This window comes from Mercenaria mercenaria, chromosome 4, assembly GCF_021730395.1.
Source record: "Mercenaria mercenaria strain notata chromosome 4, MADL_Memer_1, whole genome shotgun sequence".
Taxonomy (NCBI): Eukaryota; Metazoa; Mollusca; class Bivalvia; order Venerida; family Veneridae; genus Mercenaria; species Mercenaria mercenaria.
In genome coordinates, this window is record NC_069364.1 from 25,207,413 (window position 1) to 25,261,612 (window position 54,200).

Sequence of the window (54,200 nt, forward strand, 5' to 3'; positions counted from 1 at the left end):
GCATGGAGTGTCATTCTGGAGAGCTGGTACGCTCTGAAAAGTAAAGGGGGAGAAGTGTAGTGATAGTAGGTTTATAGGCCACTTCCAACAGCCTTGCTGTTGGGTTAACCCTTTAGCGACGTGGTTGAGTGTCCGCCTACAGATCTCGAGGTCCGGGGTTCGAGCCCCAGTAGGGACCTTGGTATTTTCTCTCCCTGGGTTTACTTTATACATGTAGTATTTTAGTATACATGTATTGTATTGTGAATTTAATGTTTAATTCATTTGTTTGTCTGTGTATAATATGTAATGTATGTTGTGCTCTTCATATTATGGAGGAAATAAAAGTATCTATCTATCTATCTATCTAGTTAAATAGTAATCGAAGATAGATGAAAAAATAAATCATAAATGAAATAAAAAAGCCAGTACTTTATTTAGCGGTTTTTATCCACTAACGTTATCATTTTCACACGTATACATTTGCACGAAAAAAAAGTGACAACATCCGGTGAGGAAGGAGTTTCTTGCTCATTGGTATTTTTGGAGTATTTCTATTTGACACAGAGGAGACATAAAAATGGATAAACTTAAGAAGACGCTGAAGGGGGAAGATGATGAAGAGCAGGGCATTGTGGCACAGGTAACCAAATACGTGTGGCGGAAGAAGTGTTCATATTTTCGGACATACAGTATTGTGACTATTGAACTAGGATAATAATTTGATACATAGTGTATTAATGATGTTGTTTATATTTTTGTGCCCCCCATGAGTGGTGGGGGCATATAGATTTGGTCTTGTCCGTCCGAAGTTCGTGACGCGCCTAGCTCAAAAAGTATTTGATATAAATTGATGAAACCTTGCATGAGTCTTTATCATGATATGAACTTGCGCACCTCTTATTTTTCGTCTGGCTCCGCCCCCTATTTCCAGAGTTATGGCCCCTGAAATAGTCATAAATGCATATTTTCACCTTGTGACATGCCTAGCTCAAAAAGTATTTGATGTAGATTCATGAAACCTTGCATGAGTCTTAATCATGATATGAACTTGTGCACCTCCTATTTTTCATCTGGGTCTGCCCCCTATTTTCAGAGTTATGGCCCCTGAAATAGTCAAAAATGCACATTTTCACCTTGTGATGCGCTTAGCTCAAAAAGTATTTAATATAAATTTATTAAACCTTGCCTGAGTCTTTATCATGATATGAACTTGCGCACCTCCTATTTTTCATCTGGGTCAGCCCCCTATATCCAGAGTTATGGCCCCTGAAATAGTCAAAAATGCACATTTTCACCTTGTGACACGCCTAACTCAAAAATTATTACATAAACCTTGCATGAGTCTTTATCATGATATGAACTTGCGCACATCCTATTTTTTGTCTGCCTCCGCACCCTATTTTCAGAGTTATGGCCCCTGAAATAGTCAAAAATGCACATTTTCACCTTGTAATGCACCTAGCTCAAAAAGTATATGATATAAATGGATGAAAACTTGCATGAGTCTTTATCATGATATAAACTTGCACACCTCTTATTTTTTGGCTGGTTCCTTTCCCTACTTTTAAAGTTATGGCCCCTGAAATAGTAAAAAAATGTACATTTTCACCTAATTATGTGCCTAGCTGAAAAAGTGATGTAAATTAATGAAACCTTGCTAGAGTCTTTGTCATAATGTTACTTTGCACACTTGGCATTCTTCTTGAGAATCTTAGCGCTTATTACAGAGTTATGGCCCTTGAAATAGCCAAAATAGTGGATTTTTTGTTTGTGATGCTCATAGCTCAAAAAGTATATGGCCTAGAAAAATGAATCCTTTTCATAAAATGTTTGTTTAGGCTATACCCCATTAATTAAGACTGCAAACCTTTGAATAATTTCCCCTTATTTGTGACAAATGTACCAGTGTGGGGGTTGGGTGGGGGGGGGGGGGGGGGGGGGGGGGCGGCACACCCTGTGTCCTACAGACACATTCTAGTTTATATATCATGTATTCTGTTTTTGAATTTGAATGATATATTTTAAAAAAGATGTTGTACAGATGATTGATTCTATAATAACTCATGTCTTAATTGCTAAAATAAGGAAATGCGGATTGTAATATACAATGGATCAGAATACCCTGCAGAAGAAGTTTTTAAGAATAGAACTAACACTTTCTACAATGCTCCCAAGGGACAGGAAAAAACTGACAACTGGCAACCAAAAGAATGATTTGGGTGTTTTATGAAACGACTGAAAAATATATCTGCCTGTCAGTGATCTGTTTCAAAGCCATTATTCTAAACCTGCTATTCAATATTAAAATAAAAAGCATGATCTGTAAATAGTCTGCTTTGAATTTCTCTTTCTCGGTTTTCCTGTACTTATTATGTACAACTCCCATGAAAATGAAAAAAAAATATTAGAGAGAACATCTGGAAAAAGGAGAAAGTCATTTCCTAAGTTTGCACAGGTCAAAAATCTTCCCGATTTGAGTTTTTTTTAATCATTCATACCATCTTCTGCTAATTTCAACCAAAAGCTTTATGGTGGTCATTCAGGGATTATCTTCGATGGAATATTAGGGCTTTTCACCTCTATAATTTGTCATATGTGCAGAGTTAAAAACTGCCGTTAAAAATCTGATAAATTGCCATGGTGCCTATTTTGCAAAAGTCACACACATACTCCTTTCATTCCCACACAAAGAAAATTATTCTTCATTTAAATCAAAGTTATCACAGTAACAAATGTGCAAGACTTTGAATCCAGGTTTTGCAAAGTAAAGGCACTGATCTCCAGATTTTGGCTAAAAATGATCTTTCTTTAAAATTGTTGTTTGGTCTTATTATGAACATTAGAAAATGAGTTGTTTTTTTTCTAAATCGTAAAAAATCGAGAAAAAATATTACGTCTTAACACTGTATATTGTAAAACATCTAATCCCTTTTCTATAGCTGAATCCAAAAATATTCATTCTGCCCAAAATTGTCCAAATTTAACTGAATATCTGTTCAAACTCATTCAATATCTGTTTAATATCATTCTTTTATATTAAAACAAATATTTTTTGTACTATTGGCAATGCAATACTTGCTGCTTAGGATACACTGTTGAATATATTTACTTATTACATAATTATATGTTCTTACATGTGGGTCAATCTTATCTTATTATGCACTGTGCTATTAGATAAGACTTACTGGAATCAAAGTAACATATAAATGCACTTCTAAATAGTTTATACATATTTATTAATCTAACCAATAAGAAGACTATTTCATGTTTTCATTTAGGTATTATAGTTTTTACATATAATTATGATAGAAGACTAAGGGCAATTCAGACCTATCTGATTTTTTTGGCGTATGATTAAATTTTAAAACTAGCCAGATTAAACTGTAACACAAAACTGAATCTCAGCTCATTAAGACCTGCTGACCACGTGTAAACTAAATGCTGATTAAGATCTCTATCCACAGGAGAAATTTATTGCAGTGTGCCATACTTGTAATCAGTCAGCTAACGGTTTATCATGAGATATCGGTCAAAAGCTCTGACCAGATTTAACCAAACTAGATAATCAGAGCCAAAACTGATGAAGTCAGAATATAATTATATAACAAAATTATTCTTTCTAAAAAAAAAGATTATCTAGTCGGTAGCCAGACTACTAAAATATATGCAATAAAAACATTTTATCGTTCATAAACTTGTATTGAATTATTGTTTCACTGATTATCTGCTTTGTAATTTCAGATTAGTGATGCTTCAACACTAAGTTGGGAAACAAGAATCAAGGGATTTGCTATCTGTTTCATTCTTGGTGTGAGTTTGTCAGTTTTGGTAAGTAGCCAGTGTGTGAATGCCATGATCATTCATTTTTAGCTCACCTGAGCAGGTGAGTTTTTGTGATGGCTCGATGTCCGTCGTCTGTCGTCTGTCTGTCTGTCTGTCAACATTTAGCTTGTGTATGCGATAGAGGCTGTATTTTTCAACTTATCTTCATGAAATTTTTGTCAGAATGATTACCTTGATGAAATCTAGGCCAAGTTCGAAAATGGGTCATCTGGGATCAAAAACTAGGTCACTAGGTCAAATCAAAGAAAAACCTTGTGTATGCGATAAACTGAAACTGAAACCGCTTTATTTGATTAAACGCCTAATTTTACACATAGTATATTCACTGGCGTTGTACATGAAATTATACCAGATTTATATAGCGCCCAAGGCGCTTTACATAGTGCGATAGAGGCTGTATTTTTCAATTGATCTTCATGACTTTTGGTCAGAATGATTACCTTGATGAAATCTAGGCCAAGTTCGAAAATGGGTTATCTGGGGTCAAAAACTAGGTCACTAGGTCAAATCAAAGAAAAACTTGTGTATGCGATAGAGGCTGTATTTTTCAACTGATCTTCATGAAATTTTGTCAGAATGATTGCCTTGATGAAATCTAGGCCAGTTTCGAAAATGGGTCATCTTGGGTCAAAAACTAGGTCACTAGGTCAAATCAAAGAAAAACCTTGTGTATGCGATAGAAGCTGTATTTTTCAATTGATCTTCATGAATTTTGGTCAGAATGATTGCCTTGATGAAATCTAGGTCAGGTTCGAAAATGGGTCATCTTGGGTCAAAAACTAGGTCACTAGGTGATATCAAAGAAAAAGCTTGTGTATGCAATAGGGATTGCATTTTACACCGAATCTTCATGAAATTTGATTAGAATGTTTGTCTGGATGAAATCTAGGTCAAGTTTGAATGTGGGTCATCTGGTATCAAAAACTAGGTCACCCGGTCAAATTAAAGAAAAACATTGTGTACGCAATAGGGGCTGCATTTTACACTGGATATTCATAAAATTTGGTCAGAATGATAGCCTTGATAAAATCCAGGTCAAGGTCGAATACGGGTCATCTGGGGTCAAAAACTAGGTCACTAGTTCAAATAAAAATAAAACCTTGTGTATGCGATAGAGGCTGTATTTTTCAACAGATCGTCATGAAATTTTGTCAGAATGATAGTCTTGATGAAATCTAGGTCAAGTTCGAATATGGGTCATCTGGGATCAAAAACTAGGTCACTAGGTCAAATCAAATAAAATACTTGTTTACACTCAAGATTTTTGCTCCAATTTTAATGAAAATTGGTCAGAATATTTGTTTCCATGAAATCACTAGGTCAAACATGTTTACACTGGTATGGTGTGTTTCTCAGGTGAGCGACCTAGGGCCATCTTGGCTCTCTTTTTACATTTTTATCTCAGCTGTTGTCGTATTTGAGTTATTACAGTCATTTTTTAAGTTTCTACATCCACATCCTGATTTGGTTAGTTTTGTATTTAAGAAGGTGTCTCAGTTACCATTTGCTGGAACGAATTGAAACTACACACAACTGTGATAAACTGACATGAGTGCACAGAATCCATAATTCTGTCTTGTTAAGTTTTTATTTTGAATGACTGAAATATTACAATACATCAGAACATTGTGCACTCAACTCCTCCTACAGTTTCCATCCAATAGCACTCTCCCGTGTTCTATAAATAGAACATACAGCAGTTATACCATAATGCAATGCGCGAATTGTGGACAAGATATTACGTCAGTAAACTTCGAAGGGAATTTAAAAAAGTAACATGCCACTTGTATAAAATTGTCGCACCTGTTAACAGAATAAATAAAAGAGATGAAACAATAACTAATTAAAGAAATATACTGGAATGAAATCAGAATGTAGGAAATATACAAAATATACAGACATTATTTTAATAAGACCATTCAAAACAGGGTAAGCAAATAAAGAGCAATGTTAAAAAGTATGATGCATGCACATTACCCCATATTCTGCAATAATACTTTTAAAATCTTGCATTACAATATTTTCGAATTCGACACGCCGAAGAGCACTTGTGGTTAAAATATTTAATGCTAAATCATTTTGATTCACAACGTTCAAAGGTGGTTGAGATGTCAGCTGTGTGTCCGTCAAACATTCCTTATTGAAAATACGTATTTATGCATGATTTGGTAGAAAAAAAATGATATTGCTTTAGATTAGCAACATGTTTTATCAGATAACATCTAAATATTACTACCAAAAGTCAAATATCTATATGTCACACTTAGGGTCATTTGTAATAAAACACAACACATTGTTTCAAAGAAGAACTGAATATGTGGCCGAAAATAATAATGTGTATGACTGTTTACTTTGTTCATCACATTTCGAAATTTCAGTAAATTTAAATTATGCGATCATAAGGTTTTTTTACATTCACAAGTATTAAATTTATAAACACTTACAGAAGAAAATAAAAGACAAAAATATAATATTGATATAGATTTCTATTTGACGGTAACTAAGAAGAACAGTTTGATTTTTAGCTCACATGTCACAAAGTGACAATGTGAGCTTTTGTGATCACGCAGCGTCCGTCGTCCGTCGTCTGTGCGTGCGTGCGTCCGTGCGTGCGTCCGTGCGTGCGTAAACTTTTGCTTGTGACCACTCTAGAGGTCACATTTTTCATGGGATCTTTATGAAAGTTGGTCAGAATGTTTATCTTGATGATATCTAGGTCAAGTTTAAACTGGGTCAACTGCGATCAAAAACTAGGTCAGTAGGTCAAATAATAAAAAAACCTTGTGACCTCTCTAGAGGCCATATTTTTCATGGGATCTGTATGAAAGTTGGTCAGAATGTTTATCTTGATGATATCTAGGTCAAGTTCGAAACTGGGTCAACTGCGATCAAAAACTAGGTCAGTAGGTCAAATAATAAAAAAACCTTGTGACCTCTCTAGAGGCCATATTTTTCATGGGATCTGTATGAAAGTTGGTCAGAATGTTCATCTTGATGATATCTAGTCAAGTTCGAAACTGGGTCAACTGCGGACAAAAATAGGTCAGTATTTTTCAAATAATAAAAAAACCTTGTGCCCTCTTAAGGCCATTTTTTTTCAGGGGGATCTTCACAAAAAAGTTGGTCAGAATTTTAACTTGTGATATCTAGGTCAAGTTCGAAAACGGGGGGTCATGTCCCATAAAAAAACTAGGTCGGGTAGGTCAAATAAAAAAAAAAAAACTTTTTGGGACCTCTCTAGGGCCATATTTTTATGGGATCGTTTTGAAATTTGGTTTCGAATGTTCATTTTGATGAAAATCTAGGTAAACCCCAAAAACCGGTAAAACTGCGATCAAAAAAAAGGTCGTGGGTCAAAAAATTTAAAAAAAACCTTGTGCCCTCTTTTGAGGCCATATTTTTCTTGGGATCTGTTGAAAGGGGTTCAGAATGTTTTTTGATGATATTTTGGTCAGGTTCAAAAATGGGCCCAACTGCGGTAAAAAAAACTAGGGCATTTGGTTTAAAAAATTTAAAAAAACCTTGTGCCCTTCTAGGGCCCCATACTTGTGAATGGACTTCAGGGAAAAATTGGTTAAAATTTTCCCCTTTGATGATATCTGGGGCCCAGTTTCAAAAATGGGTCACGTCCCTTCCCCAATAACTAGGTCAGTAGGTCAGATAAAAAAAAAAACCCTTGTGCCTTTTCCCTAGAGGCCATTTTTTTAAATTTGGGGATCTGTATAAAAATTGGCAAAATTTTTTATTTTTGATGATATCTAGGCAAAGTTGGGAAACTTGTTCAACTGTGGTCAAAATGGGGTTCAGTGGGTTAAAAAATAAAAAAACCTTGTGACCTCTCTAGGGGGCCATATTTTTTCAACGGTTCTTCTGAAAAAAAGTCGGGAATTGTTCACCTTGGGGTATCTAGGTCTTGTTAAAAAAAAACCCTTTTGGGGTTTAAAAAGGGTTTTTTTTTTTAATAATGGGTTCAGTAGGTCAAATAACTAAAAAACCCTTGTGACCTCTTTGGGGCCCTTTATTTTTCAGGGGAAAACTATATGAAAATTGGTTTAAATGTTTTTCTTGATGATATCAAGGTCGGGTTTTGGGAAGGGGTTCAACTGCGGGAAAAAAAACTAGGTCAGTAGGTCTAAAAATAAAAAACCCGGGTTGACCTCTTTTAGAGGCCTTTCTTTTGAATGGTTCTTCATGGAAATTGGTCGAATGTTCACCTTGATGATATCTGGGTTTCTTGTTCGAAAGGGGTTTCACGTGCCTTCAAAAAATTTAAGTAAGTAGGTAAAATAAAAAAATCTTGGGGCCCTTTCTTAGAGGCCATTTTTTTTCAGTGGATCTTAATAAAAATTTGGGTTTAAAGAATTTTTACTTGTTTTTTCTAGATCAGATTCAACACTGGGCGAAATGAGCTCAAAAAAACTAGGTCCCCAATATCAAATAATAGAAAAAAAAACAAAAATACTGGGTTTTTTTAAAAGGGGGTCATGGGGGGGCAGGTGAGCGATTCGGGAAACCATCTTTGGTTCTTGTTTTTCAGTTCTGTGAATGCAGTTTTTTTTTAAAAGCTTTCAATTTTGTTTTAAACCAATTTTTTTCCGAGTAATTATTTTTTTTGTAAACCTGCCCACGAAGTGACAAGGTGAGTTTTGTGATCGCGTGGGCCCCGTCGTCCTTTGCGTCCTTAAAACTTTTGCTTGTGACCACTCTAGAGGTTTTTTTTTTTCCCAGGGGATCTTTATAAAAATTTGGGTCAGAATGTTCATCTTGATGAGTTCTAGGTCAAGTTCAAAACGGGGGTCCGTGCCATCCAAAACTAGGCCCAGTAGGTCTAAAAATAAAAAAAAACCTTGGGACCTCTTTTGGGGCCCAAAATTTTTCCCAATGGATCTTCATGAAATTTTAGTCAAATGTTCACCTTGATGATTCTAGGTCAAGTTAAAAAACTGGGTCACGTGCGACAAAAATGGGTCATTTGGTCAAAAAATTAAAAAAACCTTGTGCCCTTCTAGGGCCATTTTTTTTCATGGGATCTTTATGAAGGTTGGTCTGAATTTTTTCATCTTAAAGATATCTGGGGTTCAAGTTTGAAACTGGGTAAAATGCGGTCAAAAACTAGGTCATTTGGTCTAAAAGAAAGGAAAAACCTTGTGACCCCCTGGGAGGCCATCTTTTGAATGGATTTTTCATGAAATTTAGTCGGGAAGGGTTCCCCTTGATGATACCCTAGGCCCCAAGTTCAAAAACTGGGTAATATGCCTAAAAATAGGTCAGTAGGTCAAAAAATAAAAAAAACCTTGTGACCCCCTCTGAGGCCATTTTTTTTTTATGGGATCTGTATAAAAAATTTGGTTTAATATTCATCTTGATGTTTACTGGTCAAATTCGAAACGGGTAAAACTATGGTAAAAAGTGGGGAGTAGGTTTTTAAAAATAGAAAAACCTTTTGCCCAAACCTAGAGGCCTATTTTTCAATGGATCTTTATGAAAATTTGTCTGAATGTTCCCCTTGTTTGTTTATCTAGATAAAATTTTAAAAAAACCCTGGGTAAATTTTGGCCCCCCCCCCCCAAAAACTAGGTCAGTAGGTAAAAAATAGAAAAACCTTGTAAACCTCCTAGAGGCATTATCTTCAGGGAAAATCTTCTTAAAAATTGGGTGGGGAAGTTCACCTTAAATTATATCTAGGCCCAAGTTCAAAAACTGGGTCATGTCCCTTCAAAAAACTGGTCATTGGGTTTCAAAAAATAAAAATAAAATTTTTGGACTCTCTAGAACCCTTTATGTTTCAATGGATTTCAAAAAAAATTGGGTCATGGGGGAGACAGGGGTGAGCGATTCAGGACCTCATGGTTCTTTTTTCCCTTTTAATTTTTTTTTTTTTTAAAAGGGTTGTGCCCCAAAAAATGAACAGGAAAATTATAAAAAACTCATCCATTTACATATATATTGATGAAAAATTTCGTTTTGTTATTTCTAAAAAGGGGGAAAAAAAAATAAAGAGTTTTCGGTCTAGTTTATTGAAAAAAAAAGTGAAGAAAAAACTTTATTTGCAATTTTGGGGGGCCTAAAAAACTTGCCAAAAATAACGAAATAAAAGCAAAATTATGCTTTACTCCCGCTATTGCACCCTTTTTGCACTGATGTTTGTCCGCAAACTGGTCCCGTGGGTACTTTTAGATAGCAGGAAAACCCTTTTCGGTGGGCGTCAAAAATCCTTACATTTTGGGAGAGGGGTATTTAAATGAAACTTTGGTACTTCATCATCAAATGGACATCACATTTTTTTTGGGGCTTTCATCTTGGGGTTTTTTATTTTTAAAAATGTGGCTTTTTTTGTATACTTTGGTTTTTAGGTTGTTTGTCGTCCGTCATCTGTCTATTTGACCCCAATCTTTTGCGCACCTCTCTCCCCTTTTTCCCCTTTACACAATTTTAAAGAAACTTACCAATGGGTCAGTAAAAAAAAGTAGTTGCGGATGGTGCATGTTAGGGTTTTTTTAGAATTTTTTTTTGCAGGAAATTTCGGGACTTTGATTTTTGGGTTTCTTTTATATATACAGAGAGTTTTGCATAATGCAATCTTTGTTTCGCTAAATCTCCCGAACCCCTGAACCCCAGTTTAAGGGAAAACACACAAGTGAAACAGTAGTAAAAACCCCAGGGTTTTGGGGATGGTCCTGTTGGTTCTTTAAAAAAAAAAAATTTTTTGCCTTCCGTTATGGGACTTTGTTTTTTGTTAATATACTAATAAAGGTACTTTTGTCTGCTATGCGATCCCTTTTGCGCTCCTAATCTCCCCAAACCCCCCCACACAATTTAATGAAAATTCACACAAGCTTACTTGTGAAAGGTGAAAGTTTGTTTCCCTTTTAGAAAAATTCGGGAAAAGTTTTTGGGGGCTTTGATTTTTGTTACTATTTCTATTTACATAGGTCTTTTTTTTACATACAGTCCCATATTATTCAATTTGTGTGCCAAACAAATTGCCAAAGTACTGTTTTCAGTGCGTGGGGAGGGGGGGGGGGGGGGGGGTTTTTAAAACATCACCCTTTAGGGTAGCTTTGTTTGGGGCTTTGTTTATTGCAAAATAAATTTAGAAATTTTTTACATGTTTCATCCAATTTAAATTTTAAAAAAAATTCGGTTTCCCCATTATCAAAAATGAAATGGGGTTGCAATTTTTTTCAAGCATTCATGTTGGTTATTATTGTTTCCCCCCCACAACCCAAAAATTTTAAGGGGGGTTTTAAATGGTTTCAGGTTGTTGTTGTCCCTTGTCTGTCTGTCTGTGTCTGGGCCGTAGGGCGCAATTTTTGTGCCCCACCATCTCTCCCCTTTTCCCATTTACAGAATTTTAAAGAAATTCACAAAAAAGTGTCGTACCCAAAAAGTGTTTTGCATGGGGAAAGGTTTTGGTTTTTTTAGAAAAAAAATTTTGCAGAGTTATGAAACTTTGTTTTTTTGGGTTTTATACTTATACATTGGGGCCAGTTTGTGCGCACCATCTTCCTCATTTCCCCCTTTACACCAAATTTTAAAAGAAATTCAACCCAAATGTTTAGTACCAACAGTAGTTTGTGCATGGGGCTTTTTAGGTTCTTTTTGAAAAAAAATTTGCAGAGTTATGGAACTTTTTTTTTTTTGTTTTAAAATATATTTCATAGACCCCAGTCTTGTGCGACCCTCTCTCCTCCCCTTTACACAATTTAATTAAAATTCAACCCAATATTCCAGGAAACCGATTGTTCAATGTTAGGTTTCCCCCCCTTTTGAAAAAAATTTGCCCCCCCCAGGAATGGAACCCCCCCCCCCTTTCCCTTTTTTTTTTACTATACTATATCCCAAAACACCAAACTTTTTGCGCACCATCTTCCTTTAAACCCTTGACAAATTTTAAAGGGAAAATTCACACAAATGATCAGTAAAAACAGTTGTTGTGCAAGGGGGGATGTTTGATTATTTCAGAAAAAAATTTTTAGAGTTAGGGACTTTGTTTTTTTTGTTTCTTTTCTATATACTTGGGGGGGGGCCCCCCCCCCAAAAACTTTGTGCGCACCATCTCTCCTCATCCCTTTTACACAATTTTTTAAAGAAACTTCCAACCAACCCCAAATGATCAGTAAAAAACAGTATTTGGGCATGGGGGAAATTAGGTTCTTTCAGCGACAAAAAAATTTCAGAGTTATGGGACTTTGTTTCTTTTTAACATTTAAAGTAAATACAGTTTGCCCAATTTCAAAACTTGTGGTGCCCAATCTACCCAAAACCCCTTTCACACCCAAATTTAAAGAAACTTCCCAAGTGAAACAGTTTCCCCCCCTTGTTGTGCATGGTGCATGTTTCATTCTTTTAGATAAATATTCGGCCCTGTTATGGGACTTTGTTTTTTTTTCTATTTCTGTTTAATACGTTGTATACATAAAGTCCACATAATTATGCATCTTGTGTGCGTCCCAAAATTTCCCAATTTTACTTTTTGTCAGTGCATGAGGGGGGTTTCATTCATCACCCTTTTGTGTTGTCTAGTTTTACAAATTTCAGTAAAAGTTTTGGGTTTTGAAATTTCTAGTTTTGCAAAATGCTCAGAAAATTGTGACTAAAAAATTTATACAGTTTCCCTTCCCAATTTTAAATGAAACTTTTTATCTGTGAGGGTCAAATTTTTTTCCTTCACAAAAGGAAATTTTTACAATTTTCCAATCTGGGAAAACAAACCGATCTTTTTTGTAATGGATTTCTTGGGAAACTTTCGATAAAGTCGTTTTTCAACTTCCCCCTCTATAAACTTATGAAAAATTGGTGTCAAAAAAACCTCTTTTTCCCGGATTCGTCTTTCCCCTTTTTTTAAACGTTCTCAATTGTATAGTTGAAGACTCCACTCTGATTTTTTTACCAGTTCTTTCAGGGGTTCCCCCAAAGGTTTATGGTTTTTTTTTTTTTTTCCCTTTTCTCTTCCTTTGGTTTTATCAATGACCTTCCCGACTCTGTTAAAAGTTGAATCGCTTATTTTCTGATGGGCCCTCATTTAACCCCACTATCGACTCATTAGTAGACTCCCTTTAAAATTTAAGATGATTTTTCAAAATTAGAAAAAAATGGGGAAAAAAAAAATGGGGCTATGGAATTTAATCTGTTTAAAAGCGAATCATAAGAAATTTTTTAAAAAAAAAAAATATTATCTTTTCCCTATAAATTTCATACCCGGTAAACAAGAATGTTCTCTGTGACTATTTTAAAAAACGACTTGTGTCTGACTCATTGCCTCCACCTTTATTTAATTGGGGGAAAAGGGAGTTATTGCAGAGAACAGGTTTTTACTGGTACCCGAACAAGGAAAAAAAGGTTAGGTTTTAAATGCCGCCGTTACATAAAATGAAATTTTGTTGAAAATGGGGGTTAAACCAAAAAAAACAAAAATTTTTTTAGGAGCTAAAAAACCCCAGAAAATGTAAAAATTTTTGGGATTTTCTAAATTGTGATGACTTTTGTTGGAAAAAACATATTTAATTTACCCCTTCAAAAGCTAGTAAAAACCCCTTTTAAATTTTTTAAAAAGGGAAAAGTTTCAATGTAATAAAACCCTAAAATCAAAGGGAAAATGCCTTCAAAACATAGTTTACCAACAACTAGAATACTGGCATCCATGGGGGAAAAAAAACTTAACATATGGGAAAAGAAAGGGCAAAGGGGCTGCAGCCAGATATGTTTGAATGACTACTCATACCAAAGCAGCGTTTAAAAAAACAGTGCTTGAAACTTTAAATGGAGACGTTAGAACAAAGAAGAATTTCATGCATCTTTAATTATTTGTAAAAAAAAATCACACAAAACCCCGTTCTGTAGATCATAACCATGACAACCTCTAGAAATTTATTCCCTCTTTAAAGAACACAAAATATATGAACTCCCTTTTTTTCCCCGCACAATCAGGTACTGGAAAAGCCTTACCTTATAACCCTCAAGGACAGGGGGGAAAACCCTTTAGTGCTTAAAATTTACCTAATTTGTTTTATGTACTAAAATTTAATTTTTATCCCGTTTTTATTTTTAACCAAAACTTTTATAAAAATTTTCTGCTGGCACTCTTTTAAAACATTAAAATCATGTATCATGTAAAAATGCAAAAATGCTTTTTAAAAAACTGCCCGCCCCCCAGTTCATGATCAGAGATTGATTTTTGGGGTAAACTCCCTTGATGTAGATGTAGTTTATCATTAAATTAAGGCCCCTTTTTGGACTTAAAAATATTTAAAAAAAAAGCTATGATTTTGAAAAATTTTTATTGGCCCCCTCAGTTTTCCCTCCCGTTTTTAAAAAGGGAAAAGTGGCATAAATCAAACATGAACTGGACAACACCCGGTGCAGGAATTTTTTGTCTCTTATTTTTTTTAGTGGGTTTCGGGTTGTTTGTGGGTTTTATTATTATTCTATCAAGAATTTTCAGGGTTCATGTGTCATTCAATGTTGGCATCATTCTGTTGGTTAAACTGGCATATCAAAACCCATTATTGGGAGTGGAGTGAAACTTCACAACTTGTTCCATAATTCTGTTATGCATTTTTACCAATTAGGCATAAAAAAAAATTGTTTACGGTATCCCGACCTACCATAAATTTTTGGCCCTACCCTAAATGTTTTTATGGCCTTGGAGAATATTTTTTTCAACTTTTTAACAAAAAGTTGCAAAACTGCACTTTTTATGCTTTAAACATGGTCAGTGATATTAGAAATCAACTTACTGATGCTTTAAAGGCATATTAACCCCCTTATTTGTATTCATTTTTTGACACAACAATATTTTCCGAAAAGTCTCACTTAATAAAAAAAAAATTGCAAAAAAAATAATTTCCGACCTACCTACCCTAATTTTTTTTAGCATGTTACCAGAAACAAAGAATTTTTTTTTTAGGCCTTACATTTTATGTCCCTTACTGACTTCTGCGATCATTGTTTTAACTTTTTCCTGTGGCAAGGCTTTTAAATATTTAGGTGTTGATGACCTCCAGCACTGCCAGTAATTGCACCTGTAGTCATAACACAGAGACTTTGGAAAGTTGTTAAAGAAATTTGAAATTGATTACTGTTTGTTATAAAAGTTTGTTATTATTACAAAATAAAATTGTCTTGTAACTTTCTAGCTAAAAAAAAGACCACTGGTGAGACACTGTCTCTATGTTTATGTAATGAAACATGTTTAAGTAAAATTGTTTTTTTACTTCATTTCAGGGTTCTTGCTTGTTGTGGTTGCCAAACAATGGTTTGATACTTTTTGCTTGTTTCTACACAATTGGAAACATCTTGTCACTAGGGAGGTAAATAAATAATTAATATATTTGTATGCATAAATGTCAATGTCTTTGATTTCAAATTTCAAAGGTGCAGTTCTGCTGTAGATCATAATTTGTGATCTTACATGTACCTGTTTATACTAACCCTTATCATGCTGGACACAATTGATTCTGCCTTTGCGACCAGGGTAGATCATTATAAGCCTGCACATCCGTGCAGTCTGATCAAGATTTTCACTGATCGCCATTCAGTCTTTTTGATAAGCACCCCTTTTAACAGTTAATGATACTGTCCATATTGAAAGATGGACAAGTTCATTATAGAAATTTAGCAGGGCAAGGGCTAATGAAAAGTAGCTACATTTGTAGGCTTTCCCAGAAGTGAACTGATGAGTAAGTAGTGATCATTGCAAGCAGGCATATATAAAGTAGTGATTACTTTTATCATTGTAACACTTTGGCTGAACTGTATTGTACTCTTGAAGGCACAAGTACGAAGAAAATCTTGGAATTTTCAGACATTATTGCTCTGCATTGTTTTTAATCACAGAATAAAACACATCTTCCAAAGTGTATCTGTAAAATAAGCCTATAGTAGGCTATGCAGATTTTATAGCTCACATGAACTTTCTTCAAGGTGAGCTGTTAGTATAGGTGGATGGTTTGCTGTCCATCCTCATGTGTCAGTATTTTTATGCACCTCTTTGAAGAAAAGGGGGTATTCTGTTATGCTTTTTGTAGGGCAGTGCATCCGTCTGTTGGTCGGTAAACAGTATGGTTTCCAATCAATAAGCAGAGAATACTTGGTCTCACAATAATCAAACTTAATAGAATTAATACCTGTGGTCAGTAGATCGCCCCAAAGTTTTGGGGATCAGTAGGTCAAAGGTCACAATGGCCTCAAGACTAAAAACGTTTTTAAGCAACAACTAAAAGTCATCAAACTTCGAACGATGATTGCCATTAGTCAGGACATGATCACTATTGTTTTAGGGGCCTGTATGTCAAAGTTCAAGGTCACAGTGACCTCGATACTGAAATTATTTTCTGCTAAATAAGTGAGGAATGCTTTGGCCTACAGTTTTCATCATTTCATAGGTTGATTGCCACTGGTTAAAAAGAGACCAATATCAATTTTAAAGTTTTTAGCTCACCTGTCACAAAGTGACATGGTGAGCTTTTGTGATCGTGCAGCGTCCGTCGTCCGTCCGTGCGTCCGTCCGTCCGTGGTTCGTAAACTTTTGCTTGTGACCACTCTAGAGGTCACATTTTTCATGGGGTCTTTATGAAAATTGGTCAGAATGTTCACCTTGATGATATCTAGGTCAAGTTCGAAACTGGGTCACGTGCCTTCAAAAACTAGGTCAGTAGGTCTAAAAATAGAAAAACCTTGTGACCTCTCTAGAGCCCATATATTTCACAAGATCTTCATGAAAATTGGTCAGAATGTTCACCTTGATGATATCTAGGTCAAGTTTGAAACTGGGTCACGTGCCATCAAAAACTAGGGCAGTAGGTCAAATAATAGAAAACCTTGTGACCTCTCTAAAGGCCCAAATTTTTTATGGATCTGTATGAAAGTTGGTCTGAATGTTCATCTTGATGATATCTAGGTCAGGTTCGAAACTGGGTCACGTGCGGTCAAAAACTAGGTCAGTAGGTCTAAAAATAGAAAAACCTTGTGACCTCTCTAGAGGCCATACTTGTGAATGGATCTTCATAAAAATTGGTCAGAATGTTCATCTTGATGATATCTAGGTCAGGTTCGAAAGTGGGTCACGTGCCATCAAAAAATAGGACAGTAGGTCAAATAATGAAAAAACCTTGTGACCTCTCTAGAGGCCATATTTTTCATGGGATATGTATGAAAGTTGGTCTGAATGTTTATCTTGATGGTATATAGGTCAAGTTCGAAACTGGGTCAACTGCGATCAAAAACTAGGTCAGTAGGTCTTAAAATAGAAAAAACCTTGTGACCTCTCTAGAGGCCATACCCTTGAATGGATCTTCATGAAAATTGGTCAGAATGTTCACCTTGATGATATCTAGGTCAAGTTTGAAACTGGGTCACGTGCCGTCAAAAACTAGGTCAATAGGTCAGATAATAAAAAAACCTTGTGACCCATACTTTTCATGGGATCTGTATGAAAGTTGGTCTGAATGTTCATCTTGATGATATCTAGGTCAAGGTTGAAACTGGGTCAACTGCGGTCAAAAACTAGGTCAGTAGGTCTAAAATTAGAAAGATCTTTTGACCTCTCTAGAGGCCATATTTTTTAATGGATCTTCATGAAAATTGGTCTGAATGTTCAACTTGATGATATCTAGGTCATTTTTGAAACTGGGTCACGTGCGGTCAAAAACAAGGCCAGTAAGTATAAAAATAGAAAAACCTTGTGACCTCTCTAGAGGCCATATTTTTCATGAGATCTTCATGAAAATTAGTGAGAATGTTCACCTTGATATCTAGGTCAAGTTCAAAACAGGGTCATGTACCTTCGAAAACTAGGTCAATAGGTCAAATAATAGTTGTGACCTCTCTAGAGGCCATATTTTTCAATGGATCTTCATAAAAATTGGTCAGAAGTTTTATCTTGATGATATCTAGGTCAAGTTCAAAACTGGGTCACATGAGCTCAAAAACTAGGTCACTATGTCAAATAATAGAAAAAACGATGTCATACTCAAAACTGGGTCATGTGGGAACAGGTGAGCGATTCAGGACCATCATGGTCCTCTTGTTCTTGACTATTTTATAGTCTGTCAAAATCATGTCTCTCATTTTTGAAAAAGTTTTGTATGAATATAGAACCTAAAGTGTTTACTAAATACTTTTCTGTTATGATATATTAGCTTTTGCATGTTTTTAGCTCACCTGTCACAAAGTGACAAGGTGAGCTTTTGTGATCGCGCGGTGTCCGTCGTCCGTCGTCCGTGCGTGCGTCAGTGCGTCCGTGCGTGCGTCCGTAAACTTTTGCTTGTGACCACTCTAGAGGTCACATTTTTCATGGGATCTTTATGAAAGTTGGTCAGAATGTTCATCTTGATGATATCTAGGTCAAGTTTGAAACTGGGTCAAGTGCCATCAAAAACTAGGTCAGTAGGTCTAAAAATAGAAAAACCTTGTGACCTCTCTAGAGGCCATATATTTCACAAGATCTTCATGAAAATTGGTCAGAATGTTCACCTTGATCATATCTAGGTCAAGTTCGAAACTGGGTCACGTGCCATTAAAAACTAGGTCAGTAGGTCTAAAAATAGAAAAACCTTGTGACCTCTCTAGAGGCCATATATTTCACAAGGTCTTCATGAAAATTGATCAGGAGGTTCACCTTGATGATATCTAGGTCAAGTTCGAAACTGGGTCACGTGCCTTCAAAAACTAGGTCAGTAGGCCAAATAATAGAAAAACCTTGTGACCTCTCTAAAGGCCATATTTTTCATGGGATCTGTATGAAAATTAGTCTGAGTGTTCATCTTGATGATATCTAGGTCGAGTTCGAAACTGGGTCACATGCGGTCAAAAACTAGGTCAGTAGATCTAAAAATAGAAAAACCTTGTGACCTCTCTAGAGGCCATATATTTCATGAGATCTTCATGAAAATTGGTCAGAACGTTCACCTTAATGATATCTAGGTCAAGTTCAAAAGTGGGTCACGTGCCTTCAAAAACTAGGTCAGTAGGTCAAATAATAGAAAAACCTTGTGACCTCTCTAGAGGCCATATTTTTCATGGGACCTGTATGAAAGTTGGTCTGAATGTTCATCTTGATGATATCTAGGTCAAGTTCGAAAGTGGGTCACGTGCCTTCAAAAACTAGGTCAGTAGGTCAAATAATAGAAAAACCTTGTGACCTCTCTAAATGCCATATTTTTCACGGGATCTGTATGAAAATTGGTCTGAATGTTTATCTTGATGATATCTAGGTCAAGTTCGAAACTGGGTCAACTGCGGTCAAAAACTATGTCAGTAGGTCTAAAAATAGAAAAACCTTGTGACCTCTCTAGAGGCCATACTTGTGAATGGATCTTCATGAAAATTGGTCAGAATGTTCACCTTGATGATATCTAGGTCAGGTTTGAAACTGGGTCACGTGCCTCAAAAAACTAGGTCAGTAGGTCAAATAATAAAAAAAACATTGTGACCTCTCTAGAGGCCATACTTTTCATGGGACCTGTATGAAAGTTGGTCTGAATGTTCATCTTGATGATATCTAGGTCAAGTTTGAAACTGGGTCACGTGCGGTAAAAAACTAGGTCAGTAGGTCTAAAATTATTAAAATCTTTTGACCTCTCTAGAGGCCATATTTTTCAATGGATCTTCATGAAAATTGATCTGAATGTTCACCTTGATGATATCTAGGTCAGTTTCGAAACCGGGTCACGTGCGGTCAAAAACTAGGCCAGTAGGTATAAAACTAGAAAAACCTTGTGACCGCTCTAGAGGCCATATTTTTCATGAAAATTAGTGAGAATGTTGACCTTGATGATATCTAGGTAAAATTCAAAACAGGGTCACGTACCTTCGAAAACTAGGTCAATAGGTCAAATAATAGAAAAACCTTGTTACCTCTCTAGAGACCATATTTTTCAATGGATCTTCATGAAAATTGGTCAGAATTTTTATCTTGATAATACCTAGGTCAAGTTCAAAACTAAGTCACTATGTCAAATAATAGAAAAAACGACGTCATACTCAAAACTGGGTCATGTGGGAAGAGGTGAGCGATTCAGGACCATCATGGTCCTCTTGTTATTTGAATGATTCATGTATATCTCTGCACATAAGTTATTTTATTTCAGCACATGTTTTCTGATGGGTCCAGTAAAACAGTGTAAAAAGATGTTTGCACAGACAAGAATTTTTGCAACCATTCTTGTTGTTGTATGTAATCTCTTTATTTTTGTCCTAAGAACAGTTTATTTCATGCATATACGCTCTTGATTTTTTTAGATTTGTGTGATTTTAAGACATTCAGTTCTTAAACTTATTAAGTTAAAAAAAAATGAAGAATGTGTCTATGAAATTTCAATTTTATATGTTTGTTGCTAAAACGAAAAATATAGTTTGTGGATAGTATTAGTTGAACTGCCTGTGGATGATTGCATCTGAGAATCTGCAATTTTCCAGATAATATTTAAAATGTTTGTGCAGAGTGCCTTTATTTCATTTATTCAAAAAAATCAAGCAAAATACATGATTTAAAAGATACGCTTATAACATCTAAAAACTGCCTATGACATATCCCTTCTATTACAGCTTTTACAAAGTGTAGATAAAAAGTAAAATCTTAACACTGTGACATTTCTTAATTGTTTTAGAATTTGTTGTTTTATCCGTTATTTTTGTTTTGTTTTGTAGGTCATGTTTATTTTAACATTAGTTTGTGCAATAGCGGTAAGTATAGTTTTGTTCTATGATAATGTGTATTTTCATTCAGATGAGTTAGTTCAGTTTGTGAACATTTTTTTTTTATTATTATTCTATTTTTAGCTGGACTGTTTAAATTTTTTCAAATATGAGAGCTTTCATTGTCATCCTTCCCAGTGTCAGTGTTGCAACTTCTGCAAGTTACATAACTCAAACTTTTTTTGTCAAAATTATGCCCCTTTATCAATTAAAAGAAATGGTTAAAGATCTGCATGTCAGCAGATTTTCCCTAAAAGTACCAAGCCAAATGCTTTCAAATTTCACTCATGTCTCAGATGTGGAACCAAAATTTGTAGTCCTGTTTGGCGCCATATAACCTATACCGTGTTGGTGCACCGTAAAACCCAAATGAATAAATAAATAAATCACTCATGTCTCAAGCAATATGAGTTGACCTCTGCGAGAACTCTAGTATATATTTTGTCAAAATTATGCCCCTTTTTAGCTCACCTGTCACATAGTGACAAGGTGAGCTTTTGTGATCACCCTTTGTCCGTCGTCCGTGCGTCCGTCAACAATTTCTTGTCTGCACGATAGTGGTTTCATTATTGATTTTATTTTAACCAAACTTGCACACAACTTGTATCACCATAACATGTCGGTTCCTTTCTTGAACTGGCCAGATATTATTATGGGTTCCAGAGTTATGGCCCCTGAAAGGGCCAAAAATAGCTATTTTGACCTTGTCTGCACAATAGCAGCTTCATTTATGATTTGATTTTAGTCAAACTTGCACAAAACTTGTGTCACCATAAGATCTTGATTCCTTTTTTGAACTAGCCAGATTCCGTTCTGGGTTTCAGAGTTATGTCCCCTGAAAGGGCCAGAATTAGCTATTTTGACCTTGTCTGCACAATAGCAGCTTCATTTATGATTTTATTTTAACCAAACTTGCACACAACTTGTATCACCATAAAATCTCGGTTCTTTTCTTGAACTGGCGAGATTCCATTATGGGTTCCAGAGTTATGGCCCCTGTAAGGGCCAGAATTAGCTATTTTGACCTTGTCTGCACAATAGCAGCTTCATTTATGATTTGAATTTAATCAAACTTGCACAAAACTTGTGTCACCATAAGATCTCGGTTCCTTTCTTGAACCGGCCAGATCCCATAATGGGGTCCAGAGTTATGGCCCCTGAATGGGCCAAAATTAGCTATTTTGACCTTGTCTGTACAATAGCAGCTTCATTTATTATTTGATTTTAACCAAACTTGCACACAACTTGTATCACCACAAGATCTTGCTTCCTTTCTTGAACTGGCCAGATTCCTTCTTGGGTTCAAGAGTTATGGCCCCTTAAAGGTCCAGAATCGGCTATTTTGGCTTTTGCAGCCAATTAGAGACTTCATTTATGGTTTTATTTGATACAAACTTCCAAAATATCTTCAGCAACAGTAAATCTTGGATTCCATGACAAATCAGATCCAGTCGTAGGTTCCAGAGTTATTTTATATCTGATTACCTCCCCTGATTGTAATCAAAATGGATTTATATCAGTAAGTATTTATAGGACTTATTTGAAATTTCATTATTGTTATTAGTTGGACTGAGACAATCAGGGTAGATAACTATGGACTGATTTTATGTCAAATTATCTCCCTTTATTTCAAATTAAAATGGGTATATCTCTGTAACTAATGAAGATACTGATCTGAAATTTCATTTATGCCAACATATTTATTTGGCAGATCCTTCTTTTGTTCACTTACAGTATTTTGTTTTTAGCTCACCTGAGCACGAAGTGCTCAAAGGTGAGCTTTAGTGATCACCCTGTGTCCGGCGTCCGTCGTCGTCCGTCGTCCGTCCGTCCGTCCGTCCGTCCGTCCGTCGTCAACAATTTGACTGTTAACACTCTAGAGGTCACATTTTTGACCCAATCTTAATGAAACTTGGTCAGAATGTTACCCTCAATAAAATCTTGGACAAGTTCGATATTGGGTCATCTGGGATCAAAAACTAGGTCATCAGGTCAAATCAAAGGAAAAGCTTGTTAACACTCTAGAGGTCACATTTTTGGCCCAATCTTAATGAAACTTGGTCAGAATGTTACCCTCAATAAAATCTTGGACGAGTTCGATATTGGGTCATCTGGGGTCAAAAACTAGGTCATCAGGTCAAATCAAAGGAAAAGCTTGTTAACACTCTAGAGGTCACAATTTTGGCCCAATCTTAATGAAACTTGGTCAGGATGTTACCCTCAATAAAATCTTGGACGAGTTCGATATTGGGTCATCTGGGGTCAAAAACTAGGTCACCAGGTCAAATCAAAGAAAAAGCTTGTTAACACTCTAGAGGTCACATTTTTGGCCCAATCTTAATAAAACTTGGTCAGAATGTTACCCTTAATAAAATCTTGGACGAGTTCGATATTTGGTTATCTGGGTTCATAAACTAGGTCACCAGGTCAAATCAAAGGAAAAGCTTGTTACGCTGTAGAAGCCGCATTTATGACTGGATCTTCATGAAACTTGGTCAGATTGTTAATATTGATGATCTCAAGGTCCAGTTTGAATCTGGGTCATGTAGGATAAAAAACTAGGTCACCAAGCCAAATCAAATGAAAAGCTAGTTTACACTGTAGAGGCCACATTTATGACCATACCTTAATGAAACTTGGTCAAAATGTTAATCTTGATGATCTATAGCTCAAGTTCAAATCTGGGTTAGGTGGGGTCAAAAACTAGGTCACCAGGTCATATCAAAGGAAAAGCTTGTTAACACTCTAGAGGCCACATTTATGACTATATCTTCATGAAACTTGGTCAGAATGTTAAACTTGATGATTTTTAGGGCAATTTTGAATCTGGGTCATGTCGGGTCAAAAACTAGGTCACCAGGTCAAATCAAAGGAAAAGCTAATTAACACTGTAGAGGCCACATTTATGACCATATCTTAATGAAACTTGGTCAGAATGTTAATCTTGATGATCTTTAGGTCAAGTTTAAATCTGGGTCAGATGGAGTCAAAAACTAGGTCACTATGTCATATCAAATGAAAAGCTTGTTAACACTTTAGAGGCCACATTTATGACTATATCTTCATGAAACTTAGTCAGAATGTTAAACTTGATGGTCTTTAGGTCAAGTGTGAATCTGGGTCATGTCGGGTCAAAAACTAGGTCACGGGGGTCAAATAAAAGGAATAGCTAGTTAACACTTTAGAGGCCACATTTATGACCATATCTTAATGAAACTTGGTCAGAATGTTAATCATGATGATCTATAGGTCAAGTTTAAATCTGGGTCAGGTGTGTTAAAAAACTAGGTCACTAGGTCAAATCAAAGGAAAAGCTTGTTAAGACTCTAGAGGCCAGATTTATGACTGTATCTTCATGAAACTTAATCAGAATGTTAATCTTGATGATATTTAGGTCAAGTTTGAATCTGGGTGATGTGGGGGCAAAAACTAGGTCACCGGGTCAAATCAAAGGAAAAGCTAGTTAACACTTTAGAGGCTACATTTATGACCATATCTTAATGAAACTTGGTCAGAATGTTGATCTTGATGATCTTTAGGTCAATAGGTCAGGTGAGCGATACAGGGCCTTCATGGCCCTCTTGTTTAATTACTTCCCTTTTACGTTACTATAAATAGCTTATTTTTAGTTACTTTTTTATTATTGGCCATAGGGAAAAACCGAGACCACTTTTCTGTGGTACAACATGGATGGTACCTCCAATTTTTAGGTGCTTTTTGACATATCTATACCTTGTAAGAATTTTTTTCTTCTTTTTGGTTAAATTTCTTCCCTTTGTTGTTCCTGTCCCTTGGATTTAGATATTTTTTCTGAGGACCTTCTTGTCCTCAAGTGCAATGTAATAGGTGAGCGATATAGGGCCATCATGGCCCTCTTGTTTATGAAAGTGTTGCATATAAGCAAGTTTCTCAGAAACTACTGGACTGAATGCTCTCAAATGCATCACGTCTTAGGTTTCATAAGGTGATATCACCGAGCTTGTTTATAACTCAGGCAAAATCATGCCTTTTAGTTTATTAATTTAACCCTTAGCCTTCAAAATTTCTAAAATGGACTGGGCCATCATTCAATTTTGGAAATGCCATTTATTATTCGAAGGGTGTTCACTGAAAATTTACTGACTGAATAGTGAACAGTTGGAAACTGTGATCAGCCTGCATGGACATGCAGGCTGATCTTGGTCTGCACTGGTCGCAAAGGCAGAATCACTTGCCGCCAGCAGGCTAAGGGTTTACATAGAAAGTGTATGAATGTTTGCATGTAAGCAGATCTCTCAGGAACTGTTGCACATGGATACATTCAAACTCTTTAAGTCTTTGGCATCATGAAATGGGTTCAATATCTGATTTACAGTTAACAACGTTATGCCCCTTTTTCAGCATACATGTAGAACATTTTGATAAAGCTTTTGTATATGAGTTAGTATTATTTGGAAGGCTCTCAGATTGTCAAGTACTGTAGAGTGGTTATAACATTGTGTAATTCAGCAAGAATTGTAAAAATTGCCTTAAGATGCTGAACTATATTTCCATTCTTAGCAATAGCTGTTTTACATTAAACATACATTTAATGATTAATTTGTACTAAATTGATAATTTTCATTTAAGTAGGCAAGTGACACAAATAAAATTATACCAGCTTTTGAATAGACTGTACAGATGTAGATGTGGTGTAGTTTTAGTAATGGAAGAAACTGCTGTCCAGGGTGTCTATATAAAGCCAACTGGTTTGATCATAAACCAGGGATCATGAGGTCAATCTCTTGCTCCTTTGACTAAAATTACAAATATTGGGATTAGAGCCCTGTGTGTGGGTGGTTTACACCTTGAATGCTAAAGAACTAGGGAAGCTGTTGGAATCAGAGCTTTTTCTGTACCTTGCTTTATCCGCCCACAAAAGTACAGTCTTCTGGAGGAGTAACCCACAATTATGGGCTTTCAGTAGCGACTATGAATAAGTCTAAATACAGACAAACAATGTTGTCACCAACTACTAGGTTCGGAAATGTACATACCTTTGTGCTAATCCAACAGCTTCAAACACTTGAGTTAATTTTTGCATAAAATTTTCTTTCATTTTACTGTACATTGATAATTTTTTGTTTTGTATTATATATTTTCAGCTGAAAAATGCCATTCTTACACTGATGTGCTGTATAGTACAGTTCCTGGCCTTGACCTGGTATTCCTTGTCATACATACCCTTTGCAAGGTAAGTCTTACAAATTGAAGCCTCAAATTCTTATATCTACACAGTAAGTACAGTTACCTTCTACAGAAAAAATCATTGCTATTATTTTTAGCTCGACTGTTCAAAGAATAATCCAAGCTATTCTGCTTAGACTGGCGTTGGTGTCAGCATCACAACTTGGTTAAGTTTTGCATGCAAGTACACATAGCTATCTTTTAAAGGCGTATAGCTTTAAAAGTTTTTTTGGGGGGTCACTCCATCAAAGGTCAAGGTCACAGGGGCCTGAACACGGAAAACCATTTCCGATCAATAACTTGAGAACCACTTGACCCAGGATGTTGAAACTTCATAGAATGATTGGGCATGCAGAGTAGATGACCCTTATTGATTTTTGGGTCACTTTGTTAACGGTCAAGGTCACGGGGGCCTGAACATGGATAACCATTTCCGGTCAGTAACTTCAGAACCATTTGACCCAAAATGTTGAAACTTCATATGATTATTTGACATGCAGAGTAGATGACCCCTATTGATTTTAGGGTCACTCTATTAAAGGTCAAGGTCGCAGCAGACAGAACATGGATATCCATTTCCGGTCAATAACTTGAGAACCATTTGACCTAGAACCTTCAAACATCATAGGATGATAGGACTTACAGAGTAGATGACCTCTATTGTTTTTGGGGTCACTCCATCAAAGGTCAAGGTCACAGGCGGCTGAACATAGAAAACTCTTTCCAATCAATAACTTGAGAACCATTTGACCCAGAATGTTGGAACTTCATAGGATGATTGGACATGCAGAGTAAATGACCCCTACTGATTTTCGGGTCATTCAATCAAAGGTCATGGTCACAGGGGCCTGAACATGGAAAACAGTTTCAAATTCTTTACTTGGGAACCACTAGGCCCAGAATGTTGAAACTTAGTGGAATGATTGGACATGCCAAGTAAATGATTCCTATTTTAGCCAACCATCAATTTCTCTTTGACTTTCGCTCCTGTCCCCTATTGACTTTTTGCCAGTGAGTATACCACTATGCATTGGGGGAGACATGCGCTTTTCTACAAAAGCATCTTCTAGTTTGTAATTTCTTTTGTTTCTTTTTACTGTCTGTTAGTATATATAATATTACCCTCTCCTCTGGCCCACATAACTTGCCCTTATTTAAGGGAAAACTTTCAAACCCTGATGTCAGAAAATTCTGGCCTTCGAAATATTTTCCTTGTGTGACCCGATACTAAAACTATTTAAGCAAGCAGTAAAACTCAGATGAGCAAACTAGAGCCGTCATCACCTTCGTGTTATGAATAGATCATTTAACATCTCATTAAGAAGCTGTAAATAATACTAATTTTATTATATATTGCAGAGATGCTGTGAAGAAATGTTTTGAGGGTTGTTTCTCCTGAATACCGCAAAAAACAGAACTCGGCAGCAGTATTTATATGGCATATTCACAGCAACAGTTTTTGTACAAAGTACACTTCTCATTTTGAACAATAGGATATCAGTTGATAATAATTAACTTTTTATTGTAACTTTTCTTTTTTATTTTACTTTTTGTCCATTTTGGAAATAGAATTTTCAACCTGTTTTGCTTGTTTATAGAATAAAATCTGTAAAAAGATCCTTTGGAAGCATAGAAGGCTTATTATTTTTTTTTAATGGTTCCAGGTACCGGTAATACATAAATATGTTACGTAAATCAAGCTTTTAATTTTCTGTATATGGAAGGTTTTTAACAACCTTTTAGTGATATTTTGGATGCGCATGTGTTTTAATTATGGAACTTATAATTTATTCATAATCAAAATTTACTTCATTACCTAGAGCTCAGACTATCAACTTTTATCAAAATTTGGAGTTTCATGTAAGAAAGGAATATTTTGCAAGTTTTGCTGAGAAATAATGCTGGAATTAGCATCTTAATTATTCAGATTTATGTTGCTTAGGCATTCATTGAAATATAACACAGCAGCTGCAGAAATTGATTTTTAAGACGGAGATAATTGAGAGTTTTAAAAAATTGGCAAAGCAACAAATTTTGAGAGGAAAACATCCCCATATGTTTGAACTGTTACAAAATTAAAAATGAAAGTCTAGTTTTTATGAGATAAGAATGTCAAGAGACTATAATACAGCTTTCATTTTAAATTTTTTTTGAATAATTGCAAATTTCATATTTTTTACATTATAACATTTTATGATCCAAAGAAGGATATTGTGTTTGTTTTGTTTTGTTGCACAGTCTTTAAGGGAGAAACAGAAATCCGGATGAGAAAATTAGATTTGTACAAAATGTTGAAATTGTATTTTATCTGAACTGGAATTGAATATGAATTATATAATAATAATAATTATTTAAATATTATAGTGAATGTATCAATAACAGTTGTAGTTGAAAAATCAAGATCTAAAGCCCCTTTGAATGTGTTTGTCATGAGAAGGGTACAAAATAAACACAACTTTGCCATACGAATGCCACAAGAATCAGTTACTCTTTAAACAGAGGGATTTTTTATTTGTATGGATTTCCTTTAAAGTACCAGTCATGTGTCCAAGTGCTCTAATGAGCTCTTGCATAAAAAATAGACACTTATTGACACAAAGTATTGCCTGTTACTTGCTTATTTATTGTCTGCCAAAAAAAGCTATATCCAACTGTTATGGGTATTTCTGTAGTTAAATGTAATTACATTTGTTTTACTATACAGCTAGATCACAATGAAGTGTCTTAATATGCACAATTTCCTGTCTGATGGAGATATAGACAGCTATCTGTAATATATATTATGATTTGGCTGGGTGTGAGTTTTGGAGGACATGCTCTCTTGTTGGTTAGATATCTTCCCTGACCGGTTTCGTTCAGCTGTTGTGAACTTCTTCAGAGGACTTGACCATAATGACTAGGCAAGTTTGTTTGCATTATGTGCAGTGTGATGCAGCATCATACTGCACATCATGCAGATCATAATCATTGAGATCATGCATTGTGACCCAGAGACAGCAAATAACACAAAAATATAAGATGTAACAAGTAATACTCTGGGATCCATGAGCTTCGTACTATCAACCCAGTAGGGATCATTATTTCCAGACAGAATGGGAATACTCAGCCACTTCATTTATCCTATCTGTAATATATACAAGTAACTTTAAATGAACTGCTTAATAGATGACTGAGCCGCGCCATGAGAAAACCAACATAGTAGCTGTGCGACCAGCATGGATCCAGACCAGCCTGCGCATCCGATAAAGTGAACAGCATGGATCCTGACCAGACTGCGCAGATGTGCAGGCTGGTCTGGATTGATGCTGGTCGCAAAGCCACTATGTTGGTTTTCTCATGTTCTTATACATGGTGAGAAGCATTATCAAAAGGTCCAGGTCATCCTCATGCGGGTTAACCTGCTGTTTATTGTGTTATGTTCTAACTTTTCATCATGAACAAATTATTCACTCCAACATGGAATTAACCTTTAGCCTGCTAGATTTGTATAATGAACTGGTCCATCATTCAATTTGGGCAGTACCATTTATTACTAAAATTTGAAGGGGTGTTTACTGAAAATTTACTGACTGAATAGCGAACAGTGCAGGCCATGATCAGACTGCATGGATGTGCAGGCTGATCTTGGTCTGCACTGGTCGCAAAGGCAGAATCACTTCCCACTAGCAGGCTAAGGGTAAAGTAATTTTTAAGGTTTCATAAACAACATTTACCTATAAAATGATATTTCAGTGTGATACAGCTGTATATGTGTTTTGTTGGGAACAAATATTTCTGCTATAATATTAGTGTTGTCTATTTAAGTGATAATTATGTTGAATGAAGTGCTGTTATTGATTGTTATAGGGAGTGTTACTATGCTACCATAATAAAATGTTATTATATGATTACATTGTATATATAATCACCAGTCCGTAGGTGTATGTATATGCTATATGTGTAGTCTATATAAAATACATATTTACTGGGCTAAAGTCAAAACTTTTCAGACCGGAATGGCAAGTGTTTGAAACATCATTGAAGGTCCTTCTAAATTTCTACATTATGTAGAAATTGCAGAGAACTTTTTTTGCAGAAATAAATATATACTAGTTTTAAAGTAATAAACACTGGACCTCTACATGTATTCTCCTATGTTAAAGAATTTTGTCATATTTTACTGCTTTCCCTGTACATTGTTGAATTTGGCATTATACCTAGATAATAACTTTCCATACATAATGGCTTGTTTAAGAGAAATAAAGTTCTTGTCAAATTTGTTTTTTTTGGCTTGGTACTCTTCAAAGTACATTTGTATGTCTCCATATTGTACAGAACAATGTTGTATAATTGAATATCTATGAGACTATACAGTACATGTTTAAAATTTTCATAATTCCTCACTATGCTGTATGATATACCATAGTTACATGAAATAGTCTGTCTATCAGTTGTCATCATTTCATGTTTACTAATAGTGCTAATATCATGTGATAATATGAAGACATTCTATTTTCATATTGTAAATTAGTTTTCAGAGGTGCTCTGCTGTTTGGTTGTCATGGTAACTATCCGCTATATTAACTTTTATGAGAAGGTGTTGTAAAATACTTTATTTTGGTGAATTTTATTTTGGCTAATACTTGCAGGTTTCATTCCTGGCAAATTCAAAGATTTTATGACAAAAGTGATACCAGTTTGTAACAGTTAACACACAATATATCCAGATGTAGTGTTGCTTTCATTTTTTCAACATGGCAAATTCAACATTTCACAAATAAATAAAATGTGACCTATCAGAGCTAAGTGGCAGAATAAAGTTTATGCAGATTTAAAGTATTGACAGTCATTCTATGAATAAATTTAATTTTCTTTCCATTTAGTCTCTTTATGATAAGATTGATAGTATTTTTTTTTCAAATATATTAATGTATTTTGCTATTAATCATGCATGTATATTTTACCTAACAGACAAAGTGTGTCTCTATTATTGTACATATTTATCCTCATGCCCAGACTTTCTCTCATATACTGTTCTTTTTATAATTATTTTTGCATGCTTGTGTTAAAAAAGTCAGGTATTATATTTTACAAAATTTTCTGTTACTTGTTTTTAACACAAACTACAACCCCTTTATCTAACATTTTTAGAGTTCTTAGTTTGGTTCAAAAAATGATAAAGGATGTTAAATAAGTCAATATAATGGTACTTTTCTCTAAGTTATTGATATACACTTTTGTAGAATAAAGTTACTGAATTGTATAAAAAGCATACATTCAATGTTGCCATCAAAGTCTATTTCAAGTATTTCTTTCCTAAAATTATCTACCACCTTGTGTGATACTGTCAGTTAGATATTATTATCAGTTGATATACTAAATGTATAATTCTTTCTTTTCCTGTGCTTGTTGAAATAACACTGTGCATTTTTTCGCTCACCTGTCACAAAGTGACAAGGTGAGCTTTTGTGATCGCGCGGTGTCCGTCGTCCGTCCGTCAGTCCGTGCGTGCGTGCGTCCGTCCGTCCGTCCGTCCGTAAACTTTTGCTTGTGACCACTCTAGAGGTCACATTTTTCATGGGATCTTTATGAAAGTTGGTCAGAATGTTCATCTTGATGATATCTAGATCAAGTTCGAAACTGGGTCACGTGCCATCAAAAACTAGGTTAGTAGGTCTAAAAATAGAAAAACCTTGTGACCTCTCTAGAGGCCATATATTTCACAAGATCTTCATGAAAATTGGTCAGAATGTTCATCTTGATGATATCTAGGTCAAGTTCGAAACTGGGTCACGTGCCCTCAAAAACTAGGTCAGTAGGTCTAAAAATAGAAAAACCTTGTGACCTCTCTAGAGGCCATATATTTCACAAGATCTTCATGAAAATTGGTCAGAACGTTCACCTTGATGATATCTAGGTCAAGTTCGAAAGTGGGTCACGTGCCATCAAAAACTAGGTCAGTAGGTCAAATAATAGAAAAACCTTGTGACCTCTCTAAAGGCCATATTTTTCATGGGACCTGTATGAAAGTTGGTCTGAATGTTCATCTTGATGATATCTAGGTCAAGTTCGAATCTGGGTCATGTGCCATCAAAAACTAGGTCAGTAGGTCTAAAAATAGAAAAACCTTGTGACCTCTCTAGAGGCCATACATTTCATGAGATCTTAATGAAAATTGGTCAGAATGTTCACCTTGATGATTTCTAGGTCAAGTTCGAAAGTGGGTCACGTGCCATCAAAAACTAGGTCAGTAGGTCAAATAATAGAAAAACCTTGTGACCTCTCTAGAGGCCATATTTTTCATGGGATCTGTATGAAAGTTGGTCTGAATGTTCATCTTGATGATATCTAGGTCAAGTTTGAAAGTGGGTCACGTGCCTTCAAAAAGTAGGTCAGTAGGTCAAATAATGAAAAAACGTTGTGACCTCTCTAGAGGCCATATTTTTCATGGGATCTGTATGAAAGTTGGTCTGAATGTTTATCTTGATGATATATAGCTCAAGTTTGAAACTGGGTCAACTGCGATCAAAAACTAGGTCAGTAGGTCTTAAAATAGAAAAACCTTGTGACCTCTCTAGAGGCCATACCCTTGAATGGATCTTCATGAAAATTGGTCAGAATGTTCACCTTGATGATATCTAGGTCAAGTTTGAAACTGGGTCACGTGCCTTAAAAAACTAGGTCAGTAGGTCAAATAATAAAAAAACCTTGTGACCTCTCTAGAGGCCATACTTTTCATGGGATCTGTATGGAAGTTGGTCTGAATGTTCATCTGGATGATATCTAGGTCAAGTTTGAAACTGGGTCAACTGCGGTCAAAAACTAGGTCAGTAGGTCTAAAATTATTAAAATCTTTTGACCTCTCTAGAGGCCATATTTTTCAATGGATCTTCATGAAAATTGATCTGAATGTTCACCTTGATGATATCTAGGTCAGTTTCGAAACTGGGTCACGTGCGGTCAAAAACTAGGCCAGTAGGTATAAAAATAGAAAAACCTTGTGACATCTCTAGAGGCCATATTTTTCATGAGATCGTCATCAAAATTACTGAGAATGTTCACCTTGATTATATCTAGATAAAGTTCAAAACAGGGTCACGTACCTTCGAAAACTAGGTCAATAGGTCAAATAATAGGAAAACCTTGTGACCTCTCTAGAGACCATATTTTTCAATGGATCTTCATGAAAATTGGTCAGAATTTTTATCTTGATAATATCTAGGTCAAGTTCAAAACTGGGTCACATGAGCTCAAAAACTAGGTCACTATGTCAAATAATAGAAAAAACGACGTCATACTCAAAACTGGGTCATGTGGGAAGAGGTGAGCGATTCAGGACCATCATGGTCCTCTTGTTTTATATATATAAAAGCCAAAGTTACCTTATACACCTATAATCTGCTATGTTCTGCGGGTACATTTACGCTGAGAGAGGTATGAAATGCTGAATACTGTTGATGCTAGATTTAATTGTGTGACAATGCATTGCTCTCCGTCATTTTGTTGCCATTTAATTTTTTTGTTATGGATGACATTTGACAGTTTCAGTGTGATTACAAAATCTCTGTATTTAACGTAAATATTCTTTGGCCGTTTATAGCTCAAACAAACAAGGCTTTCTGTACCAGCCAAGAAAAGCCAAAATTGCAAAGGGAGAGAATACATTATCATGTGGAAATTGCTGATTGCTATAAAGAGTTCACTACCTTTAGACTGTTTATTAGAAGATTATCGATTGTTTATAAAAAATTGGTTAATTCACTGGCTGTGTAATGGTTTCCTGGTACAAAAGTATGTGTAAATAAAATGTCTGATATATTTGTTTGACTAAATATTGTTCTTCATGCAACAGACTTACAAATTAAATAAATGAAAGTGTTTCAGATACTTTTTATCTCGACTTTTTGAAGAAAAAGTAGAGCTATTGCACTCGTCCCAACGTTGCCATGGCCGTCTGCATCGGCATCGCTGTTGGTAAAGTTTTTGATAAAGTCATATATCTCTGTTACTATCAAAGCTATTGACTTGAAACTTAAAATATTATTTTCTATCAAATTCTGCACCAGGAGAAACAATCCCCATCACTCTGTTTGAATTTTGACATGTTAAGCCCCGTTTTAACTTAGATTTTTTTGGTTAAAGTCTTTGATAAGTCATATATCTCTGTTACTATCAAAGCTTTAGACTTGAAACTTAAAATAGTTATTAGCTTGACTTTTCGAAGAAAATGTAGAGCTATTGCACTCGCCCCAGCGTCGGCATCGGCATCAGTGTCGCCGTTGGTTAAAGTTTTTGATAAAGTCAAATATCTCTGTTACTATCAGAGCTATTGACTTGAAACTTAAAATAGTTATTTACTATTGTTGTGTATTTATGAGAGACAAACACTGCATTTTTTTACTTACAGTCTTTAATATATATAACGTATAAACTCAATAAGATGCAATCGTGAACTACTCACTATATGGTTAACATTATTACAATATACCTACTGTAGCACTTTAGCTATGCCCTAAAGATGTGGTTTCATGTGTCTATTATACATGATATATAACATATTTCTCCCCTTTTTAATTTGAAAGTCACAACATTCAAATATCAGTCAAAACATTGCATAAGCATAATGTTGAATTCAACAAAAGAAAAACATGAATGAAATATTTCCAAACAATGATTCATTTCTGTAAAATTTCCCATGTACTTGTTTACTTGAACTAATTTGTAGTAAAATGAGATAAGTCCTCGGTTTCAGTCTATTGTTCTAATATACCTACTGTAGCACTTTAGCTACGCCCTAAAAGTGTGGTTTCATTTGTCTGTTATACATGATATATAACAACTATCACAGATCTACACCAGGAGAAATAATCCCCATAACTCTGATTTGAATTTTGACAGATTTATGCCCCTTTTTAACTTAGAAATTTCTTGTTAAAGTTTTTGATAAATTCAGATATCTCTGTTACTGTCAAAGCTTTTGACTTGAAACTTGAAATAGTTATTTACTATCACAGTCTACACCAGGAGAAACAATTCTCGTAACTCTGATTTGAATTTTGAGAGTATGCCCCTTTTAAACTTAGATTTTTTTGGTTAAAGTTTTATATAACGTCCAATATCTCTGTTACTGGCAAAGCTGTTGACTTGAAACTTAAAGTAGTTATTTACTATCAAAGGCTACACCATAAGAAACAATCCCCATAACTCTGATTAGAATTTTGACAGATTTATGACCCTTTTACTGGCAAAGCTCTAATTCAGAGTCAAGCACTGAGAAAAGTCGACTGTGCTGTCTTTCATCATCGCTTACATCATCTGATACAAGGGTCGTAACTCTTGTACCAATATTTTATGAATTATGTAGGGACCCATTTTTACTTAGAATTTCAGGTTAAGTTTGAATTACTTTCACAGGTCATGCATTCTCCAGTCACTTGAAGTCACAAGGGCATTCCTTTGACCTGACACCAAGTCAGTAGAGGCTATATATAGACAGCCATGCTATAAGATTTTGTGACCGTGAGCATTATTCAGCTTTTGATCAAAAATCATTTTGACTACTGATTCCTAAAACAGTATTGGTAGGCTTACGACTCGCCCTGTGAAATTTGACAGTCCTAGGCCAAAGTATTCTGACGTTATTGATTGAAAACCATTTTCAGTCTCCAGGCCACTAGTGACAGCATGCAATAATGCTTTGGTGTTTGACTACTGCAAGGCAAAGTGTTCTCCAGTTTTGACCACAGGTAATTATATTTGGAACTTTGACTACTGAGGTCAAAACGTTCATAACCAAATTGTCTACCAACTGATGGACAGACCAACCAACTGACAATGAGCAAAACAATAATTATACATGTACCTCTCTTTGAAGAAGGTGGTTGAGGGGTGAGGCCAGAGAGCTGATTTTTTTTTAAACAAGACTGAGTCAAACGTCCTTTACAACAGTAAAAGTTTGTAGTTATTTTTTTTTAGCTCACCTGAGCACGAAGTGCTCAAAGGTGAGCTTTTGTGATCGCCCTGTGTCCGTCGTCCGTCGTCGTCCGTCCGTCCGTCATCAACAATTTGACTGTTAACACTCTAGAGGTCACAATTTTGGCCCAATCTTATTGAAACTTGGTCAGAATGTTACCCTAAATAAAATCTTGGACGAGTTAGATATTGGGTCATCTGGGGTCAAAAACTAGGTCACCAGGTCAAATGAAAGGAAAAGCTTGTTAACACTGTAGAGGTCACAATTTTGGCCCAATCTTAATGAAACTTGGTCAGAATGTTACTCTCAATTAATTCTTGGACAAGTTTGATATTGGGTCATCTGGGGTCAAAAACTAGGTCACCAGGTCAAATGAAAGGAAAAGTTTGTTAACACTCTAGAGGTCACAAATTTGGCCCAATCTTGATGAAACTTGGTCAGAGTGTTACTTACAATTAAATCTTAGATGAATTCGATTTTGGGTCATCTGGGATCAGAAACTAGGCCACCAGGTCAAATCAAAGGAAAAACTTGTTAACACTCTAGAGGTCACAAATTTGGCCCAATCTTATTGAAACTTGGTCAGAATGTTACCCTCAATAAAATCTTGGACGAGTTCGATATTGGGTCATCTGGGTTGAAAAACTAGGTCACCAGGTCAAATCAAAGGAAAAGCTTCTTAACACTGTAGAGGCCACATTTATGACTATATCTTCATGAATCTTTGTCAGAATGTTTATCTTGATGGTCTCAAGGTCCAGGTTGAATCTGGGTCATGTAGGATCAAAAACTAGGTCACCAGATCAAATCAAAGGAAAAGCTAGTTAAAACTGTAGAGGCCACATTTATGACCATATCTTAATGAAACTTGGTCAGAATGTTAATCTTGATGATCTATAGGGCAAGTTTTAATCTGGGTCAGATGAGGTCAAAAACTAGGTTACTAGGTCAAATCAAAAGAAAAGCTTGTTAACACTCTAGAGACCACATTTATAACTTTATCTTCATGAAACTTAGTCAGAATGTTAATCTTGATGATCTTTGGGTCAAGTTCGAATCTGGGTCATGTGCGGTCAAAAACTGGGTCACCGGGTCAAATCAGAGGAAAAACTAGTTAACACTTTAGAGACAACATTTATGACCATATCTTAATGAAACTTGGTCAGAATGTTAATCTTGATGATCTTTAGGTCAATAGGTCAGGTGAGCGATACAGGGCCTTCATGGCCCTCTTGTTATTTATGTTAAACAGATAAAGAGAACGCTAGAAATGACTTGAGTACTGAGTGACATCTGTTTGTCATTGAATCGGTGATCTATATAACCAAAATTTGAAAATATTTACTTAATAAATGAGAAAATAGCTTGTGTTTTGTTTGTGTTGATTTTCTCCTGCTATGTGATAAATAAAGTACGACCTTTAAAACTCATTTGGACATTAATTAATACGAGGTGTGTTTGGTAAGTTCCCGGAAAAGTGCTCTCATTTCTTCGCGTGTCATGAAAAATCGACGAAATTGTATGATGTAGATAAAGGAACGTATTGTTGATATTTACTTTGGACAAGTAATTAACTAAATACTAGTCCACATGCCAACGTTATGTGGTTTTATCCGGCCTAATTTTGTGTTCCCGTGTTCTGCATACGCTATAACATTACTTGCTACCCAAACTTTTATGCAAAAATTTTAGAACCCGGGTCTCCCGAAACATGACTGCTCAGAGTCTGTTTTAAAACTATAAAAACGGTAAAATTTAATATGAATAAACGGGAGGGTAGTGATAGCAAGGAACCTAAGCTTCCAATTATGTCACGGTGCACAACTTGACAGTAGGCACAGGCTCTCCATAACCAATTGACAACTTTCCCACTTCACTGAACTTATTTAACTATTTATCAAACAGTTGAAACGGGCTTAAACCAAATAAGAAAAAATATTTGATAATGCAACAAGCCGTTACATATAAAGGCTGCAAATAAATTTAAATCTTAACGTCATACAGAGGATAAAGTGCATCCATTATTGGATCAAAAACCGTGCTCCTCACGAGACGTAAATAGACTAGTTATCAAATTAAAGTTTATGTGTGGAACATACATTTTACAATAAAAAAGAGCTATGTTTCATCAGAACCAAATAGATGGAACATGTAAGGTCTGTGATAGTGAAATTGAAACAATGGAACATTTCATATTCCGATGTCCGGTGCTCTCCCCAATACGAGATCCTGTTCTTCTCGACTTGATCCACGAACTTGAAACTGTTGGTGCTGTACATGGTGGGACCAGTCAAATTAAAATAATCATTGACTGTACTCATCTCTGTCAGGATTTAAAAATCAATCACTCAAGGCTACGTGTGTTAGAAAAAATAGAATTCCAGTGTAGAAGACTTGTTCAACTTACATGGTGAGAGTTATAGATATTTGACCGTAATTAAGAAATCAGAAAATAGTATTAACAAAAAGCGCAAAACGGCGCCGGCCAAGAAGCTCCCAAAGTAAAATAAATTTATTTGACAACAATTTTAGTGTTTTTTTTTTTATATATAAATCTGTGGAACAGTTTTTACACGCTACTTTGTCATTCCGCTCGAAAGAAAGATTTTGGCATGATTTTTGCATAAGGTAAGCATTCCTTCGGCGAACAGTCGGAGTACATCACCGAATAGGAGTGCCTTTTAAGGATTTCTTTTCATGAACCGCTGGATAGATCTTTATCAAACTTAATTGGGGCCCCTTTTAGAGACTGCTAAAGCTAAGACTAGAAAACCATTTTAACAACTTCTCATGAACTGCTTGATCGATCTTCATCATACATGGTCTGGAGCATCACTTTAAGGTCTTCTACCAAATTTGTTCCAATGGGGGTACTACACCCCTTTAAGGGGCCACTATACCTAAAATAGAAATAACTTAAATGATTTGTTCACCGAACTTGGTCAGGAGCAAGGTGAGATGGTAAAGGCTCTCTTCAGGTGAGCGACTTATGCCCATTTGGGCCTCTTGACAAATTAATCAAATGGTTCTGCTTGGCCCATTTTAGTGGCCACCTGAGCTAAGAATAGACAAAAACTTTAAACAACTTGTTCTCATTATTACGACTACATGTCCGTCATCATTAAACCTGGTCTGTATCATCCTTGCAATTTAAGAACCTCTGTCATATCTGTTCAAATATGGTTTTGATTGGTCCCATTTCCAGAGTTAGGAAAAAAGCCTTTAAACGACTTCCTGTCATGAAGCAATTGATGGATTTTCACCAAACTTGGGCTGTAGCAACGTATGGACTTGACACAGGTTTATTCAACTGATAATGCCTGGCCCCCTTTAGGTGCTACCATGAAGAGATAAAGTAGGAAATGTTTGACGAATTCTTCTCATGAACCACGTGATGAATTTTCACCAAACTTTGGCTATAGTATCCGTGTATATATAATGTCCTGTCTCAACCGATTTTTAAATGGGTGAAATTGATCCATTTTATTCACTACTAAAGCCAAAAATAATAGAAAATCCTTTAAAAATATCTCTTCATGAACCGCTTGAAAGATCGCCTCCTTGGATGGACCGGCCCACATATATACTCAGTTTTATTCAGCTCCTGCTAGGGACCACGAAAGCTAAAAGAACAGAAAATCATTTTAAACAATTTTTAGTCAGGAAGCATGTGATGTATTTCCAGTAAACTTATATATATATATATATATATATATATATATATATAGTTTATGGCATCATTGAACGGCTCGCTCTCATTTTTGTTTAAGTGCGGCTTTTCTTAGAGCTAAAAACAACAAAAACTTTCAAATAACGTCTCATGAACCGTTTGATGGTTTGTCACCCGTTTTTACCTATAGCATCTTTTTATAGTCCTTTCTCAATGTTATTCCGATGGTTCTGCTTCAAAAGCACTTTTATCGATTGTCAGATCTAAATAAAGATCCTTTGAACAACTTCATGTATAAACGAGTATTTTATAAACGCGCATATATGGTCCAAAAACAATCTATTTTCCATGGGTTGGTTTATTTGTTACCTGGTTACAGTGGTTACATAGGTTACAGCAATATAGATCATAATCAAACTTCATGTTTAATCCTATTTTCAATGGGTTGGTTAAAAGTAACCTGGTTACAGTGGTTACATACATATTTAGTGGTGTTCTACCCTAGAACGGAAAATTGTACTTCTACACCGCTGAAATTGCCCGGCTGAAGTGATCGATCAGAAAAAAAGATTGATTTGTGAAAAAATCAGGTTTTATGGTTACTACGTATAGTTAGGTTTGTTCTTTTATATTCCATATTTTTTACTAACTTACTTGCAGTGTGAAGCATTGACGGGAATGTGAAAGATGACTAATTTTATAAGTAATTGTAGTTCGGATAATTCAGGGATACGGACACATGCGATGTTGGTCATTGACTCATTCTTTTTTTAGATTATTTTAGTACAATGGTATTTTTTAATTGCAAACATGGAAAGTACTGAGGCTTTTCATTGCCTCCGCTGTCGATCGCCAATGTCACCATTTGCGATAATTTTAAGAATTTGGTGTTAAATTTTGTGAATTGGCGAAAACAAGTGGCGCATAGTTTTTTTTGGTCGTCAGGGTTCTGCGGAGGATCAAAAATGGTGAGGACACATGTCCCCTTGGTATGAAAAATGTGGGAACATTTTCAAAATCTTGAGGACAAAAACATGTCATTGAAATTTGACAGTAACATTACTAAAATTCAGGTCTTTAATGTAGTCTAGACAACCATTGATACTTCTTTTTTATCAGCTCTCCTGAAATTTTGTGTCACTTTCCTTTTTGGCTTCATCCGAATTTTCTGCACCCTTTGTGGTTTGATTTTGTGACGCATTTTCAGATTTGGAGACAGTTAGTGTCGAATAGTCAACAGACTTTAAGCAGTTAACAGACACACTTTCAGTTTCACCTGCCAAGATAGTGGGTGGAGAACGGTAAACAACATCAGGTTTGTGTGGTCTATCGGGATTTTTATGAAGTGACATGAAGTACTAGGCTGTTAATCGTTAGTCTGAATGTTTTTATTATTTTTACGCGAGATTCTCGCGATATCACGGCCTCGGCAGAACCCTGGTCATTCATGTTTTTTTCAGTAAATGATATTTAAGTGGGTCAAGAATTGGTTCTCAGTACACTAGTTTACCTAGGCGCTGGTTGTGAATAAAATCGATAACCAGCCTAGGCGGTGTATTTGTCAATTTGGCTATTGATGTTGATTGACACTTTGAGAAGATAATTGCTTAAAAGAATGTGTGAATTGATAATTAATCAGTTAAAAAAACATCTGCCAACTTGTATATTTGATTTTGAAGTGTGCCGAGGATTCACCAAAATTAACGACAGTTATCATGGTTATGGCGTACTTTATGTGTTTGGATTTTTACAAAAAGATGGACATGTATGTTTGTGACATGCAGTTGTATGACAAATTTTTAATTAGTGCAAAAGATACATTAAGTTTGTTACTTTTTGCAAACATTTTAGATACATTTCTAATTCATCAATTATCCTAAAAGATTTTAGCGTTGCCTGCTTAAGTTTTATGTTTAGGTCAGCTTTTCTCCTAAACTATCAAAGCTATTGCTTTGAAACTTGCAACACTTGTTCACCATCATAAGCTGACCCTGTACAGCAAGAAACATAACTCCATCCTGCTTTTTGCAAGATTTATGGCCCCTTTTGTACTTAAGAAAATATCAGACATACTTGGTTAAGTTCTATGTTTAGGTCAACTTTTCTCCTAAACTATCAAAGCTATTGCTTTGAAACTTGCAACACTTGTTCACCATCATAAGCTGACCCTGTACATCAAGAAACATAACTCCATTCTGCTTTTTGCAAGAATTATTGCCCCTTTTGGACTTAGAAAATCAGTTTTCTTGGTTAAGTTTTATGTTTAGGTCAGCTTTTCTCCTAAACTATCAAAGCTATTGCTTTAAAACTTGCAACACTTGTTCACCATCATAAGCTGACCCTGTACAGCAAGAAACATTATTTAAACTCCGTCCTGCTTTTTGCAAGATTTATGGCCCCTTTTGGACTTAGAAAATATCAGATTTCTTGGTTAAGTTTTATGTTTAGGTCAACTTTTTCTCTTAAACTATCAAAGCTGTTGCTTTGAAACTTGCAGCACTTGTTCACCATCATAAGCTGACCCTGTACATCAAGAAACATAACTTCATCCTGCTTTTTGCAATAATTATTGCCCCTTTTGGACTTAGAAAATCAGTTGTCTTGGTTGAGTATTATGTTTAAGTCAGCTTTTCTCATAAACTGTCAAGCTATTGCTTTAAAACTTGCAACAGTTTTTCACTATCATAAGCGGATGCTGAACGTCAAGAAACATAACTCTATCCTGCTTTTTGCAGGAATGATGGCCCTTTTTAGACTTAAAAAATCATGGGTAGGACAATATTTCTATTATACAAAAAAAATCAGATGAGCGTCAGCACCAGCAAGGTGGTGCTCTTGTTACAAATTCATGCCCCTTTTTAGCTGACCAAAGGCTCAGGGTGAGCTATTCTGATCCTTCACCGTCCGGCATCCGTCCGTAAACTTTTACTTTAAACGACATCTCCTCATAAACCGCTAGGCCAATTTCATCCAAACTTCACAGGAATGTTCCTTGGGTGAAGCTCTACAAAAATTGTTCAAAGAATTGAATTCCATGCAGAACTCTGGTTGCCATAGCAACCGAAAGGAAAAACTTTAAAAATCTTCTTCTCAAAAACCAGAAGCCCTATAGCTTAGATATTTGACATGAAGCATTGCCTAGTGGACCTCAACTTAAATTTTTCAAATCATTACTCCGGGGTCAAAATTGACCCCGCCCCAGGGTTCACTTGATTTTACATAGGAAAATCTTCAAAATTTTTCTAAAAATAAACCAGAAGGCCTAGAGCTTAGATATTTCACATGTAGCATTGCCTAGTGGACCTCTACAAAATTTGTTCAAAGCATGACCACCTGGGTCAAAATTGACCCCGCCTCAGGGGTCACTTGATTTTACATAGGAAAATCTTCAAAATTTTTCTAAAAATAGACCAGAAGGCCTAGATCTTAGATATTTGACTTGTAGCATTGCCTAGTAGACTTCTACAAAAAAATTTCAAATCATGACCCCCGGGATCAAATTGACCCCGCCCCATGGGGTTACTTGATTGTACATCGAAAAATCTTCAAAATTTTCTAAAAATAAACCAGAAGGCCTAGAGCTTAGATGTTTGACATGTAGCATTGCCTAGTGGACCTCTACAAAATTTGTTCAAATCATGACCCCTGGGGTCAAAATTGACCCCGCCCCAGGGGTCACTTGATTTTACATAGGAAAATCTTCAAAATTTTTCTAAAAATAAACCAGAAGGCATAGAGCTTAGATATTTGACATGTAGCATTGCCTAGTGGACCTCTACAAAAGTTGTTCAAATCTTGACCCCCCAGGGTCAAATTGACCCAGCCCCGCTGCCCCAGGGGTTACTTGATTGTACATAGGGAAATCTTCATAAATTTGCTAAAAATAAACCAGAAGGCCTAGATCTTAGATATTTGATATGTAACATTGCCTAGCAGACTTCTACAAACTTTGTTCAAATCATGACCCCCAGGGTAAAATTGGCCCCGCCCCAGGGGTTACTTGATTGTACATCGGAAAATCTCCCAAAAAATTTCTAAAAATCATCAGTTTGACATTTGAAACATGTAGCTCATATTACTCTGGTGAGCAATCCAGGGTCATCATGACCCTCTTGTTCAACATCAAAGCATTTTTTGGTTAAGGTTTTGTTTGTTAGCTGGTATCTCAGTACCCACTTACGGGAATGGATAAAAACTTTACACACTTGTCCATTGTGATAAGCTGACATGCATTGTACAGGTTCCATAATTTTGTTTTAATTTTTTTTTTTTACAAAATTCTGCCTCATTTTCAAATTACATATTTATTTAACTTATTCATGTAAGTTAAACTTGCTGTAGTGACAAGGGTGTTTGGTTTTATTCTTAGTTCTGGTGTATTGCAGGGATATGAATTAGCAGGGACCCAGTAGCGCATGGCCCCTAGATTTTGGGCAGGGCCCCTAAATTGTTGGTAGAAAATGCCCATATACCTATTAAATGTTAAACATTTATTATATCCCCACCAAACATGTTTGGCGGGGGGGCTATATAGGAGTCAGTTATGTCGTGTGGCGTCCCGAAATCTATATGCCTGGAAGGATTTTAATTTAACTTCACATTATTATTCCTCAAGACCAGATGACATGTTTGAACACATCACCTATGCCTGATGGTCAGAGGTCAAGGTCACAATTCAAGGTCAAAGGTTAGATATTTGGTTTTTGCTTCATAACTTCTAAATGCCTGGAAGGGTTTTATTACTAAATGGCTTTGATTCAAACTTTAAATAGTTGTTCAACATCATCACCCATATCATGTGACACAAGGGCCATAACTCTTGCACCAATATTTCATAAATTATGCCCCCCTTTTAGAATTTCAGGTTAAAGTTTTGATACACTTTCAGTTATTACTAAATGGATTTGATTCAAACTTAAAATAGATGTTCCACCTTATCACCCACATCATGTGACACAAGGTGCATAACTCTGACACCAATTTTTCATGCCCCCTTTTACTTAGAATTTAAGGTTAATTTTGATGCATTTTCACTATGTCTCAGCTATTACTAAATGGATTTGATTCAAACTTAAAATAGATGTTCCACCTTATCACCTACATCATGTGACACAAGGTGCATAACTCTGACACCAATTTTTCATGAATTATGCCCCCTTTTATTTAGAATTTAATGTTAATTTTGATGCATTTTTAGCTGGACTATTCGAAGAATAAGTAGAGCTATCCTACTCACCACGGCGTCAGCGTCACACCTTGGTTAAGTTTTTCGTACCAGTCCACATTTTGACAAAGTCTTTTGAGATAAAGCTTTGAAACTTTCAACACTTCTTTACCATCACCATGGCCAGTTATAGGCAAGAGCACATAACTCCACCGGGGATTTTGGCTGAATTATGGCCCCTTTTGACTTAGAAATCATGGTTAAGTTTTTCGTACCAGTTCATATTTTGACAAAGTCTTTTGAGATAAAGCTTTGAAACTTTCAACACTTGTTTACCATCACCATGTCCAGTTATAGGCAAGAGTACATAACTCCATCAACGATTTTGGCTGAATTATGGCCCCTTTTGACTTAGAAATCAGGGTTAATTTTTTCGTACCATTTCATATTTTGACAAAGTCTTTGAAGATAAAGCTTTGAAACTTTCAACACCTGTTTACCATCACCATGTCTAGTTATAGGCAAGAGTACATAACTTCATCAAGAATTTTGGCTGAATTATGGCCCCTTTTGACTTAGAAATCTTGGTTAAGTTTTTCGTACCTGAGTTTATATTTTGTGTAAAGTGTTTGACGTATGGCTTTGAAACCAATTTTATAAGTAGTTATGGCCCTTTTCCAACTTAAAATTTGTCAAACTCATGGTTGCCGGACAATGTTGGCAAAAAGCCAGTCAATATGAGTATTGACCGGGCCGGCGGTCAATACCGGGTAAAACCGGTCAATACTGGTCGATTTAATACAATTGTCACTCTTGGGTGGTCAATACTGGCAATGCCGGACAGTAACTCAAGAAAGGCTTGACAGATTTAGATAAATTTTGGTACACAGGACTGGTGTGAAATCATAAAATACAGGTCAAGTTTAATTTAAATTGCACCTTCTTGTGGCCATGTCTTTCTTATGGTTGCCATTCTTCTGTGACAAGACCATATTGTTGGGGTATTCGTCACTTCTGTGATAGTTTTAGTTTTTGACAGTCTTGGCACCTAAATAGAAATAGCTAGTTTATATCCCTGTATTGTTTATTATAAGTGCATTAATGAATATTTTCTCTACTTTTTTTAAAAGGAAAGGAGGAGAAACAAAAAGATGTCTTCAGGTGCGGGGGATACTGAACATGAAAAACAACCATTACAGCAGGCAGGTCAGGATGAATCAGAACCAGCACAGGAAGTGCCTCAAAATGATTCTGCCAATGACCCAAATCTTACAGGGCAATCCCTTATCCGGCATACAGATGACACCCCAGAAAATGACCTAATGTCGCCGTACCATATGGAAGCTACTCGAGTCACGGATGCTTACGAAAATCCGTACAAAGAGACCACTGACACTACTCAGAACTTTATCCGTAGGGTTCCAAGTTCGGATCTGGTACCAACTCCTTATAAGAAATTCAACCATGTGATAATCTTGTCAGTGATTGCAACCATATTTTTCCTGTTTGTCGGTGTCTTTGCAATAAGGCTGGCCAGAAATGCAAAAATGCACCACACAAAAGGCTTGTATGGTTTGGCCCAGAGGGATAGCAAGAAGTCAGTAATACTTAGCTACCTCAGCCTTACACTAGGAACCCTGACTATAATAACTATACTTGTGTTAACTCACACAATTTAGTGAGTAGTTGAAGATTCTCACACAGGAGACAGCAGATCTTAACAAAATGATATTTTTGTAACTATGTTTTGGTAAAGGATATGTGTATTATTCAAAGGAAGGCATGAAAAAAAAAATGAACCAGATATCCTATTGATAAATTTTCTTTTAATAATTGTGTCATAACTTTTATTATTTTTTTATTTATTTTTTTCAATGGCATATTTTAGGTGAATTTATATCTAACTGGTACGAATCTCTGCATTTGTTTTGAAACAAAATACAGATTATTACATTGCAGGTATGTTTTACAGTTTCCAGTTTCTGTAATTGTAAATTAAAAAAAATATATAAGGCCTCAACACGAGGAATATCTGCTATGCTGGAAATTTTGTTTAATGTTAAAAAATCTGCTTAATACATTTTATAAGTTTGGGGAAAGAAGGTTTGTCATGTTGTAGTACAGATATACATTGTGTGTTTAAACCTTGTGAAAAGTACATCAGATATTGTTATTTAAAGTCATTTAAGCATGCTTGCCCTTCATCTTGCCTTGAAAATGATTTTCAGTTATAGAGAATAAAAAATAGACTTGTAGCTTTGATTAATGTGATTGTTCTTTACATAAGAAAGTCAACTATATTTTGTAGTTTTGAAGGGGGAAAAAACAATTGTATTCTGGTCAAAGTAACAATAGATGGAACATTGTTTTGAAATAATCTGTAATTGGAAAATAGAATTATTTATTCAGGCCTTTTCATGGTATTCAGAATGTTATAGTAACACTGAACAACTGACCCCAGTCTGTTTAAACAGAAAATTATTTTCAGCTTCGAAGAGAAATTGGTTAAGTACTGTTATAAGGTAGACGGTTGCCTATATAGATCCTGATGTAATATATTTAATTAATTTATTTTTTCAAACATATTTGTTTGATTTTAGTTTTATGAAACATGATTGTGTACCTTAAATGCTAGAAAATGAAAATAGGTACATGTATACTATGATGTACCATGTCACAATAAAATGGCCTAAGTATTTAGCAAGAAACTACTTTTTAAGTTGCTTTACAATGTGTTTCAACAGATCTGATTTTTATATTGTATTATTTTTTTTTTTATTTCTGTATATAAGGCCTAAAAAAATTTCTTTGTTTCTGGTATCCCGACCTACCCTAAATTTTTGGCCTGACCTTAAATGTTTTTATGGCCTTTGAAAGTTTGAGAATTTTTTTTCTCAACTTCTTAAAAAGTTGGAAAACTGCTTTTTTTAATGCTTTAAACATGGTCAGTGATATTAGAAATCAACTTACTGATGCTCTAAAGGCATAATCCCTATATTCATTTTTTGACACAAAAATAATTTCTGAATAGTCTCATTAAAAAAAAATCAAAAATTTTTTTTTTTTCGACCTACCTACCCTATTTTTTTTTAGCATGTTACCGGAAATAAAGAATTTTTTTTTTAGGTCTAAGAGATTATGTCGATGTAATGGGCCTGTAATGACAATAGACAGTTTCTGTTGGATTGTGCGTTCTCTGTACTATGCTGGCATCTTTTGGGCATAGGAGTAAAACTGCTTTTTTTTTTACCAAAAAAAAAAATCGAGAATGGAAAAATTGCTCAAAGAGATGTAATCTAAGGAAAATTATGTCTCCCCCAGGAGACATATTGTTTTTGCCCTGTCCGTCCGTCCGTCCGTCCATACGTCACACTTCATTTCCGAGCAATAACTGGAGAACCATTTGACCTAGAACCTTCTAACTTTATAGGGTTGTAGGACTGCTGGAGTAGACGACCCCTATTGTTTTTGGGGTCACTCTGTCAAAGGTCAAGGTCACAGGGGCCTGAACATTGAAAACCATTTCCAATCAATAACTAGAGAACCACTTGACCCAGAATGTTGAAACTTCATAGGATGATTGATCATGAAGAGTAGATGACCCCTATTGATTTTGGGGTCACTCCGTCAAAGGTCAAGGTCACAGGGGCCTGAACATTGAAAACCATTTCCGATCAATAACTAGAGAACCACTTGACCCAGAATGTTGAAACTTCATAGGATGATTGGTCATGAAGAGTAGATGACCCCTATTGATTTTGGGGTCACTCCGTCAAAGTTCAAGGTCACAGGGGCCTGAACATTGAAAACCATTTCCGATCAATAACTAGAGAACCACTTGACCCAGAATATTGAAACTTCATAGGATGATTGGTCATGAAGAGTAGATGACCCCTATTGATTTTGGGGTCACTCCGTCAAAGGTCAAGGTCACAGGGGCCTGAACATTGAAAACCATTTCCTATTATTTCCGATCAATAACTGGAGAAACACTTCACCCAGAATGTTGAAACTTCATAGGATGATTGTACATGCAAAGTAGATGACCCCTATCGATTTTGGGGTCACTCCATTAAAGGTCAAGGTCACAGGGGCCTGAACATTGAAAACCATTTCCAGTCAGTAACTTGAGAATCACTTCACCCAGAATGATGAAACTTCATACGATGATTGGTCATGCAGAGTAGATGACCCCTAACGATTTTGGGGTCACTCTGTTAAAGGTCAAGGCCACAGGGGCCTGAACATGGAAAACCATTTCCAATCAATAACTTGAGAACCTCTCGACCCAGAATGTTGAAACTTCATAGGATGATTGTTCATACAGAGTAAATGACCCCTATTGTTTTTGGGGTCACTCCATTAAAGGTCAAGGTCACAGGGGCCTGAACATTGATAACCAGTTCCGATCAGTAACTTGAGAACCACTTGACCCAGAATGTTGAAACTTCATAGGATGATTGAACATGCAGAGTAGATGACCCCTATTGATTTTGGAGTCAGTCAATTAAAGGTCAAGGTCACAGTGGCCTGTTCATGTAAAATCATTTTTTGGAAATAACTTGAGAACCACTTGACCTACAATGTTGAAACTTAATAGGATGATTGGACATGCAGAGTAGATGACCCATATTTATTTTGAGGTCACTTGATCAAAGGTCAAGGTCACAGGAGCCTGAACAGTGACTTGAGAACCACTGGGCCAAGAGTGTTGAAATTTAGCGGGATGACTGGACATGCCAAGTAGATGATCCCTATTGCAGCCAACCATCAGTGTCTCTTTGACTTTCGCTCCTGACCCCTATTGACTTCTTGCCTATAGGACTTTGCATTTGGGGAGACATGCGCTTTTTTACAAAAGCATTTTCTAGTTGTCAGTTGTTATTGCGGTTTTACTTCTGTAAACCATGCAATAAATACTGTGCATCATTTGCTAATTGTTTAAATCCTTAAAGAAATCGTTCTTGTGCAATATAATGATTAGAAGCTTTTCTGTAGCTCTTAATGAACATTGGTACATGTTTGTATTTAATTTATATTCTTCCTGAATATTTTATATCCTAATTGTTTTAATTGCTTACTGTATTAAGTAGTACTAATAATTATATACACTCATTGGAAGAATTGTGAGTATATAAGCTTTGAATATGTCAGTGTAAAGATGAACAAATAGGCATTGGTTACTCATTTAGCATTCACTATAGCCATTAGATTTCATAGATTTCTTGGTAGTGATAACCTTTTGTGATTTTGAAGTCTGCACAATTTCAAAGTTAAAGGTCATAGTTACTTGTAGGACCTTAAATTGTTTCTTATTAGTGTGTTGTTACTGGAAAAATTTGCACCCATGACCTACCTAACTTATAGGTTTGCTTGATGTCATTTTATTGAACCCTCCATGGGTGAAAGATAAAGCTTGGGGGCATACAAGTCTTTCCTGCGTTGATATTGCATTTCAACAAACATATATGTTGTATAAAGTGCTATTGTGTAGGCATGCTGCTGACAAAAGGAGCTATTGCATTGTCTTACTTAATTTTGTGCAATTTTTATGCCTCTGAAGGGCATCATAGAGTAATTGAACTGTTCATCTGCCCCACTTTGCTTGTCCAGAGCGTAAAACAAAAACTGTGCAAAGGACTGAATTCAGACTTGGAATATTGGTATATGGTGATGAGTATATTGTGCAATAATCATCACTCTAGTATGTTAAATTCATAGATATCCCCCATGTTTGCTTTTCACTGTACTTGTTTGTCTAAAGCATTACAAACTATAGACAGGTTCTAGCTTAGGATTATATTTTGGCCCTGTGATCAAGGTAACTGTTACTAGAAATAGAAAAAATATTATCCACTCAATAATTGAAGGTAGGAATAAGGTATTGCTACAAAACTTGGTATGTAGGTAGCATACAAGAATATTAAGGTTTTGATTACATTTGCGACTGCAGGGGTAAAGGTCAAGCAAAAAGTTTGAATGTTAAAAAAAATGTAATTTTGATCTTTCAGAAGCAGCTATCCTTTCTTAAAATTTTATAACTTGATGTATTGTTTGAAACTTACTGTCCTTGTTTCCCATCGTTGCAAGGAGGGAATATCAAATTCCGTTGTATGTTAGAATATAGGTTGGTAGTGATGGGCCTATTCAGAATCAGAGATACAATTAGGGGGCATATTTCAATTTACAGGGAATATAAGCTCTTGTTCTGAAATAATTCTCTACCATTCAGTATAATAATACTCTACCATTCTGTATACCTAAAATAACTCTAAAGAGCATTCATCAGGCATTTCTTGCAAGATTACAGATTTGAGAAATAGTATTGCTCAATACTTTTAACTGACTGAGACTGATCAAGACTGGTAAATCAGTTTGTAACATAGACTTTTTGGAGATACTGTGATGTAACTGAATATTTTATACCAATTTGAGTGTTCATGTACTATAAATGTGCCTTGCTTCTTTTTAGCTGTGGATTTTAGCTCAACTGTACCAAGTATATGGAGAGCTATCCTACTTTCCCCAACTCGGCATATTTTGTGTCGGTTCGTCGTAAAACCCAACTCATTCATTCCGACTCAGCATCTGTATCCACATTTTGATTAAAGTTTTGATGCATTTTATTACTTGATTGATGACCTTCAGACTAGTTTCTCATTGTCTTCCTTATAATGTGACAGAAGGGCCATAATTCTTTCACATTTATTTCATGCATTATGCCTAATGTTTAACTGAGAATTTCAGGTTAAAGTTATTATGCACTGTCACTATCACTGTTATTACTTGATGGATTTAATTTAAGTCATACGACATATTGTCCACATGTCTAGCATAAATATTTTATGAATACCCCCTATTTGTCGAGCCCGCTTGCGGTGAGCTCGACTTAGTTGTCACTTTTGGCGGGTCAGTGTATGTGTGTGTGTGTGTGTCCGTCCGATTTTGTCCGGACCATAACTTTGACATGCATGGACCACTCTTGTTTATATTTGGCATGAATGTTTACCTCAATGAGAAGGCATGTCATGTGCAAACACCATGTTCCTATCTCAAAGGTCAAGGTCACAGTTGGGAGGTCAAATTGAAGTTTGTCCAGAGTATTTCTTCTTCATGCATGGTGGGATTTTGATGTAACTTGGCATGAATTTTCACCATTATGAGACGGAGTGATAGCTCTAGTTTCCTCGGATATGGCCTATTTAACTATTCCACAGGCGGGATATTACTCACTCCAGTGATAGCTCTAGTTTCCTCAGATATGACTTATTTAACTATTCCACAGACGGGATATTACTCACTCCAGTGATAGCTCTAGTTTCCGCATATATGACCTATTTAACTATTCCACAGACGGGATATTACTCACTCCAGTGATAGCTCTAGTTTCCTCGGATATGACCTATTTAACTATTCCACAGAAGGGATATTACTCACTCCAGTGATAGCTCTAGTTTCCTCGGATATGACCTATTTAACTATTCCATAGAAGGGATATTACTCACTCCAGTGATAGCTCTAGTTTCCTCAGATATGACTTATTTAACTATTCCACAGAAGGGATATTATTCACTCCAGTGATAGCTCTAGTTTCCTGGGATATGACCTATTTAACTATTCCATAGAAGGGATATTACTCACTCCAGTGATAGCTCTAGTTTCCTCGGATATGACCTATTGAACTCCACATCATCATCCACAGAAGGGATATTAATCACTCCAGTGATAGCTCTAGTTTCCTCAGATATAACCTTTGTAACTATTCCACAGAAGGGATATTACTCACTCCAGTGATAGCTCTAGTTTCCTCGGATATGGCCTATTTAACTATTCCACAGAAGAGATATTACTCACTCCAGTGATAGCTCTAGTTTCCACATATATAACCTATAAAAGGCTATTATAACTATCAAGCATCGAGATAGTGGAGCACTCTGTCTCTGCTGACAGATGTTGTTATTTCCCCTGATAATATTTTGATGGTTCAGTCTCCTTGTCAGTATTTTTGCTAATACAGCCGCTCTGGTCAGAATAACACTATTTCTCTGTACTACCTCTTTCACGGCTCTTCTGGATTGCATTCAGAGGGTACCAGAGCTAAAAATAGAAAAACTTTTTCACAACTGCCTCTCCCGAATTGCTTGAAGAATTTTCATCAAACTTTGTCCGTAGAAAGTTTGTAATGACTTTTCTTACAATTGATCAACTGGATAATCTTGATTGCATCTAGGGCCAACCAGAACTAGGATTGTTATTTAGCTCTGCTTTGTATAACCAGAATTACAGCCCTTGATTTAGTAAAAACTGAAAAATGTCTGTTGCACTTGTCTAAAAAAGTAGTTGACCTAGGGTTAAGAAACATTTTAGGAAATTCAAATTGCATCTTGTTTTTGTGTGGGATTATATTCAGCCAGGCCAGAGTTCAGGCCCTTGACCTATTCAAAAATGCATAAAGGGCCTTAAAGTTTGTGTAACATATATGTCAAAAAGCATTTCACCTAAAGCCCTGAAACTATATAGGAATATAAATGAACATGTGAAGTTGCATCATAGGTTTAATTTGAATTATACCCCCTCCCCTAACCACCAAAAAAAAAAGTGAGTTTTTTTTCTTGATGTATTGAAGTATCCCTACCCCCACCACAAAAGTAATAGGAGTTTACTTGCCTCTTTATTGTCAGCAAGTAACATATGTCCATACAGTGACAGTAAGTGGTGCACCATGTCCAGTGGACACACAATTAGCTAATTTAAGTTTCCTGCTGTTAGCATTCTGTCAAAATGAGAAAAATATTTTAAGGTGTCAGACTAATGGTAAAGGATTGTCTCATTTTGTCCTGATTTAACAAACATCTGACTAGGAATTGACTTTTTTATTTGTAGGAAATTGTGTTTATTAATTCATTTTGACTGCAGGGTATTTTTATTGCTCATTTGTTCTTCTTTCAGTAGGTTCAGTTGAATATTTTATTTGAACTGTTTATTTTTTAGTTTTTTTTAATGGCAGTTGGTTTTATACTTTGAAAATGTTATATTGTATTTATGTTGTTTTTATATCGCTTATTTTTTGACCGATAGCTTTCATAAGTGTTTGTCATGTATTGCCATATAGTTGAATGTGTTCATATTTGTTCGTTTATAACCTATTTTAGACCATTGCTATGGTATTTTTTTAAAGGTTGAGAATTGAAATTTGTTCCGGTGTGACCATTCATGTTAAAATTTCAGTGTGTGTTTAGATCAACATTGGATAGGATGTCCAAATCATGAATATTGTTACATATATTTCTGTTAAAATAGGAAATACACATAATAAGTAATACTTGTGTTAAGAAGATCAAAACTTGTGAATCGTGTTTGAATCAATTATTATTACAGATAATTTTGTTTAGATTTTAGATCAGTGACCCCAGAAGGTGAAATATACATCAGTTTGTTATAAATACAAAAATTAAGCTACAGGTACATCGATATTAAATTATTTTCATATTTTATATTGTCACATTTTGTGCAGTGCTTCATGCAGCTCTGTATCAACTTTGGAAGGCAACGTGTGTGTACAACAGAAATTTGCATCATTTGACACTTTATTGCCATTTTAATTGTGATGCTTAGTAAATCTCTTTTTAAATTTTTGCCTCAAGTCTATGGTCATATTGCTAAAAGTGACCATCTGCATATAGTCT

The 54,200-nt window shown here is 35.6% G+C and overlaps 1 protein-coding gene across 1 annotated transcript; it reads left to right on the plus strand.

The window, feature by feature from the left end:
- Positions 1 to 449: 449 nt before the first annotated feature.
- LOC123551291 (vesicle transport protein SFT2B-like) lies at positions 450 to 33,594 on the plus strand. The gene is made up of 7 exons (XM_045340121.2): positions 450 to 622; positions 3,724 to 3,810; positions 15,052 to 15,137; positions 19,917 to 19,998; positions 20,476 to 20,511; positions 25,647 to 25,735; positions 27,088 to 33,594. Exons 1-7 carry the CDS (start codon positions 560 to 562, stop codon positions 27,125 to 27,127), a joined length of 483 nt encoding a protein of 160 aa, XP_045196056.1. The 5' UTR covers positions 450 to 559; the 3' UTR covers positions 27,128 to 33,594.
- Positions 33,595 to 54,200: the final 20,606 nt, after the last annotated feature.

Excerpts from the sequence above, each read along its gene's own strand:
- LOC123551291 (XM_045340121.2), top strand. The coding sequence starts at position 560 with ATGGATAAACTTAAGAAGACGCTGAAGGGGGAAGATGATGAAGAGCAG. Across the intron at positions 623-3,723 it reads AGCAGGGCATTGTGGCACAG|ATTAGTGATGCTTCAACACT; the intron begins GTAACCAAATAC and ends TTGTAATTTCAG. Across the intron at positions 25,736-27,087 it reads TCATACATACCCTTTGCAAG|AGATGCTGTGAAGAAATGTT; the intron begins GTAAGTCTTACA and ends TATATATTGCAG.